The sequence below is a fragment of the Gopherus flavomarginatus genome, chromosome 20 (assembly GCF_025201925.1).
Source record: "Gopherus flavomarginatus isolate rGopFla2 chromosome 20, rGopFla2.mat.asm, whole genome shotgun sequence".
NCBI lineage: Eukaryota > Metazoa > Chordata > Testudines > Testudinidae > Gopherus > Gopherus flavomarginatus.
Window position 1 is genome coordinate 17,914,747 of NC_066636.1, and position 53,398 is coordinate 17,968,144.

At 52.1% G+C, this 53,398-nt stretch overlaps 1 protein-coding gene across 1 annotated transcript; it reads left to right on the forward strand.

Annotated features, from left to right (window-relative positions):
• Positions 1 to 1,291: 1,291 nt before the first annotated feature.
• On the forward strand, positions 1,292 to 43,646 carry CGN (cingulin). The gene is made up of 22 exons (XM_050930010.1): positions 1,292 to 2,287; positions 2,423 to 2,539; positions 4,408 to 5,647; positions 6,636 to 6,739; positions 8,287 to 8,356; positions 10,961 to 11,059; positions 11,573 to 11,712; positions 12,242 to 12,383; positions 12,764 to 12,976; positions 14,290 to 14,438; positions 14,983 to 15,115; positions 15,650 to 15,862; positions 16,438 to 16,644; positions 17,481 to 17,738; positions 19,140 to 19,310; positions 20,770 to 20,931; positions 23,967 to 24,056; positions 28,718 to 28,801; positions 34,483 to 34,601; positions 36,704 to 36,812; positions 41,001 to 41,164; positions 41,921 to 43,646. The coding sequence occupies exons 3-22, from the start codon at positions 4,436 to 4,438 to the stop codon at positions 42,060 to 42,062; spliced, it is 3,981 nt and encodes a 1,326-aa protein (XP_050785967.1). The 5' UTR covers positions 1,292 to 2,287; positions 2,423 to 2,539; positions 4,408 to 4,435; the 3' UTR covers positions 42,063 to 43,646.
• The last annotated feature ends 9,752 nt before the right edge of the window (positions 43,647 to 53,398 follow it).

The following is a 53,398-nucleotide window of genomic DNA, read 5'->3' on the forward strand; positions in this document are numbered from 1 at the left end:
CTGAGGCTCCTTTATTTCATACAAGCATATATGCAGAGAGAGACAGCATGGCCCCACGCAAGAGGCAAGCTGCTCTGCCTTCCATAAATTTCTAGCCAGCGTATAAAGGTTAAAACCACAGACAAATTACCCATACTTCCGTATTAATTATCTTATTTGGAATACATTGCAAAATTAATTTAGAACAAAAACAAGTGTCTCGCCCACGAGGCCTCCCCCTTGTTACTCATTGTCTGTTCTTTTGCGGTCAGTAACCTTTCTAACACAACTATTGTGGTTATATATTTCATAAGCCTGGCCGTTGCAACTTATGCTACTTGGGGACTTTATCACTCTACCCTTTATACACACAAAGCCATTGTTCCGTTTTGAGAACTTTCCACTGTGACTCCTTTTACCTTTTAACACACAGAAGCAACTTTCCTTCATTCTTTCATCGCTCTGTCCCCCTCCTCTCTTCCCCTTATACCCAGAGACAAGCTGAACCAAAGTTCAACACAGCCTAGAAACAAGCTTATCCAAAGTTTAGGCCTAAAAGCCTGGCCAAAGTTGTAAACCCACCGTATTTTCCCTCACAGTAGTGAGGATAAATACACTACTGACTTTGAGGTGCTCAGATACTATGGTAATAAGGGCCAGATAAGAACTTGCAGGTTGTCTTTAGCCATATTTACCTCCTAGAAATGTAATCTCTGAAGTGCCATAATTATTGTGGTAGCAGCCCCGATCCTGAATCAGAGCCCTCTGGAGTTAAGGATTCAGAAGCACAAGAGATGGCTTTCAAGTGCCTGGCTCCCAAGGGATCCTAGCGAGCGGTGAAATGCTGTTGCAGCGCCCTGGAAATGAACCAGGACCCCATTGTGCTTGGTGCTGTACAACTGCTGCAATCTCTCTACCCTTGTACGAAATGTATAAGCGACACTGCTTGTGAAGTGATCTCGTGAAAACCTATATACAGAGGGGTAAAGTGGCTTTAAGGCCTCACTGCCTGAGATCCACCCCCCCACACACACTCCCCATGTTCCACCACAACAGCTAATACAACCTACCCTGGTTGCTTTTCCCAATTTGTGTGGGGGGAGAGGGGGCGGGGGGGAGGTGAGGATCCCAACTGGAAACATCTTAAAGGGGCCCAGATTGTTAAAATACACCTGCCCTCTAGGGCGCCTGCCCAAAATCACTGATGACTTAGGGCTCGTTAACACTAGACTTGAAAATTTACATCAACTCGGGTGTGAAAAATCCACACTCCTGAGCACCATAGCTGAGCCGACCTAAGTCCCTGCATAGATAGCGCTAGGTCAATGGAAGAATTCTTCCCTCGACTTAGCTACTGCTTTTCAAGGACATGGAGAGATTCTCCCATCAGAGTGGTGGCTTCCGTATAGGGTCACACTTGGGGTCTTCTGCACACCCTGAAGCCTTTTGCTATAAGCCTCAGGTGTCGATTCAAACGTAAGCAGTAGAGCTTTTGTGAACTGTTCGTAGTCCCCAGTATCAACTCTGTCCATCTGGCTGCACGCCTCTCTGGCTTTGGGACGAGTACCAGGTGAAACAGTGGGGCCGGTCTGCAGCATCAGTCAGGTTCAAAGGGCAAGACTGCTCAAAGGCAGTGAAGTACGTGTCTATATCTCCCCTCCCTTCTTAAACTGGGGCAACAACTTGGTATCGAGGTATCCTAGAGCAGAATCCTGCATTTCCTCCAGCTGGAAGGGCAGTCTCCAAGCTGCTCTGCAGATCAAGGGTAGAAGGAGCCCTGGGAGCTCAAGCAGGTAACTTTCTTGGCTATCAGACAGCTGGAGCGGAGGCAAATCAAACACGCCTACAGACGCCCTGACTGCTGGTCAGTTACATGCTGGAGGGCATTCAGGCAGGCTGTCATTCCCATTATGTGCTGCCGGCCGCCTGCCCGTGCCTAAGGTGAAGCAGTCCGTGTAGCTTATGGTAATGGCTCATCTAACATATTGCCAAGGGAACTGATGCAGTGAGGCTCACTGCATCCAACGGGGAGCAAAAGACTCTTCAGGCAGGCTGCCCCTGGGACTGATGAGTGTTACATCACTTTTGTGCTCAATATGTCACTGCTAATATCTGTTCCCACCAAATGGGAACCTTATGGCTACCGAAGTGCCGGGGACACTAGCCTAGATCGGATGCCGGTGACCGGGTGCAGTGGCACTCTTATTCAGGTTGCTTCTGCTTTCGTACCCAACAGAGGTGCTAACCTTCAGTTGCAGTGAGTATGCAGCACTCCGCTTCTGTTTCTTAGGCAAGCAAGCCAGAAGAGGTAGGTAATCTGGTCTTCAGAGCTTTCAACACGCACACACACGATTTCTCTAAGATCGTATCCTGCTTTTCTCCTCTACTTTCCCGTGTGAGCATGTGTATGTCGTATTTGCTGACGCTACATATTTTTTAATAGGATCCCGAGACTGTAGGCACTGGAGCTGTGCGGCTGATCAGGATTTTGATGAGAGAAGGAGAATAGGATGGGTTGCATCTGGAATGCTGGTGACTCAAAGGATGGCATGTACTCCGGGTCAGGATAACGGGCTTTCACTGTGTGTGAAACGGCTCTGTCCTAGAAATGCAGCTTGGTTCAGCAGGGCTTCTGCTCTGTCATATGTGCTTTTTTGGTTTAGTGTCTCATAACGTTTTAACAATTGCATGTTTGTCTGCTTTTGGGAGGTGGGGGAGGTTTTGAAGGAAAAATGCTGCATATAAACTTCAGAAAGCGATTAATCTCCAGCCTGGCTAATCCTCACAATGAGATGCATTGCTAGTGTACAAGTAAAAAGGAATCTTCAGTGTTGGCTAAGGTTCTGCAGTAAAATTCGTCCCCTCCCTGGAGATATTGGAAACAAAAACAAAATCTTGCACTTGAGAAGCGTATGTTTGTTTATTTAAGGGGTGTCTGTTGAATAGAGAGGGAAAGGGAGTTGAGACTCCTGGGTTCTATTCGTGGCTCTGTTGCTGATTTGCTGAGTCCTTGGGAAGTCACTAAGGCCCCGATCCTAGAAGGGTGTCAACTTGGCTGAAGCCCAATTTGTGGAGCCCAGCTTCCTTCACAACTTGGCTTAGGCCCTGATCTGGCAATGGATCACTCTCGGCTTTGAGCACCTTGCATTTCTATGGTCCTGCTTTTAAAGAGCCCTGCCCGGGGCACCTTCCGCTTGTATGTGTTTTCAGTAATAAACGGAGACACGTACTAGGCGTGCCGAACTTGAATCTCTTGAACACTGCTCCGTATCTCCAGTGTAAATAAACTCTGTATCGACAAAGCATTCCAGATTTGAATGGGATTGAGAGCAAGCCTGCCTGCTCTGGTGGGTTATGCTCTGCTTTCACAAAGTTTATCACATGCCTTTATAGTGGTTGAGCTCTTTAGCTTAATGAAGAGGAAGTTTAGGGGTGACTTGATTAGCCTATGTAATGGGGTTCAGTCACCACAGTGGTGCCTCCTGCTGGCTGTTTTGGGAATTGGCAGCAAGACCCCACCTGAAGAGGGCACTGAGCTCTCACTCCTGCTCTAGGACCCGGGTCTCTCCAAGGACCTCGGCGTCCTCTTCAGTGATGCAGCCCTCCGGCCATGCCACACGCTGTGCTCCCCTCTTCCAGGGGACCTGCAGTCCGCTCTTAAGCCACCTCCCTTAGTGGCACTGGAGCTAATTGTCTGGCCACTTCCTCATGGACCCAGTATCCTCTTTGCCCTTGCCTCAGGGCTTCAGCCTGCAAACCCCAGCAGCCAGCCAGGAGCTGTCTCTCGCTCCCCCGGGCCCTGCTAGCGGCACTGCTCTGTCCAGGGTGCTGGCAGTTGTCTCAGCCCTAGGGACACAGTCCTTCCTCCCTGGGCTCCTAGCAGAGAACTCCCCTCCTCTGCCCTGCAGTTCCCTTTTTATATGGGCCTGCTTGACTGCTCCCCTTGGCCCTTCTCTGATTGGCTGCCTCCTGCACAGCCTCCCTAGGGCTCTGTTAACCCCTTAGAGCCCAGTGTGGGGCAGGCGCCCCATCACAGCCTACAAGTACCTACATGGGGGAAAAATATTTACTAGTGGGCTCTTCAGTCTAGCAGAGGAAGGTCGAACATGAGCCAATAGCTGGAAGCTGACGCTAGACAAACTCAGCCAGGAAAGAAGGTGTGTGGGTTTTTAACAGCGAGAGTAACCACTGGAACAATTTATTAAGGGTCACAGTGGATTCACCATTGTGGGCAATTGTTAAATCCAGATTGGATGTTCCTCTAAAAGATCAGGCCTGTGTGATCCAGGAGGGCCAATGGTTCCTTCTTGCTTTGAAATCTATAAGCCCAGTTTCCTCAAGCACAGCCTTGCCAGCAGCTGCTCCTGGCTCCCTACCTAAACCCAGCTGTGCCAGTGGCATGAGAGTGTTTTCCTCTTTCCCCTGCAGGAGCCTGGAGTGCTTTTAACCCTCGGGGATGGAGCGGCACGTGAATGGAGCTACGGCCGAGAAGCCAAACCCCGTGGACTACGGGGTTCAGATCAGATTCATAGACGACCTGAAGGAAATGAAGAAGCCGCAAAAGACCAGGCCCAAGCATTCCAAGCCAGGATCCTACGGGGTCGCGGTGAGGGTCCAGGGTATCGACGGGCAGCCCTTTGTGGTCCTGAACAGTGGGGCGAAAGGAGAGGACTCCTTCGGGGTGCAGATCAAAAGTGAGAGTAAATACGGGAACCCTGCTCACAGCCAGTGGCCCGAGCAGCTGCCCCCTAACTCCCTCAGGGAAGGCCCGGGCTCCATCAGCTCTGATTCTGACCTGCCGGAAAGCCGGTACATGGCCAGTCATTCCCAGTATAACTCCCAGTACAGCACCTCTGACGAGGAGCTGAGCTCCCAGGGCTACCCGAGGGAGATCAGGCCTGTCAGCGCTGAGGCAGCTAATTCCTACAGCAGGGATGGCTCCTCGTCCCCTCAGGGCAGCTCCAGACGGCTGCTACCCCAGAGGCCTTTTGGGGAGGAGCTGAGGAGGACTCAATCTCACAGCTCTCTGTTAAGCCCCAATTCAGAGGAGGCCTATGGCCCAAGCCCTCTCAGCATGCAGACCAGGGGCACGTACCGATCCCAGTCTCCAGCCAGTGCCAAGAGCAGCAGCACGCTGGACAGTGCAGGCAGGAAAAGGACTGACCCCAGCCAGGAATCCCATGCAGCTTCTGGACGAAGGTTTGTAGGCAAGCAGCCATCACCAGACCCAGAGTCCTCCAGGCCTCGGCAGCCAGCTGACCAAAGTGACATTGACACGAAGCCCCTGTCCTCGGTGGATTCCCTGATCACAAAGTTTGACGGGAAGGTTCAGCAGAGGGGCCGAGCTGCCAGAAGAAGCCGGATCTCCCTGGAGGAGAGGAAGCGGTCGCAGAGTCTCGATAGCAGGGTTTCCTACCACGACACGGCCGATTCCAGAGAGCTGAGCGCCGCCCAGCTCCAGGACCGCCTCAGGGAAGGGCCAAAGGGCTTGGCCGCCAAACAGCCTGGTACGGCCAATGCGCCTCACACCGGCAGCCTGAACCGAGCGCTCCGGGAAGATCTGAAGGAAAACTCAGTCAAGGCCCAGGTGCCACGAGACTGGATCCGTAAAAGCTTGGAGGAGCCTGTCGTTGAGCAGCAGCAAAGTCAAGTGCAATCAGAACTGCAGGTAACTCTTGGTTCGGGGCTCAAGCCTGCCTGGGGCTCGGCACGCTGGCCGTACTTCGGCACCTATTTCACGCTAAGCACGGAAGTAGCCAGTGGGGGTAGCAATGTGCATGACTTCTTGACAGCCCAGCTAACCACGTGCTGTCGGTGCTCAGGATGGAGCCTTAATTAGCTCTCTGGGCCTTAAGTTCACTGCTGGGTGACGCCATTGGTCCCTGATCTCAGGATATGCCTCCCCTGCAGTTGGGAGGTGTGATGGCAGTAAGGGTAGCAGTGAACTGCCGCTGCACAGGCTAGCCCCGCCTGGCACCCTGGGGCAGAGTCAAGCCACCCCTGCTCGTGCCGCTGAGGCTTTGCTACTGCGGTTGCCGCTAGCTTTGTGCTGCAGTCGCAGCATAGACCTGCCCTGAGTGGCCGCATGCAATGCCAGACGCTGGTGGTGGCTACAGCAGTGTGGTTATTCAACCTGAAATCAGCATGTGCCATCCTTTGCTTCTTCCTACCCCAGTGAGGAAGCTGCTGCTCCTCCTTAAGGAATGCTGTTCCCAGCTGGCCTATTTCCAAGTGCTTTATGCTTGAGAGTTCAGAGCCGGGAGCATAGGTCCCGAGGTACATTTGACTCTGAAATTCACTAGGCCCTTAAGGGCTGCAACCTAACTGCCACCTACACCTAGTTACATCAGATCCCAGCCACGTTTGCTTGCAAAACTGCGGCTGTTGTCCTCCCCTAATATAGGGAGCACAGTGACAGCGTCATAGGTGGATGCAGATCTTCCTGCTTCAGGGCATAAGCCAAGCACTCGTTGCCTGGCTTAAGAAGAAACTTACCCTGTGGGCAGGGTTATTGCATAAAGAGAGTGGTGGGGTTGGCTGGTGCTGGCTGCCATCAGACGGGATACCAGGCTAAATGGGCCCATTGGTCTGATCCCATCTGGCAGGTCCTACTGCTGTGCAATGAGCATCTGGTGACGCTTGTCCTGTCTCGTTAGCAGCTTAAGTCCACTCCAGACCTTCTGAAAGACCAGCAGGAAGTCTCTCCGCCTGGGAGCAGCGAGTCTACCAAGGAGCTGATTTACAGTATCCTGAAGGATGGGTGAGCGTTGGACCGAGCACTCTTGGGTCCAGTGTTAAACAGGGGAGCAGCGTCTGATGTGCAGCTTGCTCTGTTGGAGCATGGGGGACTGGAGGCACTGAGGCACATGCTTTGATGCTTACAGCTCTCACCAACAGAAGTTGGTCCAATAAAATGTATTCCCTTGCCCCACCTTGTTTCTCTCATATCCTGGGACCAACATGGCTCCAACAACACTGCATAAACTCACTTTAGTGAAAGAGAGGTTTCTGAAACAACACAAAGTGCTGCATCTTCTCGGGGATGGGATCAGGGCTGACCAGAGGCAGAGGGAAAAAGGGGGCACAATTGTACTGGGGCCCTTAGGTCAGGGCCCCCCCCCCAAAAAAAAAATCTGTGTAAATAAAGTGAAATAGGAGGAGGTGGGGTCCCAGCAAACATGATGTATCAGAGACCCACGTTTCTCTCAAAGGGACTGTGGTTTTCAAATGAAATCTGCCCCACGGCTCTCGCTAGGGAAATCTGCCCCATGGCTCTCACTAGGGAAATCTATCCTAAACAGGAGCCTAGCTATGGAGTCGATTACACAGCTCAGACTAGCTGATCACAATGGGCCCTTCTGGCCTTGGAATCTGAGTCTGGAAAGTCTGACCCCAGATGTGCAGGAAAATTGGTCCTTTTAAATAAAACAAAACTGTCCCTTTAAATCCAACCCTGGGATAGGAGTCTAGCGCCCTGGGAATCTTGTGGGAGTGTACGCTTCAGAACCCTTGAACTACAGCTTAGCCCAGGAACTAACAACTGTAAGCCTCTTGGCTAAGCGGTAGTGACTCTAGAAAGGTGCAAATTGGCAACCCTGGAGCCAACAAAGGGAATTAATTCCAAGCAGAGTAGCCTTCTTTTTTAAATAATCCTGTGGAGGTGGATAGTGTCTGTTCTCTGGGAAGACCCCAGTTGGGTGGGAGTACAGGGCATATGATACAGCTGATCTACTGAACTTAATCACTAAAAGGATTCTCTACAGGAAAGCAAGGGTTTAAAGATAATCTCTCTTCTTCCCGCTTCCCCGGCTTGTGGACACTTGACTGAAACATTCACTCTCAGATTTTGACTCTCCTGGCTTCTTGTAAGGAGGGACTTACCCCTTTACCTTCAATTCATATATTATGGGCCTCAAACTGCGGGGAGCAGTGAACAGAACTTTCCCCTAACATGCCCCAGAGATGCTCATCTGAAGTGTTACCTGCAACAACATTAAGTTAAAAAAATCCAGACAAAAGTGTATATGTCTCTTAAGAACTTACGTGGTCCCTGTTACCAAAGTACTTGAGCACTTCACAGTCTTTGACGTATTTCATCCCCTTGTTCAGATGGGGAAACTGAGGCATGGAGGGCTTAAGTGACTTGCGCAAGGTCACACAGGTCCTGTGGCAGAGCTGGGATTCAAACCTAAGTCTCCAGAGTCATAGGCGAGTGCCTTAAACACTGCTCTGCTTCTCCCCCCCGTGGCTATGTCCCTTTTAACCTGAATGATTTTCTTTGTTGGTATTTGCTTGTTTCTTTTTCAGGAGCAAAGAAAGCGAAAGCTCACTGAAGAGAAAAACCAACCTGATGTTTGAGAAGATCCAAGCACTTGCTGTAAGTCTCCACACCAGCCTCCCCTTACTTTGCAAAGAGTGACATTCACCTTGGACTGAGTCCAGTGCAAAAGCCCTGTGAGACTTATGTGGCACCTGGCTCTCCGCAGAAGGGTGAATTTTTCACCTCCCGTATTATCAAGCCGGAGTGATACTGATTGGCCAGGATGACTGCTGTCTCTTAGGGCTGGTCTACACTACGGGGGGAAATCGATCTTAGATACGCAACTTCAGCTACGTGAATAACATAGCTGAAGTTGAATATCTAAGATCGGATTACTCACCCGTCCTCACCGCGCGGGATCGATGTCCACGGCTCCCCCTGTCGATTCCACAACTCCTTTGGGGTTGGTGGAATTCCGGAATCGATATAAGCGCGCTCGGGGATCGATATATCACGTCTAGATGAGACACGATATATCGATCCCCGAGCAATCGATTTTAACCCGCCGATACAGCGGGTAGTCTAGACGTAGCCTTAGTGTACATCTGCACTGCAGCTGGAAGTGTGATTGCCTGGTCGGAGAGACGTACACCCACTAGCTCTGATCAAGTTAGTGCACTAAAAATAGAAGTATGCCAGGGTGTTGTGGGCCGCGGGAGAGACTAACTATCCTCCTAGTTAGCTACTGTTTCACATGGGATTGTTCTCCAGGCAGCTTGCGTTGCTGTGGCAACACTACTATTTTTAGTGCACTAACTAGTCAAAGCTAGCCCAGGTATGTTGACCCAAGCTATAAAATCATGACTGGTGTAGAGAAAGTAGATGAGGAAGTGTTGTTTACTACTTCTCATAATATAAGAACTAGGAGCCACCAAATGAAATTAATAGGCAGCAGGTTTAAAACAAACAAAAAGAAGTATTTTCTTCACACAGTGCACAGTCAACCTGTGGAACTCCTTGCCAGAGGATGTTGTGAAGGCCAAGGTCATAACAGGGTTCAAAAAAGGACTAGATAAGTTCATGGAGGATAGGTCCATCAGTGGCTGTTAGCCAGCATGGGCAGGGATGGTGTCCCTTGCTGCTGTTTGCCAGAAGCTGGGAATGAGCGACAGGGGATGGATCACTTGATGATTTTCTGTTCATTCCCTATGGGCCACCTACCACTGGCCACTGTTGGAAGACAGGATACTGGGCTACATGGATCTTTAGTCTGACCCAGTAGGGCCATTATGTTCTTACGTTCTTCTTATGAGCTGGAAACTTACAGCTGCAATGTAGACATTACCCTCTTCTCCTGACCCCCACCAATGGGCTGAGCGTCTCTGTTAAGCCTTTTAGTTCATCGCAACAGTGCAAATCTGTATCAGGAAAGGGCCTTCCCCAGAGTTAGCCTGTCAACTTTTAGCCCTTCTGAGTTGTTCCAGCTCAATGCATCCTGCTGAAAGAATACCCCCCCCCCCAACACACACACACCCATTTCTGGGCAAAACTGGTGAAATCACAGTCTGCTTATAGCTTCATGCAGTGTGTAGCCCACCCATGAAACGCCCTGTTCCAGGAGGGAGTTGTACTATGTCCAGATTTCTGCAAATCTTCATGCCCATGCACGTGAAGAGAACAAGAAGAGTCCAATCTCGTACTTGAGGTTTTAACTTGGCTGCCTGTGGCAGGGGTCAGGAAGGATGCTTTTCTTCCCCGCCCCACTCAGCCTCCCAGTACACAGTGCGGTCAGATGCATTGTGGGCTTTTCAGCGATTGGCCCCAGCTGGAGGTTGGATTCCAGGCTTGACAAGTTGGTCAGTCTGACAAATGCTTTGCTCTCTAGGGCTCAATATTTTTATCTCTTCTGAACTGCAACTGTAAGCAGTTTAAAGCAAGAATGAAAGTTTTTGGGCTGGGATTCTGGGTGTGTGTTTTTACACTATCCCATTAGCCGGACAAGATCAGTTTCTCCTGTGGACACCGCTGTGGCCCTGGAATTGGTCTTTTTGTTTTCTTTGTCATCTTCTCCAGGGAAGCAGACAGAAATAACTAATACCTAGAATTATCTGTGTATGAAAGCAACATGGCTTCCTTTCAGGAATCTGCTCTGACACTGTTGGAGATGTTAACAGGGAGTACATTTCCCATTTAATATTCTGTATTAAGAGATCTGAATCCACTTTGCCGACTCCACCATTATCGCAGGTCATCCGGTGCTGGCTGCTGCATGCTGTGCTCAGAGCTTGCCTGAAATGACAGCGGTCTTGATTAAAACTGGCATTTCAGAGCCTCCTGCTTGAGGCCCAACATACCTCTGGCAGGACTCGGAGCCATATCTTTTGATGTTGGCATCAGAGGGCTGCGTGCTAGTGTCAGGTTTAAAAAAAACTGCTGCTGTGAATGAATGAGACGAGCATTTTCCCCCCCTTAACTTAAGGCAAGTTTATAATTGGTGGCCTGAACTACTCGGGCGTTGAGGGAGGAGGACGGAGAACACTGGATCGGCACTCAGGAGAGCTTGGCTTCATTCCTGGTGGAGCTGGGACTTGACCCCAGGGCTCCAGAGTCCCATCCCAGTCAGTGTCTTAACCACAAGACCATCCTTCCTCTCCAGTGATTGACTTCAGGCAGCATCTCCAGGGTGCTTGTGTTACACAAAGAGGGGGCTCTGTCTTACAGGTGGTGCCTCCCGAGGACACAAGAGGATCTGTTTCCCAGAACAGTGAGCTGAAAAGGAAGGTGGAGGAGCTGCAGCAGAAACTAGATGAAGAGACCAAGGTGATGCCAGTACCCGGTCAGCTAGATGCACTGGACAGTAAACTCCTGCTTTGCTGGGCGGGTGGTGGAAGGCTGCCTGTCCTATGGAGCTGCCACCCTTCCACTGCATTGGGTGTGGGTGGGCTGCAGAGAGGCCTGGGGTCTGTGCTGTCTCCATACACCCCAGCATGGAGTTAGGGAGGTTTCGGGGGGAGACTCAGTCAGTGACTGTAATTATACTGGTCCAGGGGCTGTAAGTACTGTGTAGGGGTCTCACCCTTTACTCGTGGACTGGAATATCCCCTTTTTTACCCCCTTCCCTCCCCCCCGAATTAGGAGTGAGGTGCCTAATCCCCTTAGGGCCAGATCCTCAGCTGGCCCAGTTCCAGTGAAGTCAGTGGGCTGGCTTCCTCCAGCTCAGGATTTGTTCGTGGGATGCCGCGAGAAACATTCTCTGAAGCTAGCTGGTGGCAGCGTCCCTTTAAATCCTAGCCTCTTCTGTGGCCACTAACGCTCTATTTTCCCCTCTCCCAGCTCCGCCAGAAAGCAGAGCAGGCCAGGAGCAGTGCTGCTCGGAACCTGGAGAGCCGGCTGGAGGAGGCGCAGGATGAGTGCAGGCGCCTCAAGGGGGCCTTGGAGAAGACGACCCAGGAGCTGAAAAGTTGCTTGCAAGAGTAGGAGCCGTTTCTTGTGTCTGGGGTGGGCTATGCAGGTCCTGGCAGAGCGCTAATGATCCTCACGATGGATACCATGCCTGCCCTCATTAACAAGCCCTTTCCACCTGCTGAGTTAGGTTGCAGGCATCCCTGTGTTATAGATGGAGAAACTGAGGCACAGAGGAGGAAGTGACATGCCTTATCTAGCTGATCCTAACTGCCTCAAAGCCATTAATGGCTTTGTCCTCTTGAAGTACTTTACCCCGCTTGAGGTATTATTCCCATTGTACAGCTGGAGAACTGAGGCACGGGGTAGATGGGATGACTTGTCCAAGGTCCCACAGGAGTCTGTGGCTGAGGCCAGGAATTGAACTCAGGTCTCCTGACTCCCAGCCCAGAGCCCTACCCACTAGGTAACCTGGCTCCTGAGGGGGGATCACAGCAAGCCGGTGTCTGGGCCAGAATTGTATCTGGGATCTGGCTATTCTGTGCTGAGACCAGGCTCTGCCCTGGCTGGCTCTAAACAGGCTCGCACGGTCTCCCCTAGGCTGAAGGAAGTGAAAGTTGCCAGAGAGCAGGCAGAGGACAAACTGGGAGACGTGGAAGAGCAGCTAATGGGGATGCACGAGGAGCTGGACAGGCTGCGGAAAACCTCGGTGGACTCTGCAAACAGAGACGAGCTCATGAAGGTACGTGACTCTTGCCTCCTGATCGCACGTCTTGGATCCTGACTGTGCTGTGGGCCTGGTTCTCAGCCGGGATAAATGGATGCAGTCATTGAAGCCGACAGGGCTGTGGTGAATTACAGCGCTGGGGGAGCAGGGCCTCTCCCTGAATCAGCGTCTCAACAATAATCCCTAGTGCCCTTCACCCCTCCTCATCGGAGGTCAGTCTCATTATCCCCACTGAGCAGATGGGGAAACTGAGGCACGGAGGTGCAGTAACTTGCTCAGGGTCACCCAGTCCAATGCTCTATCCACCAGCCAAGACAGCCTCTCTACAGCACTGCTAGAGATGTATCGTGTAGCTCCAGGTGGTGAAAGCATCTCTGTTCCTGCCCTCCCCTCAGGAGCTGCTGGAAACCAGAGAGGAGCTGGAGGAGGTCCTCAACGCCAAACAGAAGCAAGAAGAACATCAGCGGCTGCGGGAGCGGGAGCTGACGGCGCTGAAAGGAGCCCTGAAGGAGGAGGTGGCGAATCACGACAAGGAGCTGGACCGGGTGACGCAGCAGTACCAGCGCGACATGGACCAGCTGAGGCGAAACATGGAGGATGTGTCTCAGGTAAAGCCGCACATGTGAGAAATGGAAGCGTAAAGCGAACATGGGGGTGGAGGTGGGAGGTGGCTGGTGTTTGCTAGGAGATTAAGGCTTGCTCGTCTTACGGACTGGATTTATAAACCATAGAAAATCATAGCAGTGGCCCGCTTCCCTTAAATGCCCTCTCCCCGAGTTATTTTTCAGTTGGCTATGACCTTTGCTTCCTGTCCTAAGGTATCCTAGGGAGCAGCATGGCCATGGGCGCTGCACGTCCCTGCTCAGTGACAGTGACGCTCTGGGCTATACCAGAAAGATGCACTAGTTTTAACTTGGGGTGTGATCTCTCTTAAACTGCTTTCTAGCTGGTTCAGAAAGCTCCATGGATGCTCATTTTGGTCAGAACCTGATTTATTTCTGCTCTGCACAGCTGACCAGAATCAGTGTCCGTGCAGCCTTCAGTGATTTAACGAACGCCGGTTTAAAAGAGGTCACAGCTTCGCTTAAACTGGTGCAGCGTCTCAGACAATGCCTTGGTTGGTGAAGAGGGGCACGGTACTTAACGCTCCCCCTCCCCCAGCACTGAACTTCTGACTCCGCTGACCAAGTGCTACATGTGGGTGCTCAAGTCATTTGCTTAAGTGATGGCTCAAATATGTCTCTCCGTGGTGCTGAATTCTGCTGTGTTACGCTAGTATCCAGTTGGAGGAGCTCCCTAGATTTTAGAGAAGCTATTGCAGATGACCCTGGTGTAACGAAGAACAGGATCTAGGCTGGGTGTGCACTGGAAGCATAGGCACTGACTTCCCCTCTTTCCTGTGGGTGCTCGACCTCCCCTGTGCTCCCGGCTCCGCCCCCACTCCACCCCTTCCATGAGGCCCCTCCTCTTCCCACCCCTTCCCTGCCCCCATTCCAACCCCTTCCCCAAATCCCAGCCCCGCCTCCACACCACATTCCCACTCCCCTCCCGGAGCGTGCTAATGCTGCCAAACAGCTGTTTGGTGGCAGCCAGGCAGGAAGCACTGGGAGGCAGGCAGCGCAGCGGGGACGCGGCACGCTCAGGGGAGGAGAAGGAGGAGGTGGAGCAAGGGGTGAAGGGAGCTTGGCTGCTGGTGGGTGCAGAGCACCCACTAATTTTTCCCCATGGGTGCTCTAGCCCCGGAGCACCCACGGAGTTGGTGCCTATGATTAGCAGCATCCACCGAGTACATGCAAAGCTGTAAGGAACCCCATGTAAATTTTGCAGAGGTTTCTACCAAGGCATAACCTTCCCCAGCCTCCTTGCAGTAAATGCACCCAACCCAACAGCAAATGCTTGACGGCTTCGTTCCTGTCCCTAGGACCAAGCCAGTTTAGAGATCGAGAGGCAGAAAATCAACTCGATAGTGAGGAACCTCCAGAAGGAGCTGGAGGAGAGCAGCGAGGAGACCAGCCACTGGAGGGAGATGTTCCAGAAGAACAAGGAGGAGCTACGCAGCAACAAGCAGGAGTGAGCTCTCCCGGGTGCGCCGTGTCCATCCCAGGATTGCAGCTGTGACTGGGCGTGGTTAGCTAGTGCTGATCTGCCCAGGGGCTAGAGTGGCCCTACAGGGTTCGGCTGCTCCATTTTATCCCGTGAAACGTCTTTCCTGTAAGTCCAGGAAAGGTGACTGGGGGATGTCTCTAGGGTGTCATTCCATGGAGAATCAAGGCAGGATTCTTGGCGTGGGCTCACTGGCAGAAGCCATGATGCGGCTGGTGGACAAGCTTACAGGTGACTGGCATTGCTGATGCAGATCCCAGCAAGGAGGTGCATGGTGCCTCTCTCTGATCATGTCACAGCATTACCCAGGGAGGATGCAGGGGTCATGTAGCTCAGGCTTGGTGGGCGTGCACAGGTCATGCTGCCACCATCTGAGTCTCTGCACCCCTCCTGGTGACCTTCATAGGCTTTCTTCCCACTCAGCCCAGCTTCCCCCAGGGTCAGACCCCCCATGGTTCTTCCATGGGGCAATGGGGAGCCCACCTGGCGCTACTTCTCTTCCCGCATGCAGGCTCATGCAGGTGAAACAGGAGCGGGAGGAGTTTGAGGAGGAGCTGCGGGAGCGGTTCTCGGCCATGCGGGTGGAAGTTGACCAGGTCAGGAACAGCACCGTGGATGCTGGCCAAGCAGAAGCCCTGAAGAAGGTATGATGGACAGGGCGTGGTCAGAAGGAAGGTGGCTCTTAACTCATAGAGCAGCTGTGTGAACTGTCTGATGGGATGGTTGGGGCCTGGTTCTCACGGGTACCAACACCTCTTCAGGCCACTCTGGTAGCAGAAAAGTGCTTTAAAATGAGCTCCCTGAGATCCCCGGGGCACATGGGGCTACTGTACCACTGGCGTAACTGCTGGCATAGAGGGCAGGATAAGGGAGCGGTCAGAGCTTCCCCCACTGTTCTTTGCTTCCCAGGGGGTTATGGCTAGAGCAGGTCGGGAATCTTTTGCCAAAAAGGTTCATTCTCCCTCCCTCCAAATGGGGACATGAAAAAACACTTCCTGCCCAGGCCTAGTGGTCTTAGTGCGGACGACCGCTATACTGAGGGTAGCAGAATCTCTGGGAGTGCAGTTCCCTCTCTGTTAGGCTGCTGGCTACCTCGTGAGCGCTGCCGGGACTCCTGGAGCTTGGAGTGTGCATTCAGTGCTCTTTAAAGCCTGTCAGCAACTCTCCTCCTTCTGCAGGAGCTGCGTCAAGCCCAAGAGGAGCTGAGGGAGCTGGCTTCAGAGAAGCAGGCCCAGGACGAGCTGGTTCACCAGAGGGAGCGGGAGCTGGCCGCCCTGAAGGGGGCGCTCCAGGAAGAGGTGGCCGGCCGTGACACGGAGGTAGAACAGCTGAAGCAGCAGTTCCAGAAGAACTTGCAGCAGCTCAGGAAGGACTATGACGAAGCTGCCAAGGCAAGAGCCCAGGGCCTCCCAGCTCGGACCCCCTATAGCAGAAGACCCCTGGGAATGCCTATCCTGGCCTGACCTCAAGGCAGGCATGCTCAAGGCTGCACGCCTGGGTAAACTGGCACCAGTGGGCGGTGACTAGAGCAGCTCAGGGGGAGTGGGCACAGGACTGTACCCAGGCCACAGATCTGGCACGCCTTCTGCATAGCTTGTATTGCTGCACCTTCCCCCTGAGACCTTTATCGCTGAGACGGCAGCAAATCGCTGAGCCCTTGGGCATGCCTGGCTGTGTGCTGCCTCCATCTCCTTGGAGTTCCGTCATATGCTCCACTTCCCACCCCCCAGCCACCTCCCGTTGACCCAGCAAGCAAGAGGTGCTGCCTCTTGCAGAGATGACTGCTCACTGTGCATGGGGCCATAGCGGAACGGGCACCCTCTGTCCAAAGATCTCCACCTGTGAGCCCGTTGGCCCTCTGCTGGGCAGAAGCCTTTGGAGACCTACTCCTGTGAGTGCCGGCTTCCCATGTGCCAGCAGTCTGGCCCTGGACTCACCTGTATGTGTTTTCTTGCCCGGCGTGCAGGTGAAGGTGGCTGTGGAGAGTGAGAAGGAGGCCACGGAGCAGATGAGGAAGGCCATGGAGTCCGCTCTGCGGGAGACGCAGGAGGAGAATGATGACTTGAGGAGGAAGATCCTGGGCCTGGAGATGCAGGTCAAGGAGTACAGGCACTTCTCTGAGAACTGGGAGGGCTCGGAGGCCAGGCTCAGGGAGAAGATCGCCAAGCTGGAGGTACACGAGGGCCGCAGCACTGCCCTGCATACAGACCCACCTCCCCTCAGCTTCCTCCCTAGAGGGGCCTCTTGAAGGCCCCATGCTGCTGGGTGCTGCACAGACCTAAAGAATGTCAGTGCCTCAGGGCATGTCGACACTATAAAGTTAAGCTGGGCTATAGAGTTACAGCCACTGTACTAATCCCTGCCCCGTGATTCGTGTCCACACTGCCCTTTTTCCAACAGTGGTGCACACGTCCTCACCAGCAGCGCTTCCACCAACTTTAGAGGGGTAGTGTAGGGGGGCTCAGAGTCCCACCAGTTGCTGTGCTCCTGGCAGGGAGCCGAGAGCCTGGGGGGATCCATGCCCCGTCTCTGGTCGGCTGTCCCATTCCTAGTGGGGAGCTGAGAAGCCCAAGGGGCAGCCTGAGCTGGGAGTGGAGACCGCCACGGCTCCAGCAGAGCTGTGAAGTTGACAGGAATGAGAGCCAATAGATGTAAGTCACAGTGTCTACAGGACACTGCATTGGCCTAACTACACCGACATAAGCCCTGTGCCTCTCGTGGAGATGGAGTTATGTCGGTGTAGCAGGGTGCTTGCATCGGCAGGAGCAAGGCTGTAGTGTGTACTCTGACATAATTAGATTGATATAAGCTGCCTTACCTCAACCTCCTGCTGTTGTGTAGCCCACACACATTGGGGAAGGGACTTGCCCAGGGTCACCCACAGGTCACACCTCTCCTGAACTCTATCCATTGGACCATGCTGCCCTGTCCAGGCGGAAATATTCAGCTAGCCCTGCCCCTGAAGTCCCTGGGAGCTTTGTGTTTCTCTGAGAGCTCCTCCCCTTCCAGGCTGATCGCAGACAGATGGAGCAATCCTTGGAGGAGGCTGTGGAGCAGGAGCAGGAGCTGCTGATGGCCAAGAGGTCTCTGGAGAGCCGCCTGCAAGAAGCCCAGAGGAGTCTCAGCCGGCTGTCTCAGGAGCACCAGGTGCTGAACACCTCGCACCAGGAGGAGATGAAGCAGAAGGAGCAGCTGAGGAGAACCAAGAATGAGCTGGAGGAGCAGAAGAGGCTCCTAGATAAGACCACAGAGAAGCTGACCAGAGAGGTTTGTGAGACTCCTCAGCTGATGTCACCACCTTAAAGCCTGGGGGAGGGGCCAGGTGTTGCCTATGGTGTCCCATGGCTGCTTGGATTGAGTTATTGCACTGCATGCTAGGACATGTAGTCTCTGTGGGGTGTGGCCATCTTAGTCCTGAGAAGCTCGCCCAAGGGCCCTGAATTTAAACCTCACCACAACCCCACCAATCTTACACTGGTGGCATTTGCTACCAACAGGGGGAGAGGCCTCTGTTTGCAAAGGGCTGGGATTCTGATCTGCCCAGCAACTAGGGTGACCAGATAGAAAATCAGGATGGAGGCTGAGGGGGAGGGGTAATAAGTGCCTATATAAGACACAATCCTGAATAATGGGACTGAGCCTATAAAATCAGGACATCTGGTCACCCTACCAGCAACCTGCTTGAAAACAGGACTTGGCTGCGTTGAAACAGTAACGCCAAGACGCATCGGTGCCTGACACAAGATCATTACACAGTGTCTCATGGCTGCCAACTCCATTTGTCGGCAGGGCTTACAGAGCTGATGCTTGGCGTTCAGCTGGGATTCTGCAGAGCCGACTAGTGACAGGCGCGGTAGGATGGCCCACTAGCTGGAGCGCATGTGGCTTGTGCTGCTGTGGCTTGGCTCTCCAAGGGGTGGCATTGGGAGTTTGCCCAGTAGAGTAACTGGAGCTGCCTTGCAAAAACAGCTGAAATATGGAGCCATCTGGAAGGTGCTGAGCCACCCAGCTGGGGAGGATATTAACATAGATGAGCTCTTCTTGCCTGCTAGTCTCCATAAAACCCATTGCATCTTCCCGGCTCACTAGAGACCCCGGGGATGCAGCATCCTGGCATCTCCCGGGTGCTAGAAGATTTGGGAGTTGTAGGGTGAACTCTGGTATCCATTCTGCAGTCCTCTGGTCCCGCCCGGCTTGCTAATGACATTCACTGGAGGATGAGCTCTGGTGCTCAGATTACCCCAGCGATAGGTGCTGTATAAATCTAAGCTGTGCAGGGTGACCTGCAAGGACTTTGTAATGCTGGCCCCAGCCGGGTTAGCCAGCTGCGTTTAATAGGCATTTCTGTGCTAAATCTCTGCTTTTAGTTCAGCTTTGCACATCTCCTTCGGAAGTTCAGCTCTGTCGTTCAAACCAAATGTCTCGGAGGGGAAAGGGGAAAGTCCAGCCTACTAACCAGTATTGTAGGGACACCTTTGTATTTCCTTCCCTTCCTTTTCATGGTGGGGCTAAACCTACTAGAGCCCCCTTCCCTCCACTCCTATTGAAGTTAACTGTGATCCCCCATGTGACTCCAATGGCATCGTTGATCCCCATGTGGCCTGAGGGAGGTGGTTGGTCGTGGGCACTAATCGTGGGTTCCTGAGTACTCCTTCCCCTGTGCTCTAGCTGGACCAGATGGCCCAGGAATCCCACAGCTCACTGGCCATGCTGCAGTCGCAGCTGGAGGAGTACAAGGAGAAGTCAAGGAAGGAGATTGCAGATTCCCAGAAGCAGGCCAAGGACCGCAGTGCAGAGGTGGAGAAGATGCAGTTCATCATGGGCCGGCTGCAGGACGAGGTAGGCCGCTGGCTCTCGGGTGGTTCATCTTGCTCACAACCTGCCAGGGGCTGTCTTGGGAGAGGGTGTCTATGATGCGTTTGCCAGGAATCACTAACGCTGGGAAGATGTGAACTTTCCTCATCCACTTTCAAATTACCCAGTGGAACCAAGTCATGCATCTTCCCTACCTCAGGCAAACTGCCTGCTCAGCTCAGGCCTTGATCTGAAGGCGAGCGTAGCCCTGTTAACACACGGGAGAATGCGGGAGCGGCAGCCAATGTAACTCTGGACAGTACAAGAGTTCCCTTGCCCCCAGTTCCAGTGGAAGAGGCTGTGCTACCTGAGACTGGCCGCTTTATATCCTTGAAGTCAGCTGTGCTCAAGGGTATGCTGGGGGCTGTACTGCCAGCAATGGCAGATCAGATCTGTGCAATAGACAAGTAAAGGGATGAGCGTCTGTAAGAGCAAGTGCCAGCAGGGACCAGCGTCGGGTTGGGCTCCGTCTGGCTCCCACATGGGCAGCAATGAAGATCTTGCAGTCAGAACTTGGTGTTTCTGTTTGCGAGCCAGGAAAGAGTCTGCCTCCCTCTTGCATCGCTGGGGGGACTTGGGACAGATTCTGGTTCCCTCCCCTGGAACTGGGCTTGCCCTCCCTGGCTAAGAGGAGTGATAGGTAGTGGAATCTCCCTTTTTAGTTCAGTCAGCTGCTCTGCTCTGACTGGGAGCGCGGACTGGACAGATCGAAGCTGGAGTAATTCCCGCCGTCCGAGTGAAAGTGCAGCGTCTCGGCCTGCCTGAGGCCAGACACCTCTAAGGTGCTTCCTGTGAAACCCATGAGCCCAGTGCTGGGCCTCAGAATGTGCAGGTGGGATGGGGTTGTGTGCTCGCAGGGCTGGAGAGCTCTGCCCAGCTATTCCAAATCCAGCTGCTGTCCAGAGGGCCCCTCGCTACCTGAAGTATGTAGCTTGGTGGTGTCTGGCACCTCCTGAACCTGTTACTCACCCTGATGACAGACCTGGTTGTTCTCTGGTATGCAGAGAGCAGATCACTGGTACTATGCGTGGGTGCCCAGATGTTTCCTTAGACCAGAGCCTGCTGAGCGCGGGGGAAGAGTCTCCTCTTGCCGCACAGTGCAGGAATGGGAGCTGTTGCTCGTTTCTCTTCCTCTCCTCCAGCCGGAGCAGGTTGGCCATGGCTGTCTGCAGGGCTCGCTAGCGCTGCAAGCATCAACCACATGGTATCACCAGAGGCCCCTAGGTGGGTTGTTCCAGGGTTGGCACAACACTGGTCCTATCTGGCCCAGCCTTTGTTTCTCCCCCGACCATGATCCTCTGCTTTGTCCAGCTGCTACACCTGTGAGGCAGCCTGTGTGGTTACTAGGGGAAATCTTTAGATGCCTGGCGCATGCAGCTTTCTGCAGGCTCTGGGGGAACGCTGGGGTAGCGCGGTAGCTCTCTGATGCCATCTCTTCCCTCAGATCACACGGCTGAAGCAAGCACTGCAGGACAGCCAGGCCGAGCGGGAAAGCGCCGTGCTGGATAAGGAGGTGCTGGCCCAGCGCCTGCAGAGCCTGGAGCAGGAGGTGGAGTCCAAGAAACGCTCCCAGGACGATCGCTCTCGGCAGGTCAAAGTGCTGGAGGTTGGTTTGCTCTCCCTGACCCTAGTGCCGCTTTGAACTCCTCTGGCACAGGGAGCTCACTGGAATGTAGGCGTTCTTATTCAAGCGCTGGCGGGGTGAGGGTCCCCCCGGAAGGGCTGTAGCAGTCAGCGGTCGTGAGGGAGCTGATTCTCAGGGAAGAGTCTTTATGACCAAGTCCCCATCTCCACTGGCCTCCTTGCTGCGATCCTGTCTGTGCCATCTTCCTCCAGAACGTCTCACCGGCACTAAATCCCCACGCGCAGAACGTAGCGTCGTTCTCTGTTCCCCCGCAGAACGGGCGGGACAGTGAAACTGCAACGGAACAGTGCGACGCACTCCAGCCCCGGCAACACTGTGGTAACTAGACTGCCCTGACACCCTGGTACCAGTGCTGCCTCTCATGCTTGCAGCACCAGTAAGGGCGTAGCTGGGGCACACAGGCCCATAGTCTCATCCATGAGCATGCAGTGGGTGAGGGCCGTATCTCTGGGTCTCACTGGAGTCCAAGCCTCTGGATTGGCCTGTTTTAGTGCTACAGCTATGCAGGTGCTGGTCAAATACTACTTCTCCCCGAGAATACCTGTAAGCACGCGGTCTGCTCTCTCCTCCAGCACATGCAAGCAGCAGGTCAGTTAATGCTGATTGCTGAGGTTCTGGGCCAGCAGGACAGAAAGAGCCTGATTGCCACAGCCTTTTCTTAGGCCAAACTCCCACTGACTGCATGTTTGGGGGTCTTTTGTGACGTAACCCTGCCCCCCTTCTCCATAGTGGTCATGAAACCGTCAGAGTTAAAGCCCAAATGTTCACCTGTTTTTAAGAAGGACTCTCAGCTCCACATCCTAGGCAGTGGAGCTCTGAATAGATACTCAAGAACAATAATCAAACTTTCTTGCAACAGCGATAAAATCACTTTTTACTTATTAGTTTAAAAAAAACAGCCACGAGCTTCGTGCTATTAAAGGCGATTGCTAATGAGCAACTATATCTGCTATAACTGGGATTTTTAAAACCAAATGGTTGTAGATGTTAGACTAAAAGCAGCCAAGTAAGTTTTTAAGAGTAGCCAGCTGGTGCATCTGTGTAATGATGAGACAAATCAACAGGGAGTGAGACTCTGGGAGCTGCCTGGCTAGAAATGACAAGGACTCTGTTTTGAGGGAGAGCTGAGAGTTTACCCCAATGTTTTGCCCATGGCTAAGAGCAAGTAAGAAAGCATGCACTCAATCCAGGAGAGCATCTGCTGCTGTCTGTGGCACAAAACCTGCTAGCTCCAAAGCCTGCCTTTAACAGCAGAGGGCAGAGTTGTCTTCAGAGTCTTGGAAACAGGACCTTTTGTTTAACGCTTTCTTTAATTGCCAAGTAACAGATTTAGTTTCAGCTCTTTCAAGCCTTGCAGCATAACTGTTCATGGCAGAGACTTGTTCTGTTTCCGGGTTTCTTTATTTATGGATTTATAAAGCCGTTATTTTGATCTGAATGCCAACAGCAGGCTTGAGATTCTTTTGTGCAGGTCTGTTGTCATCTGCAACCAACCTTACGGTAAAACTTAAATCCCTTTGCATCAAATCCAAGTCCTTGTTCACCAGTACGTTTAGGTGGAGCTCCCAGGCAGATCCAACCCAAACCAATCCCTTAGAAAAATCAAATGGCTTTTGTGGTATGGAACAGAGCAGAAACAGCAGAACCCAAGCAGCCGCGGACACAGTGTCTGGAGCCACGTTTGCGTTCTGGAAAGTCTTCAGATGTGCCTGAACCTTCTGCATTGTCTGTGCAAACGATATGGTTTGAAGCCAGCTTAGCAGCAGTGAACCTTAACTGGGGATTTCCAAGCATAGTTCAAATCCTGCTGCAGACTGGTCTTAAGGCTGCTTAACTGGCTCTCTGCTGTGGTGTGCATTGAAATCCCCAGTGCTCTGCAGTGCAGCAAGCCTGTTAAAGCACTGGAGAAGGGATTTCACCAGAGGGGTCTCTCTCTTTTTTTCCTTTCCCCCCTCCAGGTTGGCTGACAAATTTCCTCCCTTCAGAGTGTAAATTGCAAGTGCTGGGGGCCAAGGTATCTCCTGTCTGGCCTCAGAGAACAAATAGAGATCCAAATCTGAAGCCCTTCCAGGGCCAGCTCCATGGTTTTTGCCGCCCCAAGCAATGTGTGTGTTTAAAAAAAAAAAAAAAAAAAAAAAAAAAGAGAGAGAGAGCCACAATCAGCTCTACTGCCGCTGCTTCAGTCTTCGACGGCAATTCGGCAGCTGGTCCTTCGCTCTGAGAGGGACCTGCTGCCGAAGAGCCGGACATGCCGCCCCTTCCGTTGTCTGCCACAAGCACCTGCTTGCTGGGCTGGTGCCTGGAGCTGGCCCTGAGCCCTTCTGCCCCCTCATCCCCCAACCTGGCCCTTAGGAGTCCTTAGAAAGTTGTGGTTCTGTGAGGAAGGAATTAATGGGTTGGGGTCAGTGCCGTATTAAAATCAAAATGACCACTGATCTTTGGTTGCCTGGCTTGAGGCATCCTTGCTCAGCACCTCTGAAAAAAGTGAGGGCCACCTGCCGCTGACTCCAGTTCTGGGCGCTCAGCGTTCTGGAAATTCAGCCAACGGTGCCTCCTGATGTGTGCCTGAAATCAGCGGGCCTTCCTGAAAAGGGTGCTTGGCATCTCCATCCTGCAGGCTGTTCAGTAGGGGCAGCCTCTGGGGCTCTCGGAGCCCCGCAACAGGCAGTGAGGCTCTGCACAGGCCCAGGGACCAACTTGCGTGGCTCACGTTTCAGGAGTAGGGTGTTGGGGTCCTACCAGGCTCTCCTGCTGAGTCCCCGTCACACTCATGTCCTTACTCCAGCACTCTCAGGGTTAACTGCCTAGCATCACCACTTCTGAGCACACTAATGTCTTAGTGAGCCCATAACTCCTGGGAGTGCCACAACGCTCTGTGAACGGTCCTCTGTTTGATCTAAGCTCGGGTGGGGGTCGTTAGTGTCCCATAAAACACCCCCCACCCCTGCCCCCTGGTCCTCTGCTAGAAGCTAGAATAACCCAGGCTCTGCTCACAGGAGAAATCCAAGCACCTCGAAGTGGAACTGGACGAGGAGAGGAACACTGTGGAACTGCTGACTGACCGGATTAACCGCAGTAGAGACCAGGTAGGGGAGTGTGCAGCAAAGAGAAGGATTTGAAAACCTCACCATATCCCAGCGTCATCCAATGGGTTAATGGAGACTTGGTGTGGAGAGGAGGCGGGGGGCAGGCACAGAGTCCCTGCAATGGGCGAGAGACTGAGGGCCCCTGGTACGGGGCCAGGAGGTGGCCAAAAATGGAGTTTGGGGGGAATGGAGGGATTCAGGGAGCCCCTGGGATGTACAATAAGCTTGGCTGACAGAAGCTATGAAGCGTGGGCCCCGCTAGTCTAAGCACCCTGCGTTGTAAGCTCTCTGAAGCAGGGGCCCATCTCTTCGTTCTGTATCCATACAGCTCCTAGCACAATGGGGTCCTGAGCCATGCCTGGGGCTCCTCGTTGCTGCTGCGATGTGAACAATGACCAAATAACCCCTCCCTTTGCAGATGTGCCTCCGTTTCCCCAGAGGTGGGAACTTGTCCAGGAGCCCTGGTGCTCCAGTAACTAGACAGTGCCCTATGACTCTGCTCCTCATTTATAACCTTTCCGAGCTAGCGTCTGATGCCGCACAGAGCCTGCCGGGCGTAGAATGCAGCCCGTACCCTTGCTGAGGCTAATGTAACTGCTTCCTGGAAGCTCTCAGCTGTTGACAGACTTGCCAGTGGAGCAGGGGCTTAGCTGTCTGGCTCTTAGTTCTTTCCCCCCATCTATTCTCCTGCATCATGTCGGCCTGTGGCTGAGGTGGATGCTCTGTAGCTTCAGTTGCCTCAGCAAAGGACACTAAAGCAGAACTTCCCTCACTGCAATGGACACATACAAGTGCGCTCTCCATGCTCAACAGGTGCCATTATTTTAGCAGTGCAGTCCCGTTCAGACACCCTGACCTAGTGGCTAGGACACCCACGCATCAGGAGTCCTGGATCCTTTTTCCTAGCTCGGTGACTGAATCCACTGTGCAATCTTGAATGAATCCCTTCCCCTGCCCTTTTTCCTCGGCTTCTCCATGTGCAGAACTGGTGGGGAATCTGTGTATATTCATGTCTAAACTAAGTTTCATCCTTTCAAGCAACCTCTGACTAGGAGCTACTGCCTCTTGGTTGTTCCTAGAAATATTTGCTCGGCTCCAGCCTTTTCTTTTCTTTTTTCTGCTTTCCCTGCCCCCTCCCCTCCTAGCCAAATGCAGCAGCAACAACTTAGGGCAAATATTCCCCATTCTTGTGGTGCTTCCTTGCTTCACAGACGTGCTACTCGAACTGACTGTTGGATGTTGGCAGAGCTCCTACAGACCAGGTCTCTATTGCTTTCCATCTGGCAATCTTAGCATCTCTTAACAGTGCTCTGGAAACCTGTTCGTAGCTTGAATCCCTGTAGTAACAAAATCCTCTGATGTGTGCGTAAAACATAAGAGACAGCGAAGTCTCTTAAAAATAAAGAGCTCATTAGAAGCTCCAGCTGCCATCAGATGCTGCTCTTCTGCATTTTGCAAACTGCTCTGCCACTGGCATAAGTCCCCTTACCATTATCCTGCTTGAATTATGGGTTCCTGCTGTACCTCGTTTCTCTGGTGGCCTTCTGACCACTCCCATCTCTACCTATGTTTCTGTTTTTCTGGATCCAAATGGCAGACCCCTATTGATGCTGCAAGTGCGTTTTGAATTGCATGGTGATTATTTTAATAGGCAGAGAAAGAACAGGTTGCATTCAGGTGGAATGGTTTTCTTGGCGCTTAAATTCTCCGAACAGAATTGTCTATGGCTTATTAACTCTTATTAGAGCCAGACCTGTAAGTGCTGTGAAGGTACATATTTTTAAATTGCAGTCTATATTTTGTCTGCTCCCAAGTTGCTGACGCATGCGATCTGAAAGCCAGCTGTCAGTCCCAAGTCACTTATTCTGTCATGCTAAGCCAGCAGTGGTCTATGGAGAAGTTGCAAGAAGTTTTGGGGACTGCCTGCTGTAGAGAGAGGCTCAGTGCTTCTTACAGCCCTGGTGTACTTTCCAAGTAGCCACAGTTATTCAGACTCTACATAGCTGTTACTGAATGGTTCTCAGTTCTCCGTCATGTGCAGTTTAAGTCGAGACTGGACGTCCCTTTCTCAACGATCTGCTCTAGCTTGGTGCAGAAATGATTGGGTGAAGTCCTCTGGCTGGCGTTCATGTACGACATCAGTCTAGATCCTAATGGTCTCTACTGGCCTTCCCATTTACTAATCTTGGTGCTTACTGCCTTCAAAGTCTGAGCTCTGCATTTTCAGACTGGGAAAGGGAGGCACAGAAATGGGTGGCGATACCCAGATTGTAAGATCTTGGGGGCAGGGACTCTTTTCTTTCATTGTACAGTGCCTAGTGCCACAGGGGGCATGGCTACATCCATCAGGAGGTGCAGGTGTGATGATGTATAAGCCAAAGGTGCCGGAAATGCCCTGCTAATGCCCTGCAGATCGCTGGTGTCTTAAGAAAATTTATACATGCACAACAGCAGTAAGAGTCTAACTTCTCCTGCCAGGTCTTTTGGGTGTGTCTACATTAGAGTTGCCAACCCTCCAGGATTGGCCGGGAGTCTCCTGGAATAGACCCCAATCTCCCGGTAACTATTAAAGGCGAGCTGGGAGATTTTGATAGGCCGAGTCCAGTCAACAGTGCAGCAGGGCTAAGGCAGGATCTCTACCTGCCCTGGCACCGTGCAGCTCCCAGAAATGACCGGCACGTCCCTTTGGCTTCTAGGCTCAGGGGCGGCCAGGGGGACTCTGTGTGCTGCCCCCGCCCTGAGCGCCGACTCCAGAGCTCCCATTGGTGCTGCAGAGCCGTGCCTGCAGGCAGGGGCAGCGTGCAGAGCCACCTGGCCATCCCTCAGCCTAGAAACCAAATGTGCCAATTGCTTCCAAGAGCTGCCCGAGGTAAATGCTGCCCAGCTGGAGCCTGCCCCCTGAACCCTCTCCTGCACCCGAACCCCCTGCCCCAACCTTGAGCTGCACCCAAACTCTCTCCCAAAGCCTGCACTCCCTTCTGCACCCCAACCTCCTGCCCCAGGCTCAGCCCAGAGCCCCTTCCCACACTCCGAACCTCTTGGCCCCAGCCCAGTGAAAGTGAGTGAGGGAAATGAGATGCACTGAGCAGGGGCAGGGCAAGGGTGTTTGGGTTTGTGCAATTAGATAGTTGGCAACCTTCGTTTACGCTGCAGCTGGGACAGACTCGTGCTACCGGGGCAGAGCCACTGCACTCAAATAGCAGTGCGGCTTGGCAAAGGCTCAGGCCCAGGCCTCCGAGCTCAGACCCAGGGGCTGGAGTGTCCGCAGCGTTCACACTGCCGTTTGTAGAGCGCCAACGGGAGTCAGAACCTCCCAGCTGCAGCGTAGAACATCCCCGCCATGGGCTCTGCTCATGGCAGCTAAAACGCCCGTTGGTTCTGCACCCAACCCTGCCTGGCAAAAGGAAGGGCGTGGTTGGCAGGGGGCTGGCAGCATGTCTAGCACCTAACCTTGGCAAACGTTAAGAAAATAAAGATCTATCTGGCTGCTGAGTAAACAATGATCTAATCTCACTGGGGATGAAACGTGCTGCTGCCTCTTCAGTGTCTCATAGGCAATTAACCAGCATCAGGGACTCTGCCAAGCCATGATCTCAAACTGGGCTGCACCCTGCTGTGCATGCATCTCTTCCAGGTCCCCGAGTATTCATGGTGTCTCTAACTCGCTGAACCCAGCTGCAGCAGAGGAGCATCATGCACTGCTGTGTGCTCGCACCAGCCACGGGCAATGGACGGCAGCTGAGAACGGCTTCCCCTTTTAGTGCTGCTTTGTTCCGTGCCGGTTGCCAGTGTGGGCCTGCAGCCCACCAAAGATTTATCCCCCTGTTGATGGCTCTGGAGTGCTCAGTGTCGCAACAGGCAGCAGTATGAGCTGGATTTGCCGTATGTTGCCTCGGAGTTCTCAGCATATTTCAGTTAAGGACCTAGCACGTAGCAGTGGCTCAAGCAGGGTGGGGTTTATGGATGGGGGATTGGCGTCTTCCATGTCGTGGCCTAGTGGCTGATTTAGAGCCACCGGAAGAGGTAAGATAGCCAAGCCTTCTAGTATCAGTTTGTAAAATAGGGATACTCCTGTCCTTCCTACTCAGACTGAGCTCTGTCAAGGGGACTTTGTGCAGCACCTAGCACAAAGGGGCCCTGATCCTGCCAGAGGTCCCCTGGAATCTCTTAGTACAATGGCTTTCAGCTCCCACTGAACCCACATTAATGTAATGGAACCACAGTGCCCGTTGCTTGTCACATTTTTATGGACCAGCCGCTTCAGACTGCCACTGGTGCGACTCCACTGAATGCGAGGGACTTGGGCTGAACTGAGGATTAGGCCCTGGCGACTTTGATTTCCCCCAAAATGCCAATTGTGCCTAGCTTCTGTTCTCTTGAAATGCAGTGCTGCCTCTAATCCTTACAGCCCCCCACAGGAAAGGCAGGCGACAGATGGGGAAACTGAGGCACACTGTGGGGAAGGGACTCGGGACATGTGTAATAGCTAAGATTAGAACTTGAGAGTTCGTGACCCCCTGCAGTCCTTTGACTGGCCGTATCCATGAATGGCCTCAGGAATCTTAGCCGTCTACCAGGGAGAGAACTGCCACTGGCTGCGAGAAGACACACTGGTCTGACCAGAAATAATCCCTAACCAAAACCAACCTTCCTTCCTCCAGATTGACCAGCTGCGTGCGGATCTGCTGCAGGAGCGCTCCAGCCGGCAGGAACTGGAGTGCGACAAGATCTCCCTGGAGAGGCAGGTAAGGCTGTAACCGGATGTGGGATTTGGACACCTCTTTCAGTGCTGGCAGCTGGTGCTGCTTGGGGTGTGCTGCTGCACGGCTCTGCCTCTCCCAGAGCTAGCCCTGCTGGCAGCTTGGGTAGCTGATGGCTGCTCTTGTGGCTTCTTGCAAATGCAGAGACGTCAAGGGGTTACAGGTCTGCCCCCTCCCCCACGTGACAACGCTAGAAAATGCATTTAAGCCAGCGTGGTCTTGTGACTCGGTTGATCATCTTGCTCTGGTCCTGCTTATTTGTATTTATCAACAAATATCCCTCACCCCTTCTGTGCTATTGCAAAGTCTCCCAAGCCACCCCTATTACAATTCTTAAAGCTGTCACCTCTCATTAGCACCCTCAAAACCTGGCTCTGCAGTAACCCCTCCCAACGGGCTCCTGTCTGAGGCTGGCTAGACCGGCCAGGACTCCTGTTTGTTCTGTTGTTTCATCCTCATGTTGCGTCCGTTTCATCCACCTGGGAAGCAGCGACTCTGAAAAAGATTTGGGAGTCGTGGTGGATAAGCAGCTGAATGTGAGCTCTCGGTGTGATGTTAATGTGATCATGGGACGCATAAACAGGGGAATATCAGGTAGGGAGGTTATTTTACCTCTGTACTGGGCACTAGTGCAACTCCTGCTGGAATCCCATGTCCAGTTCTGGCACCCGCAGTTCCAGGAGGATGCTGATAAATTGGAGAGGGATCAGAGAAGAGCCACACGCACACTTAAAGGATTAGAAAACCTGCCCGAGAGTGATAGACTCAAAGAGCACGAACTGGGTAACTTAACAAAGAGGTTAAGAGGTGGCTAGATTAGTCTAAACCCCCACATGGGGAACAAATATTTAATAACTGGCTCTTCAGTCTAGCAGAGAAAGGTCGAACACGCTCTTAATGGCTGGAAGTAGAAGCTAGACCATTTCACTCTGGAAATAAGGTGTAAATTTTTAACAGGTGGGTAATTAACCATTGGAACAATTTACCAGGCTCATGGTGGATTCTCCATCTCTGACAACTTTTTAAATCAAGACTTTTTGTTTTTGTAAAAGCTCTGCTCTGGCGATTATCTCTGGCCTGTGTCATACAGGAGCTCAGACTAAGTAATCGCATTTGGTCCCTTCTGCCCTTGCAATCTATGACCTGTTGTGTCCTGCTTGATATCTCTGTCTCAAGCTCTCTGGGGAAAGGAAGGTCAGTCTGTCTGTCTGTCTTCCTCGTCGGCCCAGCGTCTAACACAAAAAGGAACAGGATCAGGGGCCGTTACCCTAATAGAAACAATAAATATACGCTGTGTTCCCAGCCCACCTATGCAAAGAAGAGTATATCTCTTTCATCCCTTCCCCTTCCCTCATCTGCATCCCAAAATATGACTATGCTCTCTGTGACAGATGTGACATTCTGCTCCAGTGGGCCCTGTTTGGTGTTTCTGGGGGCTACTGGAATATGAACAGCAAAATGCTGCAAATGGCTGAAGTGTTTAACCTCCTCTCCAAGCAGGGACAGAGTCAGAGATCCTCGGGATTTCTTCTGGCAGCATCACTGTGCCTCCTGCCAGCGGCTCTGCGATCTCTCCAGCGGCATTCCAAAGGCGGCTAGGATAATAAGGGGTGTCTCTTCTTCTAATCCTCACTCTTAATTTTCAGTTTATTGCACACGCCCAGCTTGGGCCGGGGGGGCCCAGGCGTGTTGCACCTTTTGTAGGGAGCTCATAATGGACACGATTTTCTAATCCTTGGGAACTCCCATAAACCTCTCCCTGCCTGCAGGGGAGTGAGGCTAGCAGCGTGCCCTGGGAGGCTGAGAACCTGGGGCTCGGCCTGATTCTTAAAGGGGAAGAGGAATTTATAGGCGAAATGCAGGGGCTGTCAGCGAAAGGAGAGTGTGGAGTCCGAGGGTGTGGCTACGCTTACAGTTGTACAGCGCTGGGAGTTACAGCTGTCTTCGTACAGCTGTGTAGGGAAAATGCTGCAGTGTGGCCATGTTGACAGCTACCAGCGCTGCAGTGTGGCAGCATTTGCAGCGCTGTTGGGAGTGGTGCATTGTGGGCAGCTATCCCAGCATTCAAGTGGCTTGAACGTGCTTTTCAAAACGGGGGTGGGATGGAGTGTGACAGGGAGCGTGGGGGAGACAGAGAGAATGGATTTTTGGAGCTGATACTGTTCTCAGCTCCCTGCCTTGCAAGTTCTAAGGACTGGAAGATACACAGTGCCTACCTTCAATCATTTTAAAAGTTTTGACCCCTTCCCCCACCCCTCTCTTATTCACTACATACAAATTATGCACTCCTAAATAGCCTTCAGACCACATAAGCAGCTGCTCAATACGGAATCCCCTCTCTCCTCAAGCAAACAGCTGTGAACATTCCAAAGCAATTCCCCTGCCTCTGCTCGCTCGCTGGAGCAAAGAGCAGCTGTGTTTGTTTTTTAGATCAGTAGCTCCGGGGAGCTCAGAGTTCAGCCATTCTTCCGGTTTGTTGTGGACAGGAATTCTGGGATACTTTCTAATACCCTGGAGGCCAATAACAGCGCTTTTGGTGGCCACACTTGATGAGCAGTGCTGCATCACCAGCGCTGGAATCGCTACACCCCAAGCAGACCAGGTTTACAGCCAGCGAGTTGCAGTGCTGGATGTGCCTTGCAGGTGTGGACAGTTACTAAGTTGCAGTGCTGTAAACCCACCACCAGCGCTGCAACTCTCCAGTGTAGCCAAGCCCCTAAATAGCAAAGCCAAGAGACAGATCTCTGAGACAGCCAAAGAACTCAAACTATCTGCCTGCCCAGCCTAGGAGACTCACTCCCAGCTGCAGCGTAATGCAGTGTCCCAAACGGCCTTCAGTGAAAGCGAACTCTGTAGCAATCCGTGGAGGTGCTGTACCAGCAAGCGCCACATGGGACTGCTGGAGAGCAGCTGTGACACTCCCTGTCCTGCCCTTACCTCTGAAGATACCCCTCCGCTGTGCTCTGTCCAGCGCTGTGACCCTCCCAAGGCTCCTGCCTGCCCCTTGGCTGTGAGCCAGGGCATCTCGCTAGCGCGGCCTGGACCTAGAGCACCCTGCAACAGAGCTCAAGGGTTAAGCAGTCGGGGTTTGTTCTTGACCTGGTTGCAAGGGCGCAGTGAGCTCTTGTTGCAGGTTATTGTGCAGTCAACACTCCCAGGTCTCCTGGCTCCTTTGTAGATATGGAGATGGGGCCTTTATGGGCAGGCTGATGCCCTTTGCCTCCCCAGGCGAAGGGGGACCCAGAGCTATTGGGGTCCAAGAGGCAGCTCTCTCCTGCCATCCCGGAATGCTGACCTCACTGCCAGGAGCCGTTCCTGAAGGCAGGGAGAGGGAGGGCCTGGGGGAGGGAGGCTTTGTCACCTGCTGTCCACAGGAAACACTTAGGGTTTGAGTTCAGAGACTGAGACCCGGCTCAGCACAGCCCTGGAGTGGAGGCTCAGGTGCCGGTGGCTTTGTGTCTCTCGGATCCTGAGGCTACCGGAGCTAAAGCTGCACCCAGGCAGCTCTAACCTGCACCTTGGCTGCCAGGGGGCCCCAAGTAGCAACATGGACTAGCCGGAGGGCAGAGTTCTCCACCCTCGCCCCTTCCTTCCTTAGACACGCTCCTGGGCAAGGGGGGAAGTGGCACAGAGCATCTCCACCAGTCTTCTGCAGGGGCAATCGGCAGAAACACAGCCCTGAGGCCTGTCATCAGCTGTCACCCATGTGGTGCTCTGCTCTGTCTAGTGTTGAGAACAGTTGGCTGCGTGTGTGTGTTCCCTCTGTGTGCTGCCCCGGCTCTGCGCAGCTCGCTGGCACAGCAGGCCCCGAGAGAATCCCCCAATGACCACAGACCAAGGCACCCGGCCAGGTTTATTGTCAAACAAAGCACAATAATAGTTTCTCGCGGGCTCTGCGGGACATACTACGAATATGTGCCCCCTGACAATGGACCAGCTCAGTCCGTGGTGGGACTCTCAGCTGCCCCCCTAGGCTGGAGAGAGACACCACCCCAGGGATGCATTCTTAGAACAGGTACAAACAAGTTACACGTCACTCCCGACGGATTGAGGTGCAACCCCCCTACGTAGCAAGGTGCCGCCTATTACCTTATATATGTTGATTCAAGCAAAACAACTCTATCCATCATATTATGCTTTTGCCCCTGTCTTTAGGATGAGTCAGCCTGTTCCTTGTTATCGGTATGGAATGTGCACCTATCAGAGTGTTCTGGTACCATCCTAGCATATGTTTATATCTCTAGTGTCCAGTACCTTTTAGGTATGTCTCTTTCTGCAGCATCAGCCCTTTCCTTGCCAGCGTCTGAGAGCAGGGCCTGCCTCTGGCTCACAGCTTAACTTTGCTTTATGTCAGCAAAGTCTTGACCATTACTTTAGTTCAGGCCTTAGGCCTCAAACCGGGCCTCTGATATAAGGGTTTGTTTCAGGGCTTCATCTTACTACAAAGCCCACATCTTCAGGCTCTATCTGCAGATCTGGACTGACTCATGCTTCAAATCCATTCGGAGCCAGCACTCATTGACCCACACAGAAGACAAACTGGCCGTTTTAAGACCGGTCTGTAATGACTTGAAATTGCTCCTGATGCCTCCTAGACAGCTTTCCCTGCCATGGTTCTGTGGTGCTCCTTAATTTGGAGATGGACTCTTAATTCCCAAGTTTAAAAAAAATGTGGTGTTTAAACTACAGCCCAGGCTGCTGTGAACATGCAGCAGCTGCTTGCCCGGACTTGTTACCGAATACTCTGTTACACAAGTGTGTGCTGGCTTAAAAAAGCAAATCCTTCAAGCTATTCTTGTTCTCTGCATGTAATTAACGAGAACAAAACAGCACGGGGTTGGAGCTGCTGATTTAAGGTGCTGCAAAAAGTCATAAAGTTCCCTGCAGTGCACCAATCTCATTCTTCAAAAGCTTTCAGCCTTATTTCTCCCTCCTGGAGGTTGCCTGTTACCACGGCGTGTTTAATACTGACATTGTTTCTGCTGTCACTTCCTGTGGAACAGGCTAGAGGATCTGTGATGGCTCTTAGGGAAGGAGGTGAAGCTGGCAAATTTAGCTCTTCGGGCTGAGGAAGCTATTAAATACATTGGTCATTAATATCTGAGTTCTGCACTGGATTATGTCCCCGCCAGGAGATCCTTGGCTAAACCTGTATCCATACAGGACTGTGGGCCTGTAAACTCCATTCTGTGGGGGACGTGTGTGGGTTTTTCCTGCTGATCGTAATGGAGCATTGGGAGGCATGGCCTAAATGGAGATGTCAGCTATTCCCTGGCCCGTGACCCCAGCCAGCATGTTCTGACAGCATCGGCTTTGCAGAGTGGGAGAACTGTCTTCACCTGCTTTTTAGTGCTTGGATTCCACACAGTTTTAAACTACGCTCTGTTGGCAACATTTTTAATGCAGGAAAAATAATGTGCCATTATATAACCCAACTAACGAATATTCCTATTTGTGAAAAGTATCAGAGGGGTAGTGGTGTTAGTCTGGATCTGTAAAAGCAGCAAAGAGTCCTATTTGTGAAAGGGATTTCACTTGACTCCCTGCCAGGGTTTACATAACACTCTGTTCCTTCTCTGTTTGTTTGTTTATAAGGCCAACTTTCTCACTCAGGTGCTGGCTGTTGGTTTCTTGGGTGACTAATCAGGTGCAATTTCTCCCACCAGAACAAAGACTTGAAAAGCCGACTGGCTAGCTCGGAAGGCTTGCAGAAACCAAGTGCCAGTTTGTCTCAGCTGGAGTCAAGGATCCAGGAACTGCAAGATAAGCTGCAGGCAGAAGAGAGGTAAAAGATGTGGACTTGGCCTCATTCTGGCAGAAGATTACAAAGCACGCAATGCTAAGCCCTTGTCTAAACACAGGTTGTACCACTCTAACAGTACAGAGAGCTACACCCCTTCCCTTCCCTTCCCTTCCCACCCCCCAGAGTGGATGCAGTTCTACCAGTATAGTTATTTCTCTGTGGAAAGGAGACTAAGCTATACTGATATAACTGTGTCCACACTAGGGATTGCACCAGTATAACCATATCAGTAAAAATTCACACCTGAACTGACAACCAACCCTGATTTACACTGGAAAGTTTTACCACTATAAGTGCACAGAGATGGAGGGAATCGCCACCCCCAGTTTATAGATAGGGAAACTGAGGCACACAGCAGGCATGTGACTCCTCCCATTTCCGTGGCAGAGCTGGTAATGGAGTGTAGGAATGGTTACCCCAACCCCATGCGCTAACCAGAAAGCTCAAGGGTCTTCGCACAGGACTGCAGTTTCAGGGGAGTGCGTGGGTTCTAGCCCCATCTGTGCCCTCATCCTGCTTTGCAGCCTCACGAAGGGGTTTAGTTCAGTAGTACTGGTGCTTGTCCGTGGGCCTTCACATCTAGAATCCTCTCCATCCTACATCCCATTTCTCCCTCCCACACCCCTTTTCAAAACGGACCTCGGCCTGACCTGCCTCCCAGGCATGTTCCGAGGCTTAATTTCATGATAACAGCTTTCAGGAGAGGTCAGATGTTGTGTAAGTGTCAACAACATTCTCGCGCGAAGTGGCATGAGAATGTGCGCTTAACCCTTTAACTGGCACGTGCGAGTTCAGTAGTGGTCTGGAACTGACTCCCAATTGGTGGGGGTGTGGAGGAAGGTGTCTGCCATATGGAATCAGAAACCTTTCTCCTAGCTGGCAGGAGAGGACCAGTACTCGCTCCTCTGTGCTTCTGGCTGGGTTTGAACTACCCTGGTGGCATGAGGCAGAATAAACAGCTATGCGGACAGCCCCTGCTACTGGGGTTTCAGCAGCAAGGGTAGCCATTGCCAGGTTTAAAAAGATCATGAAAAGAAAACCATCTATGCGATGGGTTGCACTCCGTTAACACCAATTTTTAAACTGATTGTTAGCTAAACCACTTCAAACCCCCATGTGGATGCCTTGGTTTCAGTTTAAGAGTGTTTCCCAATGTTTGTTTTATTTAAAATGTAAATACATTGAAATCTGAGTGTCCTTCTGGTACCGATTGAAGAGAATTTGGTTTAAAATAACCCCCGAAATGCACCTTTCTCACGTAGACCAGTCGCTAAAGACTGCCTCTAGGGGGGTCCCCATCTCAGACTAGAGTTTTAAAAACAGATGTTCCTAATTGGTGTAATTCACATGGCTGAATTGGCTCTTTGTTCACTGTCTAGTTTTATAGGGGTGGAAAAATGCATCATCCGGAGATTGTGGCACTGATTGTTGCTGTATAAAAGGGGGCTGAGAGACTCCTCCAGCTCAGGCTGGCATTGTCAGAGCCGCCACCCTCGGACGATGACCCGGGTGCACAATAGGCTTGACGTAGCCCAGTTGCAAGTGCTCAGCCTTGCGTAATAACCTTGTTGGCAGCGTCTGGGGGAAGCGTGCCCAGTGCTCTCTGCCTTTGAGCTGTCCCTGTGTTGTCAATAAATGGAGTGTCTGTTTCCAGGCCTGTCAACCTGGCACCTTGCCCCAGAACTAAATGCTCTTGCACCATTGTTTTTCTTGAGGCAAATCTAATTGCAGGTAGCTCGTCCCAGGCCTGTATGAGCACCAGACATGCTGCCCTCAAAGGGCAGAGGGAAGCAGTGGCCTAGTGGTTAGGGTGCTGCACTGGGACTTGGGGGTTCTAGGTTCAAATCCCAGCTCTGTCTCTGACTGCTTGTGTGAGCTGGGGCTAGGTGCTTCATCTCTCTGGGTCTCAGTTTCTCTGTTCAGACTATGAGCTCTCTGGGGCATGGGCTGTTTGTGGGGCATGGCCGCCACAGGGGATCCTAGTCACAATAAGGGCTTCTGGGGGCCACCATAAGGTAAACAGTCAGAGATCCCATGCGTGTCTGGACAGAGTTGAGCAGCTGCTCTGCTCAATGTGATTTCAGAGAAAAGAACATCCTGGTGTCCTCGAACCGCAAACTGGAAAGGAAAGTGAAGGAGCTGACGATCCAGATCGACGATGAAAGACAGCATGTGAATGACCAGAAGGACCAGGTGTGTAGATGACATTCTGCTGTCTCCCCAAACACACACCTGACCCCACCAGACAACCCACACACTCTTGGAGCTACCCTGGGGCATCGCTCTCATCCCTCCATTCTTTTTTTCCAATTTTTATCATCCAATTTTTATTTGTTTAAATGGCTTCCACAGCCTCTGGCACCTGCTTAGCAGACAAATGGGGAAACCTCAGTCAAGTTGGCTCTGTGCAGCTGGAGAGCTCAGCGTGTGCGTATACATGCATGTTTGCACGTGCGCTTTCAGACAGTGATTTGGCTCCAATTCGGGGCTGACCTCTCCTACTAGCCAATTCAATCTGGGTGCCAGTGGAAATCATGGGCCAGATCCATGAATCTGTTCTTGGCTCATCTCCCACACGTCTCCTCTCTGCTCCTTCATGCAGCACGTTTCTCCTTTTGATGCAAGAGCAATTCCCACTCCAGCTGCAGCCACCCCATTCTCTCTGCCTTATCGACCTCCCCACCCCACATCCTGATTACAGCCAAATATTTCTGTGTCTCTGCTTCTCGTGTCCTTCTAGGGTGTGGTGGGGGCAGGGTTTGTGGGGGGAAGACCCCATGCAGAATAGTCTTGTAGAAGCATTTTGAGAACCCACCAGCCCCATCTCACAGGCCACCACTCACCTTCAGCTTCCTGGTCTCTGTGGCTGCTCCGTCTTGCCTAATTACGGCTGCTCTGCCATCGTACCTCCCAAGCCTGCGCTTCATTTTCGGTTTTCTGCTCCCGTTTTCCTGCTTGAGCTGCCCTCTCGGTCTTGGGGGCAGATCCTTTGGGCTCTGCTGACCGTGCATGAGGGAACAAGAACAGCCCTCTCGCTTCATGATTAAACTGAGCCACTAGCCAAGAGCTGCCTGCTGACAGCCTGTCCCAGAGCCACTGGCAGGACAATAGGGTGCATCTTCTCTGCCGGACTCCTGATGGAGAAAGCCCTAATCGTGCCTGGCTTCCTAAAGCTGTGGCTGACGGATGTGGCACGATGGAGTGCGGATGGATCTGTCCGTAGTGCAGAGGGAGCCTGCCTATGTACAACAGCTTAGAAGACTGCACAAATTCTGATCGGTATCTGAGCATCTTTATTTCCCCCCATCACCTCCCCCACCTTACTCCTGTCCATGGAGCTGACCCCATGCTCTAACAGAAACCCTTCCCTCCTGCCCTGGTTGCTTCTTAACCCTCTAGGAGTCTCTCTTCCCTGCAGAGCTTGCCTGGGCACTTACCCAGGTGTTGGCCCCTCGTCCCCCTCCCACCCTTGGGTCCCCCTCCCACAAAACCCTCTCACCCAAGTTTGGTGCTTTAGAATCACAGAAGATCAGGGTTGGAAGAGACCTCAGGAGGTATTTAGTCCAACCCCCTGCTCAAAGCGGGACCAATCCCCAACTAAATCATGCCAGCCAGGGCTTTGTCAAGCCGGGCCTTAAAAACCTCAGAGAATGGAGATTCCACCATCTCCCTAGGTAACCCCTTCCAGTGCTTCACAACCCTCCTAGGGAAATAGTGTTTCCTAATATCCAACCTAGACCTCCCCCACTGCAACTTGAGACCATTGCTCCTTGTTCTGTCATCTGCTACCACTGAGAACAGCCGAGCTCCATCCTCTCTGGAACCCCCCTTCAGGTAGTTGAAGGCTGCTTTCAAATCCCCCCTCATTCTTCTCCTCTGCAGACTAAATAACCCCAGTTCCCTCAGCCTCTCCTCGTAAGTCATGTGCCCCAACCCCCTGATCATTTTTGTTGTGCTCCACTGGACTATCTCCAATTTGTCCACATCCTTTCTATAGTGGGGGGGCCCAAAGCTGGGTGCAGTACTCCAGATGTGGCCTTTCTCTTGCTGAATAGAGGGGGAATAATCACTTCCCTCGATCTGCTGACAGTGCTACTAATGTAGCCCAATATGCCATTAGCCTTCTTGGCAACAAGGGCACATTGTTGACTCATCCATCTTCTCATCCACTGTAATCCCCGGGTCCTTTTCTGTAGCAATGCCTGGGATTCTTCCTTCCTTAATGCAGGACTCTGCACTTGCCCATGTTGAACCTCATCAGATTTCCTTTAGCCCAATCCGCCAATTTGTCTAGGTCCCTCTGGACCCTATCCCTACCCTCCAGCGTATCTACCACTCCTCTCGGTTTAGTGTCATCTGCGAACCTGCTGAGGGTGCAATTAATTCCATCATCCAGATCATTAATAAAGATGTTGAACAAAACCGGCCCCAGGACCGACCCCTGGGACACTCTGCTTGGTACCGGCTGCCAACTAGACATCAAGCTGTTGATCCCTACCCGTTGAGCCTGATGATCTAGCCAGCTTTCTATCCACCTTATAGTTCATTCAGCCAATCCAAACTTGCTGACAAGAATACTGTGGGAGACCGTATCAAAAGCTTGGCTAAAGTCAAAATATATCCCGTCGTCCGCTTTCTCCATACCCACAGAGCCAGTTATCTCCTCACAGAAGGCAATCAGGTTGGTCAGGCAGGACTTGCTCTTGGTGAATCAGTGTTGACTGTTCCTGATCACCTTCCTCTCTTCCAAGTGCTTCAAAATGGATTCCTTGAGGATCTGCTCCATGATTTTTCAAGGGACTGAGGTGATGCTGACTCATCTATAGTTCCCCGGATCCTCCTCCTTCCCTTTTTTTTAAAGAGGGGCACTATATCTGCCTTTTTCCAATCATCTGGGACCTCCCCTGATCTCTACACGTTTTCAGAGATAATGACCAATGGCTTTGCAATCACATCAGCCAACTCCTCTGCACTAATGCATCTGGCCCCATGGACTTGTGCATGTCCAGCTTTTCTGAATAGTCCTTAACCTGTTCTTTCACCACTGAGGGCTGCTCACTTCCTCCTCATACTGTGCTACCCAGTGCAGCAGTCTGGGAGCTGATCTTGTCTGTGAAGACCGAGGCAAAAGAAGCATTGAAAACTTCAGCCTTTTCCACATCATCTGTCACTAGGTTGCCTCCCCCATTCAGTAAGGGGCCCACACTTTCCCTGACCACCTTCTTGTTGTTAACATACCTGTAGAAACCCTTCTTGTTACCCTTCACATCCCTTGCTAGCTGCAACTCTAATTGTGGTTTGGCCTTCCTGATTGCACCCCTGCTTGCTCGAGCAATGTTTTATACTCCTCCCTAGTCATCTCTCCAAGTTTCCACTTATTGTAAGCTTCCTTTTTGTGTTTAAACTCGCTAAAGATTTCTCTGTTAAGCCAAGCTGGTTGCCTGCCATATTTGCTATTCTTTCTGCACATCAAGATGATTTGTTCCTGCGCCCTCAATAAGGCTTCGTTAAAATACAGCCAGCTCTCCTGGACTCCTTTCCCCCTCCAGAGTAGTCTTCCAGGGGATCCTGCCCATCAGTTCCCTGAGGGAGTCAAAGTCTGCTTTTCTGAAGTCCAGGGCCTGTATTCTGCTGCTCTCCTTTCTTCCTTTTGTCAGGATCCTGAACTCAACCATCTCATGGTCTCTGCTGCCCAGATTGCCACCCACTTCTACTTCCCCTACCAATTCTTCCCTGTTTGTGAGCAGCAGGTCAAGAGGAGCACGGCCCCTAGTTGGTTCCTCCAGCACTTGCACCAGGAAGTTGTCCCCAACACTCTCCAGAAATGTCCTAGATTGTCCGTGCACTGCTCATTGCTCTCCCAGCAGATGTCAGGATGATCATGCTGGCCTGGCTGCGGGTGAGGGTTTGGGTTCCACTTTGAAATGAGGATGCAGACTGTACTCCTGATAGTTCTGGCAGTCCTCCAGTGCCTTCGCACAGTTTCCACCCTCTCAGTGTGCCCAGAAGGCCAGACAAGTTCTCCCATAATTCACTGAGAAAGGATCCTAGAGCGGCTCCGCTCATCACAGCGCTAAGAACTGTCAGACAGGCCCCCGCGAGGCCTAGTGTCTTTATCCCACTCCCAGCCTCCGGAGAGCGCTGAGCATGACTGGTTCCCATCTCGCCCCAGCCTCCTTCAGCACCAGGACATTGCTGTGACTGTGAATGGCCCTTGCTGTGAGCAGAGGACCCGAGGGTCCCTGGGAAGGAGGAGAGGGGTAGAGGTGGGGGTGAGGTCCCTCTTGCACCGCCTGGATGTCCGGGTCTCAGTTGCATCCTCCCAGCACCACAAGCCAACGTGCCCCTCCCCTTACGCCCCCGTTGCTCTGCCCCGCGCAGCTGAGCCTACGCGTCAAGGCGCTTAAGCGCCAGATGGACGAGGCCGAGGAGGAGATCGAGCGCCTGGAAAGCGCCAGGAAGAAAGCGCAGCGGGAGCTGGAGGAGCAGCACGAACTCAACGAGCAGCTGCAGAATCGCGTCAAGGCCCTGGAGAAGGAGGCCTGGTAGGCAGTGGGTGGGGTGGGTGGTGCAAAATCCCCTCCTGCGTCCTAGGGGGTCCCCCAGAGCCAGAGGTAAAGGGCTCCTGGAGCAATACAGGTCCCGCCTTAGCCCTGTTCCGTACCAGTCTCCTTGTGCAGCCGGCTGAAGCCTGAGCTCCTCTCCCAGCAGAAATGTGATAGTAGCAAACTCCCCCCTTGAGGATTAATTGCACGCTGCCTGTCCCCTGCCCCCCTCCAGCCCTGTAGCTGAGCCTAGTTCTGCGCTGGGCTCGCCGAGGAGAGCAGAAATCTGGTCTAAGCGACCTCTCCGAAGCAGAGCAGCAGTGTGCCCATAATCTAAGCCATGCTCCAGTGCCCTAGCTAGGGTCATTCACGCTGAGCCTGCAGCCAAGGGACGTCCATAGTGCACTGGGCGGGGATAATGAAACAATCCTGCCCCAGGGCCTCTGAGTCCAGCGAAGGCTGGGCACTGACCTGCCCCAGGCTCCTTGGAAGTCTCAGCCCAGCAGGCTTGTAACGGTTCCTGTCTGGAATTTCATTGATCTTTTCTTCTCATTGCTGCCCTCTCACGCAGTGTGTGGGGTGCAGGGTGTCTGATTAGGGCTGTGGGCAGATGGGAGCCCCTGGTTCAGAGCAAGGATCTCCCCGCTGCTCTGGGCCCTGGTGGGAATCAGCCAGCAGGGGCCAGAGTGCAGGGCCGGGTAAGCGTAGTCCCTCTGCTGTGCGGGTATGAACTGGCTCATCCTCTCCCCGACCCAGGCGCAAGGCTACCCGCTCAGCCACAGAGGCCTCCTTGGAAGATGACCGCTTGAGCTCGGATGAGGAATTTGACAGCGCTTATGGCCCGTCCTCCATCGCCTCGCTGCTGACAGAGGGGAACCTGCAGACCAGCTCGTGCTAGCAGCTGCCTGCATGGGTCATTAACTGGCTCCTGGAGTGAACCCTCTTTCCCATGGTCAGAACTGCTTCGGTATCTTTGAGAGGCTGGCGCAGGGCATCATTCCACGGGGGAGCATCCCTGACCTACTGATGTTCCAGTCCCTTTAGGAGGAAAAACATCCTAGAGGCCAGCGATCCTTGGATTGGCGTTGGCTGACACATGCATCCGTTCTACAAAGCAGCTAACTGGAGAGGAGCCGGCAGCAGAAGAACTGAGAACAATGTTTAAGCAGGAAGGTTTTCTGCTTAAATTGGGAGGGAGGGTAGGGGGGGAATTGGGTGTTAAGCTCCCCAGAAAATTCTATTTAATCAGTTTTTCTCTGTGATTCTCAGGGCATTGCTTTAATTCCAGATGTTTCATATCTTAACCAAATGTTTGTGTGTATACGGGGCGGTGGAAACAGATGTGCAATAAGGCAGGATGATGGTCTGTGGTTCATAAACAAGAGGTGATCCTGTCTCTTTGGCCACAGCGGGAGTTGGCTTTTCTCCGCCAGAAGGGGAAGCATGGTAGGTTAGTCACCAACCAGAATCTAGGAGACGGCCCGGGTGTGTGTCTGCTCTGAGAGACTCTTTACTGTCTATAGACGCCCACGTGGAGTCCTGGGTCTAAAATCCAGCGGCTGCTTTTTCCAGGACTTTTGCAGCTGTCGTTTCTTCATGCCGCATTGAAGAGAAGTTCCTGGCCAGCCCATCAATCTGTGTGGCCTACGTGCTGCTCTGCCCTTCTCTCTGTTCTTTGTGAGCATGTTACTGCGCTGAAAGACGGATCTGCCTTCATAACGGCAGAGGATGGGGAGCGGGAGCATCAGCCTAGCGAAACTCTACAGGGCTAGTGCACTTGGGCAAGGGACTCTGCTGCCACTTTTTTGGTCCTTTCTATTGACCCTGCTCTGGAGGAGGCCAAGGATTGGGGTGTAGGACAGCAAAAGTTTGAGATTGCCCAGATTGACCAGGATCCCAAGGGTTCATGGCCAGTGTGAGAGGAACTGGGGGGTCTCGGTCCAGTCCCCAGCTGCCAGTGACATTACACCAATCCCCTGTGCAGCTGGCCCATGGAGGAAGAAGTAACACCGGTTTTGGAATAGCAGAGACTTTTATCTGACACGATATCACTTTGGTGTTGAGACAGATGAGCATGAGAGCTTGCCCCCACCTCTGTCTGATCCGAGCGATCAGTCGTGAAATGAGGCGTGAGCCCGGGGATCCATCCAGGGCCAGGCTGCCTGGCCGTCCTGCTGTCCACACTGTGCTGTCCTGCATAGAGGGACATCCAGCCTCCAGGGCTGTCTCCACTACAGAGTTAACAGGAAACACCTGGGGTCTGCCTGCTGGGGGCCCCTCCTATCTTGCACCTCCAGCAATTTCTCTCTTCTGTTTTTTTGGCAATAAATCAGCCAGGGAAATGCAAACCCCTGCGTTTGGAAGCACGTGTGCTGCAGATGTTGATGGAAAAGCAAGGGCTGTACCGGCCTTGATGGGACGAGCAGCCACATTCTCTCACCTGAGCTCTGTGTCCCCAAACACTGCTCCCGCTTCGCTCACGGAGTTGAGCTATGGACGGAGACCTGCATATCCTTGAAACGGGAACCTGCCTGTCAGTTCCCACTGAGCCTCGTTTTGTAGCTGAATTTGCACCTGTTTATAAAGGGCTGCTTTATAGATTGGGAATATATGGGGCAGGGAGAGATCCACTCAGTGTGTGACCTCCCCGCCCGCTTCTGTTGCGGGGTGAGCTGCTAACACCTCAGTCCCCCTCTGTTACTTTTTTAAACTTCACCAGCTCAGAGGTTTCAGAGCAACCTGCAGGTCAGGCCTTGACCGTCGTGCCTTAATGGGGAATGTCCAGTGCAGGAAACTTAGTCCAGTGAATTTCTGCTTGGAAGGGGACTGGGGTAGAACCTTTTAAACATGCCTCCGTTTTAAAGTAACCTACCTGGTTTAACACGCACCTGCCCCCCGCCCAAGGTGGCGAGACACAGAAGCAGGGGTGGGGAGGCGACAAACACACCCTGGTGCTCTGTCAGAGCTCAAGGGTTAACAAAAATCCCCAATGCCCAAATGTAGCCATTGCCTTGTCTGGCCTGATTTCAGCTTGCACTAGTGTTCACACCCTTCTGCTTCCAACAGGGGCCCTATCTCTGGACCCTGCTTTGCTTGGCGTGCTGCCCTAGAGCAGTTCTCCGTAACCACGCAGAGGAGGCAACGCTTTGGATGTTTGTTTTTTATCCTGACGCTCGGTTCGAATGTCTGCAGCTACGGGCCAAGCAGTTAGCAAAACGCCATGGGGACAGCAAGTCCTCTGAGTTCTCATCTGCTCCATGGCAGCGTGCTGGTCACACGGCATAGAGAGCAACTCCCAGACGCTTGCTGGGACTATTTAAGTAGCAGCCCCTAATTGGGAACTCCCCAAGTAGCTGCTCTAGTTATAAAAGGTCTTTGGCTCTAGCGTTTCCAGGCCAAGCCCCCCAAAAAACATAGATAAATTCTGCAAGATGCATCTCGGGCCATCGACAAGCCAGCGCTGTCACCTTCTCCTGGGACACTGGTTCAGGGACACCTTGACAATCTCTTGACCTACCCCAACTAGCTCCAGCTCTGCACCATGAGGCTTTCGGGAGGAATTTGCTCAGGGAGCCAAGTTATTTTTTTTTTCCTTGTTTCGAGGCTGCTGCCACTGAGGAAGAGCGGGCGGCGACTTAAGAATCAGGGCTACATCGTCAGCTGGTGTGAAGGGGAGTAACTCCATTGCTGTGGATGGAAGACTGCGAATCTGCCCCAGCTTTCAAACAGCTGATCTTGGGGGCGGGGGGTTAATTGGGACTCTTCACACTAGGTACTTAATTATTGAAACAAAGATGCCTTGTTAAAACACCCACAGATGGGTGGAGGGAAATCTCTTCTCCCCCCGCAACACACACACACCCAAAAAAGCCCTGGATGGGTGCGACTGTAGCTGGATGACAGCCTGAACCTGTGGTGCTCTGTGACTGTAGGAATGTGCCCACTGCAAAGGCTTTGCTGGAGCAACGGTTTCACTAACCGGGTTGCAGTCTGCCCCTTTTGAGGGCTGTCCTGTTTCACGCTCCGTCTGAAGGGCCCGTGTGAGTTTCGTTGCAGGCAGCCTCTGCCTTCTGCGCCTGGCTTTGCTTCTCCTTCAAACCCGCCTGATCTGGAGGAGCTGCAGGGAGGGAACTAGCCAAGAGCATTTCTCGAGAGCTGGCCAGCCTCTGGATCCCAGGGAGGTCTCCCAAGACAGCAGACGCCTCATCGAGGTTCTGTTGATGGGTGCAGAGACCCACCCCCTGCATCAAAAGTGAGGCTGTAGGGGTGGAATGAGCAGATGGAATTTAAGGTTCCCTTCCCTTACCACATAGTAACGGGACGTGGGACTCCCCAGAAACAGCCATTGATGAGCTGTGTGGCTCATGGAGCAAGAAGAGGGTCCTCCCAGCAGAGATGGGGGGGGGGTGTTGTTTTTGTTTTTTGTTTTCTAAGATCTAACGTGCCTCCTTCAGGAGCCTGATGGGAGCCAGGCCTGCTTCAGAGCCGCTAAGGGACCCACGGACGTTCATTACAGACCTAGCGGTGGGAGTGGGCATGGCTGGTTGGAGTGACGCTGGGCTGGGACCAGCTCAGGGCTGGAATTTCCCCTCTCCCTCTGCTGTAAATGCAGTACAACCGCCCTGAAGTCAGTGACGCTTCTCTGCACTAGGGTAACGGGGCCCACTGATGTTCTGCAGCAGCGAGAGCCAAGGAGCTGCTGAATTGTGTGGTCCGATTGTCCCCCCGCAACGTGCGTGGGGATCCTGCAGCAGCTGGGGCACCACCTCTTCTAGCTGGGCCTTACCTTCCCGCAGCTCTGTGGCTCTGTACACCAAGAGGATATTACGCTGCCAGGCTGTACGATGGAGACGTAGGCTACCTGCACGTTCCCCAGGAAACACACGGGGATCAGCCTGGCTTATGGTGGTCTCCACAGGCCGTTCTGCAGGGGCTGGGCCAGAGAGAGCGAGAGGGAAGGGGAATCCTTGCTGAAAACTCCTGCGAGAATAACTTGCTTTTTTTTTTTTTTTTAAGTAAAACCCAATGTAATAGGAATTTGAGACCAGGGAGGGGAGGATTGATTCAGGTCCAGTGCTGATAGCGTTCACTGCAGAGTGGCTTTCATGTCCCTGTGGAGTCTGATGGCTTGTATGGCAGTATACGAGAGAGACAATCTGATTTATTCTGTAACTTTGTTTTTCTCTTACATATGCCCTTCAACTTGTATTTTAAAATTAAAAGTTTATATGCGCTGAAGCTAATCTCATTGCAGTTTTTCTCTGCGGCGCATATTTATTTCTGTTTGTGTTTGTACTAACCGCCCCGTCATGGACCCAGGGCGCTACGCGCGGTACAAACATGGAACAAAAAATACAATCCCTTCCCCAAAGAGCTGACAATCTTAAGTATCAAATGAGACAACAGGTGGAGATGGACAAATGAGGGTGCACAAGGACAGAAATACCTTGCAGCGTCAACATTAAAACAATTATAACATCCTAACAGAAGCCATTTTCAAAAGTTCTTTCCTATAAAACTGACAATCTCAAACCACTGCTGGCAAAAACCAGGATTCTGCAAACACGTGTGTTGCAGATATGTTGCCAGGACTGGGGCCTCTGGGACATGCCTAGATGGAACAGATGCTTTGAGGCGGCCTCTGCATGTTCTTTCGCTGTTGGGGACGTGCTTCTGGAACGGCAGAGCTCTGGGCCCATCTAAAAGATGTCCAATGGGTGCTGTAGGAGTGCACCCTTTTGGCACGCACTGCCTGGTCCTTGTGGCTCGGCTTCTGCCACTGATCCTCAGTCATCAGAGCGAAAGGTGGCGGTAGCATAAGGTTCACCCTGCGTATCTGGATCTCAGATTGAGAAATGGCAGTGCGCTTCTGACTGGAGAGAGGTGAAATTTGTTATTTGCCCAGTGCTATTTGTCCAGCACCAGTTGGGAGGCTGTCTGCTTGCGTACCACTGAGCTCTCCTGTGCCAGGACGAGGTACTTATTAGCATACATTATCACTGAGGGTTGCTGAGTGCTAATTAACTGAGCTGATCTGAATGGCAGGTGTTCACCGTGATGTAGTGGTGAGCTCAAGTCCAACCTGTACAGGCCAGTTTATCCCTGGTATAACTGCGCTCGCTTTAAGGGACTTACAGCAGGGATGTGTCATTTACAGAGCTGAATTGGGCCCATAGGTGGGGAAACAAACATATCTGAACTGTGAAGAGATAATGAACAAATTCCCTGCAGTTACATTCCATCAGTAACAAAACATGCACCCTGAAAATAACAGTTCTCTGCCCCTCTCCTGTCACTGGAGAAGGGTCTCTGTTTGCATTGGGATAGCACCTAGGAACCCTGGCATGGACCAGCACCCAGTTGCACTGGGTACTGTACTACTACAGGAAAAGACCCTCCCAGTCCCAAGAGCTTCCACTCTCACTGTGTTGTGCACAATCTAACGATTCGCATTTCACAGTCAGGGACGCTGATGCAAGGCTGGTCTTCAGTGCAATGGTTCGTTCGGTCTCCTCCACTCCAGCGAGAGCAACCATCTTGCAAAACAACTCTGGAGACAGGCGGAGTGACCGGCTTAGCAGCTGCTGAGGCGGTGGGATCTGGTTACAGCAGGAATTATCACTGCATTACTAGTTTGAGCACCTGCAGCACCGGCTCTTCAATCTCCTACCCCCCATGAGCCAGCTAGCCAGAGGATTCAGGGGGCCAGAGGTCTTTGGTGGCAGGTCCTGGGGCGGAAGGACTCCCCACCACGGGTCTTCAGAGCACTTCGGCGGTGGGTCCTGGAGCAGAAGAACCCCCCCACTGCTGAATTGCCGCCGAAGACCCGGAGCAGAAGCAGCTCTGGGGGCCTGGGCCTCGTGAGAGTTTTCCAGGGTCCCCAGAGTGAGTGAAGGACCCCACTCCAGGGGCCCCGAAAAACTCATGGGGGCCCCTGTGGGGCCTGGGGCAAATTGCCCCACTTGTCCCCGCCGTCTGGCAGCCCTGCCAGCTAGCTTAAGTTTAAAGTACCGCTTGAGATTTTTGTGGGGAGCTCAGAGTTGGACTAGGGGCTCTATTCAAGCTGTATCTTGAGCAAATGCAGAAGGTGAAGCAAAGCATTTCTCTTCAGTTTATTACAGTAGCATGTAGGAACCCCAGTCAGGGCCCTGTGACGATGCACCGACAAAGACTTTCAATAAGCCAAACGCGAGGTTAGGGCTGCCAAATTCAGGAACGTCCTTTCTGGATTATGCAAATCTTGAACTCCTGTGTTTTACAGAACTTCAGTTTTACCAGTTCACTCAGATCTAGGACATATTGAAACTTAAATCAAATTCTTCGGGGGAGAGTCTGAGATCAAACAGCACATTACAGCTGTGAGGGACCCAACTACAGTGATGAGGGTCTGATAAGAACTCCCATAGGAGAATCTCTAACTCCCAGTCTTGTGCTTTCACCCTATGCCTATCCGTCCTCTGGCTAGCAAAGGACGCTGCCTTCAACTAGAAAATGGACTTCGCATGAAAACTAGTGGATCGGGGAAGAAAATGCCAAGTGTTTAATTCTTATACCCTACCTCCATTAAGGAGCAAGTTAACCCTCCAGCCACAATGAAAAAGACATGGAAAATGGGTAAGGAAGGTTGTGTTTGATCAACAAGCATTATTCCAAAGGGTAATGTGCTTTACCTGAGATAATAGCCCATGTTTCTTGGGAGCAAATACTCCCGTCCATTTCACTGTGCAGAAATGTCCATCTACTCCCCCTCCTGCCCCCACCGTTTGGAAAAATCACCTGCTCATAGAATATCAGGGTTGGAAGGGACCTCAGGAGGTACCTAGTCCAACCCCCTGCTCAAAGCAGGACCAATCCCCAGACAGATTTTTACCCCAGTTCCCTAAATGGCCCCCTCAAGGATTGAACTCACAACGCTTGGTTCAGCAGGTGTGATAGACCCAGGCCAGTTGGGTACAGCAGAGTAGCAGAAGGCAGATATACTGGCCACTGGATGAACAGTTTTCTGTTCCCTGAGTGACCAGAGCAGGGGCTGCACCAGGCTAATGAGAAAACCTGACTCCAATTAACCTGATAAGAGTCAGGTAGGCCATTAAGCTAATGTGACCACCTGACTCTAATTAAGGCCCCTCTGATACTATAAAAGGGCTCACTCCAGTCAGGCAGAGAAGAGCCGGGGAGCCAGAGGAGAGGAAGTGTGGCTGAAGGGCTGGTTAATGAAGACACCCTCAAGTCCTTGGTAAGGGAGCCCTTAAGGTAAGGGTGAAGAAGGGAGAAGCAGGAGAGCTGTGGGGAAGTGGCCCAGGGAAATGTAGCAACTCTAGCAGTGAAAGGTCGGCTGCCAACAGCTGCTACCATTAGGGCCCCTGGGCCGGAACCCAGAATAGAGGATGGGCCCAGGTTCCCCCCAACCCACCGCTACAGAAACACCTCCTGGGAGGGGAAGACAGGGCCCTGTCAGGACAAGAGGCTATGAGGCCATAGGAGCAGCAGAGACGGGGGGAGTTCTCTCCCCAACCTCCTTGCTGGTTTATGATGAAAAGGGCTCAGTAGACGGTAACCCTGGCCCTAGAGAGAGAAGGGCTACGTGTAGGGTCGCAATGAGCCACTGAGGCTAGCATGAAGCGCCCGGAAGCGCGGGACCCCGGGGGCAAGGTCAGCGCTCTGCCACACAGACCAATGCTCAAACCACTGAGCTGTCCCTCCCCCCAATTCATGAGAAAAGAATTGTTGAATCCTACAGGCAGTGCGACAGCAATGGGGGGCAATGCAAAGGTCGATGTCCTGAGGGAAATTGCAGCTGTTTCTCCATTACCTCATTGCTGCTACTGACGTTTTCATTAATTGCAGAACAAACCCCATTTACTCGTCCACAGGCGCGAGTGCTTTGTTTTCATTTTTCCATTGCCAGGGGCCTTTTCTCGCGGCCAGCAGTTAAGGTATAGCACAGCCCATCTCTGAATGTTCGAACTCTGTGTTGGGTGGAGATGATGCAGAAAATAAAGTGAATTGTCAATTTGTAAGTGCCCTGGTGTGATAATTGGGCTTATGAATTTACCTTAATTGTAAGATCAATTGGGAAAAGTATATGAAAGTTTATAAGATGTTATTACCACCTCTAACAACAGAGGTCGATGGAAAAGAGGTCAAGGTGTTTTGCACCTGTTTATAAAACTTACTATGAAAGCGAATTAGTGCAGGCAAAAAAACCCAACCACGCTGATGTAATTCAAGGAGTAGGTTGAAATCATGCTTGGTAAAAACAGAAGACTGGGACTGGAAACAAATGGACCAAAATTGTGCATTGGATATAAGGCCTAACAGATGGACAAAATCACGAGAGGATGGGCTGTTCCACACACTGGGTGCTTAAAGAGAAGACAGACGAAAGAACAGACGGAGGCTACGGCAGCAAGCTTTGCCATCAGGGCTGCCCGCGCCTGGGCCCACAGACTTTCAGTTGATCGGGGGGGGTGAAGGGAAATGTTGTTAAAATGGAACCTTCCGTTGTTCCAAATATGTTTTTCACTTGTTTCTTTTTCTGTAGCTTTTAATCACATTCAAAAATAATTTGAATAGTGTGTTCACCGTGGGACGAAGCAGCCTGAGGTCTCTGTTAACCCAGGTGGGGGGGGGGTTGGTAGACACAGGTCCATGTTGGACAGCGTTATGTCAGTGTCTTGGGGCCCGTATGGTCTGTCCAAATGACTACAGCAAATGTTAACTGGCTAAACTCTTAAAATTATATTGTTTAACCAGTTAACCAAGGTTGGGATACCGCGGCCCTGGCAGGGCTGGGGTCCCGCTAGCCAGCCTGGCGTGGCCGGCCACTGGGGTTAAGGTCTAGTTGACAGTAAGCTTAATGTTTACCAGTTAACTGGTTAACCTTTTACATCCCTCGTGTGGAACACAGGATCAGGGTGGTCAGCAAACTTCGCAATGTTGGATCGGTGGACGGAGATGGCTGAAAATGAGCAAATCGCCAGTGCTCTGGGTTCAGTGGAAAACCCTTTATTCATGTGGATGCACATTTCCTTGAGGGGGGCCATCTGGAAGCTACCACCCATCCTGGCTCTCCTGTTTAGTTTAATGGAACTTTGTGACAACTCGTGGGGGTAGGGGAGGGGGGCTCAGGAACGCTGGATGCTACGTTCCGAGCTCTGCCTCATGACCCTGAGCGCATCACTTCTCCTCCCACCTTGTGTCTGGCTTGTCTATTTAGAGAGTAAGCTCTGCAGGGCCTGTTGCTCACTAGGTATATATGCAGCACCTACCACAGTGGAGAGCTTCCAGCTGCTATGGTAATTCACGTAATATACATCAGGTCCATCTGAGCTGTCCCCCCCACTCTCCTTCCCTTCATCTGATCCCTGCTCACAGCATCATTGGGTACAAGAGCAGCAGAATGGGGTTAGCTGGGCGTTTACACATTGATTCCCAGTAAAGGGTCAGCACTGACTGGCACTAGGACAGAGGTAGAGGACTGTGCAACTGCGGATAGCAGCAGCCCTACGTGGGGTGTTTTGGAAAGGCTCTCGCCTCGCAGCAGATTTGCATAAGGCAGGTGCTTCCCCCTCCCTATGCTGTTCTCAGGTGTTTATCTCTCGTCATGGGCTTTAATCAAACACACTCCACCTACAGCAGATCAGGCCCTGGCTCTTCTGGCTGATAGCCATTCACCCCCTCACCTGCTCTGCATTCCCAGCCCAGGGATGGGGGGTGGATGAATCAGCTTCACAGGACACGGGCTGCTCTGCATGAACAAGAGGGGGAGTGGGTTTAAAGTGCTGACTTACAACCCCAGCCACCAGGGCTTAGTGTTTGTCTCTGCCACAAGCTCCCCATGTGTCCCTGACCAAATCACTTAAATCTCTCCAGGCTGCTGCTCCCCGACTAGAAAATGAGGATGCAGATCTTTCTTGTCTAATTGGATTGCAAGCTCTTCAGGGTAGGGAGCAGCTCTCACTCTGTGCATGTGCTGCACCCAGTATGAATGAGCCTGAAGGTGCTACTGTACTGCACTAATGGAGTAGAGTAGAGGAAAGAAAACTAATGTGAGAAGAGTAAAACTAAATGGGGGACTTCAACTATCCCCATATTGACTGGGTACAGGTCACCTCAGGACAGGAGGCAGAGATAAAGTTTCTTGACACCTTTAATGACTGCTTCTTGAAACCCACAAGGGGAGAGGCAATTCTTGATTTAGTCCTAAATGGAGCACAGGATCTGGTCCAAGAGGTGAATATAGCTGGACCGCTTGGTAATAATGACTATAGTATAATTTAATTTAACATCCCTGTGATAGATCTCTGAAACCAGCCAATCAATGTACAGCGGCGGTCAAAAAAGCCAACAGAATGTTGGGCATCATTAAGAAAGGGGTAAATAAGACAGAAAATATCATATTGCCTCTCTATAAATCCATGGTCGCCCCATCTCAAAAAAGATATATTGGAATTGAAAAGGTTTAGGAAAGGGCAACAAAAATGATTAGGGGTATGAAACGGCTTCCATGTGAGGAGAGAATAACAACACTGGCACTTTTCAGCTTGGAAAAGCGACAGCTGAGGGAGGATATGCTAGAGGGCTATAAAATCATGACTGGTGTGGAGAAAGTAAATAAGGAAGTGTTTACTCCTCAGAACACAAGAACTATGGGTCACCAAATGAAATTGGTAGGCAGCAAGTTTAAAACAAAAGGATGTATTTTTTCACACAGTGCACAGTCAATCTGTGGAACTCTTTGCCAGAGGATGTTGTGAAGCCCAGGTTATAACAGGGTTAAAAAAAAACTAGATAAATTCCTGGAGGATAGATCCATCAATGGCTATTAGCCAGGATGGGCAGGGATGGTGTCCCTAGCCTCTATTTGCCAGAAGCTGGGAATGGGCGATGAGATGGATCACTTGATGATTCCCTGTTCTGTTCATTCCCTCTGGGGCACCTAGCATTGGCCACTGTCAGAAGACAGGACCCTGGGCTAGACAAACCTTTGGTCTGACCTAGTAGGGCCAGTCTTCTGTTCTTATGTGTTACTCATTGGAACAACTTAATGGGAGGAGAGGGGTAGTGGATTCTCCATCACTTCAAATCTTTAAATCAAGAATGACTCAACTCAGAGGTTGCTGGGTGAGGTTCTCTGGCCTGAGTTATAAAGGAGTTTAGACCAGCTGGTCATCATGGTCCCCCTTCGGCCTTCAAATCCATGAAATTTCAGGCACTCGAGTTTGGAAATGT

Bases quoted from the DNA above. Each gene is read 5' to 3' on its own strand.
- CGN (XM_050930010.1), top strand. From the start codon at position 4,436: ATGGAGCGGCACGTGAATGGAGCTACGGCCGAGAAGCCAAACCCCGTG. The intron at 11,713-12,241 runs GTAGGAGCCGTT...GGTCTCCCCTAG, and splicing joins CTGAAAAGTTGCTTGCAAGA to GCTGAAGGAAGTGAAAGTTG. The intron at 19,311-20,769 runs GTAGGCCGCTGG...CTCTTCCCTCAG, and splicing joins TGGGCCGGCTGCAGGACGAG to ATCACACGGCTGAAGCAAGC.